Source organism: Amblyomma mixtum, chromosome 3, assembly GCF_055824585.1.
Source record: "Amblyomma mixtum isolate Tamu chromosome 3, ASM5582458v1, whole genome shotgun sequence".
Classification (NCBI taxonomy): Eukaryota; Metazoa; Arthropoda; class Arachnida; order Ixodida; family Ixodidae; genus Amblyomma; species Amblyomma mixtum.
The window spans coordinates 212461020-212533108 of record NC_143014.1 but is presented as its reverse complement, the minus strand read 5'-3'; the positions used below and the strand labels follow the sequence as shown (position 1 = coordinate 212533108).

Genomic DNA, 72089 nt, shown 5'->3' with positions numbered 1-72089 from the left:
TATTCATTGTTTTCCACCGCGTGAACTGGCCGAACCCGGCGCTAACGAACGTGAGGTGGCGCCACAGCCAATAACAAAGGGCTAAAAAGAGAATAAAATAGAATTGGAACAGAATAGAGACTATATGTTATCCAAGTCTAGGTTCCGGGAATTACACTGTGGCGCTCGTCGCGTGACCTTTCTTGAGTACACAGACAGTCAATGCATGGCAATGCTACTATAGAGAGAAGGGAGCCTCTTTCAGCCCCGCATCTGCATCGGGAAAAGAAAAATACAATTTTTTTGAAGCTATAATGATATAGTGCAGCTATAAATAAAGAAAAAGAAAAGAAATGCAGTGAGGTGAAACACGGCAGGGGGAATATATAAAAGGGTGAAAGAACTAATGGAGGTGAATGAAAGCTACGTGGAAAAGGAGCCCTCTGTGGCGCGAAGTAGTGGGTATGTCTGTAAAAGAGGTCAGTAATGGACCGGTAGCCGAGTGCTTGATGGGTGAGGTGAGGCGTCCGTTTCGTGCTCGCGAACAAAAAAGGCTGTGCAGCCGCTGGCACCAGAAAAGAAAGGCGGAGAATAATGAATATAAGCGGAGGCCAAAATTACAATAAGCACAATGCTCTGCATCTAGTTGAAGACTGAAATTGAGATTTAAGAGGGAGATAAAGAGAGGTTAGTTAAAAGAATGAAAAGGGTATGCCGCCGCTGGCGCCGGAAAAGACGACCGTAAGTTAGTTTCTGAGAGTGCTTTTGCGGAGAGAAAAATTAGAGGTGGTGAAGGATGGCGGAAGAAGAGAAGAGTGGTCCTAGAAGGGGCACTGATGCACTTTGTTTTGGAGGTAGGCGGAGAGAATTTATTCAAAGCGCCCAGATCAGCGCTCCCGAATTGCGCCCGAGTTGGAGGGTTAAAAGCGGCAGTTGAGATGCTGCAGGTCCTTCGACGAGGCGAGCCAGGTCTTCGGAGATACAGGGCCTTCGAGACGGGGAACGAAATAGAATCAAAGCATGAGAACACGGGAAGCAAACGGCAGCGAGATTTCATGAGTCGTGCAGAGTGTAATATGCGTCAGTCCGGAGAGGCCAACTCCAGCAGGCATGGGGCGCAAATCGCAGCCTTATTATCACACCCTCCTCCCCTATCCCCACTACCCCTGCTCCCGCTGAAAATGATGCCTTAATTTTGCGCAAAACTGGCTAAGGCACGTTATCGCCAGTAACGTCACATGAAGGGCAACCCAGTTCTAATTCTCTGCACGAACTGTCAGTTCAGGATTTTTTGTGTTCATAGTAGATACCAGCAGAAAATGTCGTTTATTGCTTTTGTATTTCAAACGCAATATCATTTAAGGACGAACTTTGTGCAATTTGGCTCGATTTTGTTACTGAAACACTCCCCTCCACTCCTTCTTTCTCAGAATAAGCGAGAGATAAAGGTCGTACGAGCTGGAGAGAGGCCGCCAAGAGTATAGGTGAGAGCGCCGCCATATAAAGCTCGAAGGAGCCGGGAGCGGCTGGCATCTAGACATCCTAGACATGGGAGGCTGTTGCTGTCAGAGGTGCGGCGCACTGTGGGGGAACGCAGGAAGACAACTCGCGAAATGAACAAAGAGCGCCGATTTCGTTTGCAAGGCCAGTGAGTATGCTCTCATTCCTTCTTCGTTCTCTTGCTACATCACAATGCAAAGCACGGGCTGTCGAACGACACTGACGCTCTCTGAAGAGAAATTTAAGGACTGATATCTTTTTGGGACAACTGGGAGCTTGATATCCTAGGCACCCGATTTGGCAACGATTTAGTCAGAAAACACCGCAGAATAAATACACCGCGATTTTTTTGTCCAGTAGATGCGTTCGTTCTTGTGTACCCCATTGCTGGAAACTATGGTAAGTGAGCGCATAACACCGGCAAAAGTGAAGGACCTAAAACTAGTATGGCGCCAGTCGCCAGACAGTAAATATAATAGCTTTAGTACAGCCTATCAAAGGTTGTAGGGGGCTGGTTGGATTTACATTCTGTTTGGAAAGAATTTAGTGCGCTGCTTATAAACCCGCATTCGCAAGATAGCATAAAAAGTAGAACGGCGTATACGCATCGTAGAGCAACTAGGAACTCTGCTCCGCTACGCGCCGGTGACAGTGCCGTGGAACAAGTGAAAAACATGGAAAGAACTTATAAAACCCCAAGATAAACGTCCGCTGAAGTGGTATCGGTTAACTACGATCTGGCGGGGACGCGCTTCAGTATGGAGCTCTGCTTTTTCTGTGTCTCGGCTGGGTTCTTGCTTGGCGATTGGCGCATGGTCCTAGAACTTCCCTCTACTTATCCGTGAGAGCAACTGACGGGACACTGACGCGTGCACCGGGCTCTCCGGGTCTCGCACTGTAGGCTCCGAATATCTCGCACGTCAGCCTGTCTTTAGTGTGAGAACATTGACAGCTTCTTGAAAATTTGCTGCACATTTTCTTGCGCGGCGTTTACAACGTTTAGCCCAATTTCCCGGGTCTGTTAGCAGCTTTCATGCGTTTTTGTGCTCTCCGAATCTTTCATTAATGCATCTTCTGCTTTGGCCAATGTCAATGATTTCACACGAAGGTGGGACCTTACAAACAACCCCACAGGTGAGTGCGATAAACTAGCACTTATGCTTCACGTTGCATGCCTTCAAATGACCGTTGCGTCTTGTCTATTACGAATTCTTGCATAATCCTTCTAGCTTTACTGGGGCTGACACCACAACACCAATCTTTTTGATCCCGGACGATACCTTGTGTATGCATCCGGTGGGCAGGTTGTGATGATGCCGCAAGGTCACGTGACCTAGGTGGCCCACCTGCCTCCTAGGCAGCTCTCTGGGGATCGCCTGCCAGAGCCGTGCCGATGATTTTTCGCTCACAGCACCGACAACGCCGTCGCCGGATTTTCTGCTTAACGGGGACTTGAACGCTATCTCGCTAAAAGTCGTACCAAACAGGAACAGAAACAGCAGTGCCTTATGTTCACAACCTGCAACAGCCGGAAGACGGTGGCAGGTAAATTCGGCCTCAAGGTTGTATTTTCCGCTCCAAGAAAATTGAGCAAAGACCCCGCTTCCTTGACAAGCAAGAACAATAACGACAAAACCACGCAAGGATGCGGTGTGCATCACAACACGAAATACGTGCAGTGCAATGTTGGAGTTGTACACTGAATTTCGCTCCGGTGGGGCCACGTATACGTGGCCCAAACAGGCAGCTGCCTCAATGAATGCTTGTCAGAACATGATAAGTCGTTGGACGGCTCAGCTTCGTCATATTTGGTGACACATCGTAGAACCTGCGATCGCCCTCCATACTGTGTAGCGTAATCACAAAGACCTACTTGTACCGGATATCATGGAGGCGTTCCGTATCTACCACAAGCAGACACATGTTTGAGCAAGGCATCCATGGCATTGACTAAACTTGAGATAGGTCTTTTGGGCAAAGATACGAGCCTGAAGAAGTTTCACAGTGCTTGAATTGAGATGTGCCATTTATTTATTGTTAACTATGACAATAGCCTGTCAGCGCTGTGGTAAAGTATCTAAGTGTGCGTTTTTGTATAAAAAAGCGAGTTTTAAGTTCAGCTCCAGCCTCTCTTTTTCTTTACCTGATCCTCCTTTATTTTGAGCCGTTCCTCTCTTTCAGTATGCAGTATACCAATTCGCTAACTGCGTTATGTTGAAACATAATTTAGTGCAGCACAGCGCCTACTTGCATTCCGACATGCAAAGCCGATACGGCACTCTGACATACAACCTTTGTCAAATAGTAAAAATTCCACAGATTTTATTTTGGGTCAAGGAGTGTGGCTCGTTATTCATTGCTAATATTCGAGGAACTCCCATCCTCGCCCATCCACAACTTAGGACTTTCACGAAAGCAACAAGAACCCCACTACACGGCTTAGAAGCAAACCCCTCGGGTTCTATAGGCTATGCGTCTCGTCGAAGACAGCTTTACTGTACCGTTGCCAGCACTTTCACCAATAGATAGAAAACACTGTGCGCACTCAAAGCGGTTGGTTGGCGATGCAAGGGGAGCGCCGTTTTTCAAACTGTACTTTTTCTTTCACATTGAAAGACTCCTCGAAGAGAGTGTAAACCATACTAAAATAGGGCGAACATTTCAGAAAAAAAGATAAAAACACTACGCACTTCAACATATAAGCTATATTTCACCGAGATATTGTCCCGTGGTGGGAGACACCCATAATACCAAGGTATCACCGCAGAGCGTCGCTTCAGTTTGTTTTATACGATTTCAAAATAAAAAAATAAATTCGCTTTCAGCAGCATTATAAGGCTTAGTCCTGTTAGTATTATGCAATATCTATTCATTTCCCCAAAATTTCGTATTTTGCTTGCGTCAGTTGTCAGTTATTTCAGCGCGATTTCTGTGGTGACTGTGCACATATTTGTTGTTTGTGAAGCTACTGGAGACTGTAAAATGGGTATTAGTGGCGAAAATTTCCCAGGTTGAAGAACCGGTAATCGATGTGACCACAAAGCCACATGAAAACTACGATATTGCTGCAATTGGCAACAGAGATTGTTTTGGCCCTTTGATCACTGCTGTAGTAAAGGGATCTTGCTTTGGGGGTTCGCGTGAACGATTTAGCGTAGATTGATCACGAGACGGGTGGGACCTCCTCCTCGGCGTGGGTCCTCAGCCAGTTTAACTTCTCTTCACTTCAGTCATCTAACCTATGGGGGTATTACATAAGTGGCGGGTTAATATATTTTAACAAATTTAAGTCACTGCCATGAAAGACAAGTGTTTAAATCTTCTAAAAATGCAGATGGGCACGTGATGGCAGCGATATCGTATGGAGGGCATTCCAGTCCACAACAGTTCGGAGAAAGCTTTGGATTGGTTTATAGGGTTTAACGTCCCAAAGCGACTCAGGCTATGAGGGACGCCGTAGTTGGGGTTCTTTAGGGTTCTTGAACTTGGGGTTCTTTAACATTCGCCGTCAATGCGCAGTACATGAGGGGCCTGATTAAGAAAAAGTTGAGCTGGGTGCTCCAGGAGTGACTAGGAATTAGAAACACTCGTTAATTAGTGCCCCAAGAGGGTATTATTAAAAGTTATCAAATTAATTTTACTACACGATAAACGTTTACTGCTGCCCTCACGGGGCACATTTGAGTAGCAGAACTTCAGCCCGGGTTTAGTTGTTAGCGTGCTCGTCGCTGAGCCGAGTACCCGCGTTCAAACTCAGCCATACGGAGGCCGTGTTTTGATGGAAGCGAAATGCAAAAAGGCGCGCGCGTGCTGCGCGCTGTTAGTGCACGTTAAAGAATCCCAGGTGGTCGATGTTACCGGAGCCCTTCACTACGGCGTCTCTCATAGCCTGAGTCGCTTTGGGACGTTAAACCCCCATAAACCATAAACCTTCTCTACTTTCATTCACACTTTCCTCCCTAATCTCAAGACGTGGTTGAGGTGTCCACCTAGATGTGAGGCAGTTACTGCGCCTTTTATTTCCTCAAAGATTAAATTCCACGTGGCTCTACACAAACGATCCCAAGAAAAAAGAACGAACAAAATAAATTGCCCCGGCCGCGACGGTCGCAATTCGGAGGCCCGTGTACTATGCAATATCAGTGCACTTTAAAGAACTGAGGTGGTCAAAATTATCCGGAGCCTTCCACTACGGCGTCCCGCATAGCCGAACTTGATGTGGGGCGTTAAAGCACATAAACCTAAACATAAACCCATAAACGAGTGTTTCGCTTTCATAGTGGCCGCCGGAGCACAAAGTGAAACTGTGAGACTTCCAAGAAGCTAGCACAGCCTGATTTGGTTTTCAGTTTGGTAAAGCTAAAGGAGAAAACCCGGTGTTGTATAAAACAATTCTGACGACCAAATGTCATATCTGTGCGAAATTCGAACAATCCATACTTGTAGCTTAGAGAAGCATTCTACTGCGTGCTTTTATTTTCTCAGCAGTCTGTATATGATGCTCGCACAAGTAGACACCGCTTCATACGCCGCTGCGCATTCTGGTTTCATTTTTGCCTACCCTGCTCTATTCATACTTATGACACTAACGCGTTGCATTTCCTTACATTTGTAATCTATGCAGAGGGCGTAAAGCAAGTATTTTGTACATCTAGCACCGCACTGCATATTAGTGGATATCATTGTGGTTTTAAAAACTATTTAGTGGATTTTTAGCGGATTATGAAAGCAGTTCCAGCTGCATGCTTAGAGGCGAGGCGGGAGTCCCGCATCGCCCTCTGTAAAAACGGATGTTATGCCGACGCCAGGATTCTCAAACACACTACACCTTCAGACGCCACTGGACAGGGGGATCAACAGAAAACCACGAAAACACTCCCGCAACCCGCAAGCAAACACATATATCGCCTCGCAAGAAAGGGGGCCCCCTCGGGGTTGCGGGGGATTCCTGTTTTTGCAGCTCGACAAACTCTCCTTAACTGATTCGGCTAAACGAAGTTGCATAAGGTGGGGGCCCATCTCCTAGTTCTACTTTTCTCGCTTCATACGTGTCGCTTAGAGTTCCATTGCCCGCGGTTTCATATACTAGTGCAGGTTAGAATAAATGGGCCCCTTCTCCTGCTTTCGGAGGTGAGGCCCTGGGCTGCAGCCCCCTGCGGGATCATCGTTAGTAGCTGCAAGCAGGTTCGGACTTTGAAATATAGTGAAGAACATTCACTTGGAACAGGTCAGTTTCTTTCATTGTAGTCTTACTATTGAACCGCGACAAAGCGTCTGCTAGAAAGAGTGCTTTACACAGTTTATACAGCAACGTTATTGTGTAACGTTGCAAGCCGAGTCGCACGCGCTGTAAGTGAAGTGGACAGTAATATAGCGGCTTGTTGAATGTCAGTATCAAACGTCGGTGATCTGTTTCGACGATCGGTTCTGTCTGGCCAAAGATGTAATCACTGAACATTGAGCATCGATGGGCTATTGCAAGCGTTTCTTTTTCTATCTGCGCATAGCTTTACTGTGCTTCTGTGAGAGACCGGGATGAGAAGGCTACGGAATTGTTATCTTTTATCAAAACAGCTCCTACGCCCGATTGTCTGGCATCAACAGAAAGCGTGACTGCTTTCTTCAGGTCATAGTAGGAAATAACTGGCGCTGATATCAACGCCTGTCGGAGTGCTTTAAAACTGGATTGTCGCTTTTCTGTCCAAACCCATGCGCTATCTTTTCGCAGCAGTTCTACAGGTGGCTCGGTCAAGACAGACATATAAAATCGTTTAGTTTAATGGAAGTACAGCGCTCGTGTCGTGTTGTGTCTCTTGTTGTGCGCTATGGAACCTCATGTCGGTTACCCACTAGCCCGAACCCTAACCTTTCTAATAGGGATCAAACGCTGCACGAAGTTCATTGTTCTGATGAAGATTTGCGCTTGCTTACTGTTAGGTTCAGGTATTTCCAGGATGTCCTGCAAACTTTATGGGTCTATCCGCAGGCCTTGCGTCGTCAGGATGTGTCCTAAGAAACGAACCTCAGTGTGGAGGAAGGTGCACTTTTTTAGCTTAAGTAGCAAATTGTGCTCCAGGCAGCGCGTTAGCAAGAGCATCAGGTTGCATTCATGCTCCTCCTCTTGTTCCAGACCAGTCTCGAATGCGATGGCCACACCGGGCAGGCCTTCTGGCAAACGATGCATTAGCGCTTGAAAAATTTCTGGTGCCGAAGAAATTCCAAAGGGCATTCGAAGGAAGCGATATTGACCGTATGGCGTACTCATGATGCAGAGCTTAGAACTTTCTCTTCCGTTTGCTTAATTTGCCAAAATACCGATGCTGCGGCAAATCTTGCCCCTGACAGCCGCGGAACGATATTCTCTAAAGTTGGCATGGGGTAGTTTTCGCGAAGCAACGCTTGTTTAGCGCCGTTGGATCAATGAAAATGCACACCTTATCTTTTTAACCACGGTGGCCCTGTGGCTAGACCAGTCAGTGGGTTCCTTTACCTTGGTAATGACGCCCTACTGCTCCATACGCTGCAGTTACATTAGTGCTTTGTCTTGAAGAGCCACAGGAACCCTCCTGGTCGGCTGCCGGCTTTCAGCTTCATTGAATATTCCCCGCCTTTCAGTTGTCCGAGTCCAGCTGCGAAAGGGTAGAGCTCTGCACTGGCGACTTCCTGTATGCGGTATATCAATCCCAGCCATACTGCGACGGTACCACTGAGCCTGACTGGAACAGCCTGCTCTAGGACGAAAAATTGTTCTTCGTTTTTCTGGTTGTTAGTGCAAAGGAAAAGTTGAACTTTTCCTCGTGCAGTAGCCCTGCGACCAAAGAACCCGGTTAACGTCACTTTGCAAGCCTGCTGTGGTCTATCAGGAGGTTTGTCAAGCTGACGCGCTGAGATAACACGGCAGTTGGCGCCTGTGTCCTGTTTGCACGTTATCGGTTGACCTTCGATGTAAACGGTTGCTGCCAATTTATCAGCATTGAGCGAGTTGACCTTTAGACAACCAAGAAAAAAATCATCCGTCCCAGTCCGCACTTCTGCAATTCTTTCTCTCTGGCTGGCGTTCTGTGCAGCTCCCAGCGGTTTGCAAACGTGGGCAAAGTGGTTTGCTGCGCCGAATTTCCAGCAGTTTTTTCCTCTCGCTGGACAGGTCCCACCACGATGCATCTTGTAACCGCATCTACTGCAGAGCTTCCTTTCAGCTGCAACGAAGTGCTCTATTGTTGTGTGTGCTCCCTGAGTTGTTACGCTTATCTCTTAGATGTGCTGTCTTCCTTGCTCTTCAATACGGCAGATTTCCACCGCCTTTTGGTAGGAAGGGTTTTCTGCCAACAGTTTCTGCTGCAGCCGCTTGTCTCTAACATCCAGAATGATTAGGCTGCGTAGCATGCGGTCTTCTGGAGCTCCAAATTCGCAGTTCTTGGTTAAAATATTCGCCTCCATCAGCCAGTCACTGAACGGTTCGCCTTCTTCCCTTGAACCAAACGGAATTCATGAAGAGTCAGGTTGTTTGCTGGTCTGTTATAACCTTCAAATTTCTTGTCTAAAACTTGGACGTTATTTTTGTTCTCTTCCACCATAAATTTGAAAGTTCTATGTGCTTTCTTGCCATCTTCGCTTATGCTCACCAGAAACGTTGCTGCCTGAATATCACCTGGTCAGTTTAGTAGCAGTGGCAAATAGTTCAATAGTTCTTTCACCTTTTCCAGCTGGGCTTCGGCGCCGGCAGTAGAGTACACGGAACTGGTAGCGACGTTGACGGGGGTGGTGTCGTGGCCATCTCGGCTGTGGCACTGCTGCCACCACGTAGGCAGGCCGGCATTCGGGCGAAGAAAAGCCTTTATTAATGCGGGAGGACTGCTTGGCTATGCCGGCGATTTCGTGTCCGCAAAACGGGTCTGCAGCGATTTCTCCGTGTGAGAGTTAAGCAAAAAAAAATAATTGTGTCTGATAGAGGATGGCGTGAGGATGATGCACGTCAAAATTTGGTCGGTGTGGAGTGATCAGTTAATTAATTAGAGGTCAAAAGGTCATTTAGATGTCAAAATAGCCCCGCACGTGCATATAGTGCTAGGACGTGAAAACAGCAGTAGAATCAAAATTGGAAGAAGTAAAAAGAGAGGCAAAGAGTCAGAAGAGAGAAACATAGGCAAAAAGAGGGGCAAACAGTCGAAAGTGAACCAAAGGGAGGCGACGAGTATGAAGGAGGCATCAATGCTTTCGCATTCTCCCAATGCGGGTCGCCACATAAGTACACTTCAAAATACGTGACGTAAATGTCATGTGCGACAAGTTGAATGGCTATCAGAATGACAAGGCTATACCTAGCCACACAAACAGAGGCTGGCAATGCGGCGGCGAGCTGCGAGGCTTTCAAGGCCAGATTTTGTCTTAGAGATGAAACGCTGATGGAATATGTACATGAAAATGAACGAAGCGAATGCGAACTGATGTGAGGGCATGTGTTAGGTAGACCAGGGGACGTTTTTTAAAAGCTGTTCATTTTCCGCTGCCCATTTCACGTCCATTCTGACCTCTGTTAGTGGTCACTCAGAAATAACCGTGGCTCTCAAGCGTCTGTGGCAAGCGACCCGGTCATTTGGTGGTTGGTGACAGGTCCTGCTAGGCTGTTTCTTCCCTAGCGGTTCTCGAGATATTACAGACGTGTGTCTATCTCAGAAAGCTGGTGAGTCGTTCTAGCCCTGTTAGTTCGGAGTGCTTCGATTTCTGTTCCAGGAGTTCTAATAAGATACTCACATTGGGTTTCAAGGCACGCATTTCGTTTGCTTAGGGCGGATATCGCTTTATTTGTTGATACTAGTTGGTTTTTGAGGTCTTGGTTTTCGGAGATAGGTTTTGGATAATCAGCGGTCAACTTTTCCAGTTCGGCCAAAACAGCATCAGTATCAGGTGGTTCCGGATTTGTTTCAACATCGCCCGACCGTAGCAGCAAAGAGGAAATTACATTGACACATTCAACAGCGACACAGAAGCAGCACTACGGGCTCTGCAGCTGCACCAGGCAATAATTACTAGTTTGCCGAGCGGAAACGCTACATGGGCTACCAACCTGCATGACGAAGGTAACTGGATTAGCGGTCCGTGCATTGGCACAGCTGCAAAACCTTGGGAACCTATTGCGAAGCAATAGGCCTTCTCTCTGCAGTATGCAAAATGCGTATTCTTGAGTATGAAGAATCTTCCAAACCGAGCTTGCCGAAAGTCTTCGCTCCCTACATCAACCTGTTTGTCGCAATCGTAGAGAGCCCAAAAAACAAATCACTGGGGATAAAAAATATGACCATGGATGGTCTTTCAGTTATCAACAATTTATTTTATTTTTCAATCAGTAGTCCTCCACATAGTGTAGCTGTTTATGACGGAAAGCTTTTCTTTAAGCGGGGAATCCACGGGTGTACACAGCAATTTCTATCTGAAGGTCGCCTTTTCAGAGGATGCGGTCATGTACGGCTGTCAAAAAGTGGTAGGGGTTTAAAAAAACCGAGTAGGTGTGCGACAGCAGGTGTTCATTCTTCAACTGGAGGGGATACTGAATCTCCGCCTTAGGGGTATGACGCGGTATTTTCAGTGCGTTAATGCCCATACATGCAGTATTGGTCATTCTCTACCGGTAGGCATTCGCGACCCATGTTGGTCTTCCCGAGCAACCTCTTGCGCTGCTGGCGCGACTCTCCCCCGTAGTTACCCGAGCTTACCCCAATCATTTGGGTTACTAAGCAACGGTACAAGAGCGCACGTACGTACGTACGGTGAACGTAGGTACTTACGTGCGGTAAAAAGATTCTTGGTCGGTGTTGGTGATTGTATGAGCGCTTTCGCACTAAAGCACGCTGTTTTGCTCGGGACATGAGGAAGGGGGGGGGGATGAGTGCGATTTAAATAAATATTATGAGTTTTAAGAGCTATAATGAAGTATTAAAATTGCTACCTGTTGAAGGAAATCATTTCCAGCTTCCACCGCCGATTATGTTGAGGCGTAATTACCCGATGATTAATTACCCGATGAATTAATAATTTTTGTGACTCAGTTGAATAAAAGTGAACTTAATTGCTTAAGTAATTATGTGAACTAATGAACTAATTCACTGTGAATTCACCATGATCTGTGAATGCACTAATCCATCACTTCGATTAAATTGCTGATCAATGTATGAAGTAATTGACTAACCCAGGCAATTAATTAATTTGCCCAATTAATTCACCAGATAATGAATCACTTAGGTAACCTAATTATTAATTCACGGTAATAACAATTATTATTCAGCCTTTCTATTAATTACCCCTATAATGAATGACTGACAGTTCGTCCGGACACGCGCTGATCACACGCTCTGCCGACAAGCCCTGTACACGACACCCGTGAGGTAGGATATGCTTTCGCATTAATAATGCCTAGGCAATTCATTCGTGCCGTGCAGCCACGGCGCGTACTGCTAGAGCCGCGGCTGCGTGCATATATACACACACACTCGCCAGTGGTGTGCGCCGGCGTTAACCCCTTCTTCGGTACATGGAGTGCGATGTCACGAATTCCGCGCGCCACGCTAGATTTCTTGCCACGCGTGTTTCCACGCGAAAGTTAGGGGGAGAGATGCTGGGCAACAGGAGGGCGACACGCGGCATCTCCAACCACGCTGGCCTGAATTGCGAGCTAAAAGGAGAAGAAACATTGGCTTCAGCGTAAACAAAAGCGTGAGCATTAAGGGCCACGGCTGCAGGAACTGAAAGTTTACTTTCGGAACGCAGCTATCCGCATCCTGGAGCCTTTTGGAGAATTCGGCACTCTAAAAATTTTAAAGATCACAAAGTACAAAGAAAGAAACAGAAATGCATACAGAAGGGCTAAGTTTAGGGAGAACTGCACTTTGCTTTCAAAGTGCAACTACTGTCAAAGCCACTTTGTCCGCCCAGCGAGACGTTAACCGCATTTAGTGCTCCCCAACGGCAGCCGCCAATGTAGTTACCTCTTGTCACGTACGGCACTCTTTCGCAAAGCGTTTCCCTGAGTGCGCCTTTGTAGCCGGGCCGGTAAAAAAGATCTTGCCGCCAGCAGTCTCTGCCGTTCAGTCCCGCGTGGTGCGATTACAGATGCTGAAATTTAGCCAGTAGGCATTCCTTACTGACCTTTTCACCATCACAAAAAAGAAAAAAAGATCCGCAAGACTGGTGTGTTAAATTGGGGCGAGTGTGTCACCACCTCAGGATACAAATGCCTGAAAGATTGCCGGCGGGCCGAGAATTACTTTGACAAAAAGCAATGTTTTCAGCTACGGTTTTTTTTTTTCAGCGCGAACATGGGATTTTTTAACTGAATGACTATTCTTGGTAGCATTACTTTTACTAGTAACTGAGATAAAAAAAGACGCAAAATTTATTACTCGTTCCTTTAAGAGCACTCCGGTCAAGAATTGAGCTTCTAGTAGGGTACAGTCACATTTGCTGCATCTCCCTTGGTTGGCTAAGCACAGAAAATACGCAATTTTTTTTATAGGGGGGTTTAACGTCCCAAAGCGACTCGGGCTATGAGGAACGCCGTAGGTAAGGGCTCCGGAAATTTCGACCACCCAGGGTTCTTTAACGTGCGCTGACACCGCGTAGTACACGTGCCTCTAAAATTTCGCCCCCATAGAAATTCTGCCACCGCGGCCGGGACCGAACCCGCGTCTTTCGGGTCAGCAGCCGAGTGCCATAACCACTGAGCCATCTGGCGGGAAATGGAAAGGCGGGTAAAATTTTACACAGAATTTTTGCCTCAATTCCATAAACTTGCGAAAGCAGAATTCCATGAACGATAACGACGACGATGAAGACAGAGAATCTCTGTGTCTTCGTGCCGCACATGGAAGTAGATGAAAGCAACGTCGTGCAGTGCACAGCGCGAGTGTGTGTTGCAGTTTAACTCGAGGCGTGTTCGGCTGCGGCGATAGCTTAGTGCTCTCGTAGAGTGGCCAGCAAAGCTGATCCGCTCGCATCGCCGCGGGTCCGAATCTCAGTCGAAGCAATGTTTGTATTTCTCTTGGCACAAACCCTTAAACAACGCAAGATACTTGGCACCAACCCACAAACATCCCAAGATCTTGCTCGGGGTTTACCGATTGGAATAGTGCTTTCGCACTAAAAGATGCACATTATTTAGACTAATATACTGGAGTAGGCAAAAAGTGGGTAGACCACATGAAGCATGTCGCGAACAGGAGGCTCAATGACAAAAGATTCAGGCAAGGCGCTAAAATGCTGTCAAATTTGTTTCATTCATTTGCAGTTCTCAAAAACAAAATAATTAAAGAGCAATAGTTATTACGAGTGGAAAAGAGAATGAGTGTGGGCTGGGTCAATATAAAAAGATTTACTAGATGTCCAGTCTGTAGGGACCTTTGAAAAGCAGAAGGAAAAATTTCCTTCGCCAAACGATCTGTTAGGCTCAGCGCAGGGAGTCTACCTTTTGATAAAAGAGCAGTCATTCAAGTCCGTCAAATCATCTAGTATAGAGCACGTATTTTTTATTACTTTAGATTTCTTAAATATGATTCTGGGTAGAAGAGCTCTACATGATGCCTATGAAATTTAAGGTTGGCTGTAGTCTCGCTTAAGTGCATTGTATAGGTACTGGGGCGTACAACGTGTTTGCGTGTCGTTCCCATTCTGTCCGCATCCCGAGGAGCCGCATCTAACGCAATCAATGAACACCTGCTGCAAAGATTTTTTATGTGAAGCATATTGCTAGAGCTACCACTCACGCCGTCGCCGTGGGACCCCCACGTGACAACGTGACGTCACACCACGTGACACCGTGACGTCACACCACGTGACATCGGATGAGAGAGCCGGCCTCCACCTCGCGCCGTCGCCGTGGGACCCCTAGCCGTCACGCCACGTGACACCGTGACGTCACAGCACGTGACATCGGATGAGAGAGCCGGCCTCCACCTCGCGCCGTCGCCGTGGGACCCCTAGCCGTCACACCCGCGCATTCCCGCGCATTTCGAACGCGCGTTCACACTCGGTGTAGGTGAAACGCTCGCTCCACCGGGCAGGCAGACGCGGCTTCCGTGGCAATCCAGGCGCTCATCCAACGCGCGTCTCGGGGTTAGTCGGCGTTCCGCTGTAGCCATGCCGTTGTCTTCCCCCACGACGAAGGCTTCTAGTGGTTGTAATAAAATGACCAAGTATTCAACCAAGGAAAGCCATGTATTACCAAGCCTAGCCACTAATATGCTTCGCATTCCCCAGGCTTAGCCAAGCTGAGCCTCAGCAATTTTTTCTTTTGTCGGTAGTACAATAACCATATAAGCAAGAAGACGAACATAGTGCGCCGAAAGCGTGAACGCTTGTTGAAGGAAGACGAGAGCTTTTGATTAGAATATCTAGTCAGACACCAAATGTGTTAGTCCTGCTAAGGTCGTTAAGAATCCACAAATGAAAGTGTTTGAAGAGTGCAACCTATGAGAAAATTACAATGCGCGGTGAATACCTCAAACAAAGGAGCATCGTTTTCGTAAGACGTTTTCACAGAGAGCCTTTCTGCTATATTAACGGGCACCTGCCTAAATCTTCTGCATATGGCTTAATTTGTACCCGAAATCTCACGAACAGTGCTGCTAACAAAAAAGGAGAACGGCGTCCAGGAACCAAGGTTTTTGAAACGCCGCAGTCGGCTGAGAGTTTATGGGCATAGCGGTCAATGAGAGAAGCAGGACAGACCTACGTCTGCTTGAAGGATAAGGTTATATTCTGTTTGGAACTAGTTTAGCTGCACGAAAATCCGTCAGAGGCCTTCGCGAACTCAGTGAAGATGACTCCAGCATGTCTGCCCAAATTTATCAAATGAACTAGTGCCCTTTGGCTATCGAGCACGTGGTGCTCTTTTCTAAATACAATGTTTAGATATATTAAGCCGGCTAAGAAATTTGGAACATGTACGTAGTTTTTATGACTTTGTTTAATCAACGACCCTCTTAAGGCATAAGCGAGACGAGTAAAATGAAAAGCAAACAAAAATATTCAGTGACAGACATTAAGAAATTAGGTGAAGTTGAGCTGAAGCTGGCCCGAAGATAAGAAGAGATAGGAAAGTGGTTCGCAGTGCACTGCATTTTCAATCGCTTGAATCAGCTTGGCTTTGGCTGTTTGCAGTCAACTTGAAACATGTCCCTTATGTGTGTACATTAAGGCGGCAATACGCGAGCTTCCTGAAAACGAATCGGCGTGATGTTGCGCGACAGGGAAATTGAAAGCAGCATGTCAATTCTCTCGAATTGTCACTTTCACCGAAAACAAGAAGTCTTGAACCTGGTAGTTGGAAGCTTTGTGGAAAAGTCTGCATTTTCTGGAGCAGGACTGCGATTTGGACGCGTTGGTAAGGATTCATGACGGAAATGCTGCGCAGTGAGACGATGCAGCGATCGAAGTTAGTCCGATACGATTTCCGTCATGAATCACCACTAATATCAGCGCTAGTCCGGTGTGCTTCTCTGTTTCTTCACCGTGCTCTGCATATCCACCATGATTCGCACTTACTTTGAACTCTGATCGATCGCTCAACATACACGAGGAATATGCATTCTAGCATATCGTGTAGCGCTAATGCATACCACCCCAGGCAGTCGCTAATGCGCATGCGCAGGGGGCCCCGGCGAGCCAGGTGCAGTCTCTCGGGCCATATGCGCAATCCTTACCGGCGGCTACTGGTAGCGGTATACAACAGCGGCGTATGCTGTAATGATCTGCGTTTGCCCTGAATTTATTTTGCCTTTAAATACAGGCAGCAAATCTCGAGTATACATATTGTAACGTACTTGCTGACGAAGGGGGGCTTTATTAGCAGGCACGAAAGGGAAGGCCAGGCAAGCTGGGGCAACAGCAGCGACAGACTCCACACGGCGCGAGCCCTACTTCGTCGTCATCGCCCTACTTCGTATGCGCCACCTGGCAATACTAGGTGGCAATATATATATGGGCGTGTTCAGATAAGAACGGTAATCGAGGTCCCATGACCATTTTTTGTTTTCAATGAAATTTTTATATGTGATGGGCAAATGGGTCCACACAAAAGAATGAACCTTAGTTTTGCAAGAAGCTTCGTAGTTTTCTCGGAAAAAAATCGCACGTCACAAGAGGTGGAGAATGTCGTTTTTGGCACTTCGCAAAGTTGCTAGTTTGGAGCCTCATTCCATGCACAAAACATTTTTTCCGCGCGTCAGCATTTTTTGAGAACCTCTTTACAACTTGTACAATCCGAAAAAATTAAAAATGTTTTCTTGCTCTTTAAAGCTTCCCAGTAAAAAAATTGCAAACTTCGCTTCTGTAGCTATGCGGTGCAAAAAAGGCACTTTTTAGGGCAGCCTTAGGGCAAGATGCCTAAAGATCTTCGCACTGAATATTTTTCTCAGTATTTTTCAGCTGTTTTTACTCACCTCAGGCAAGTTCTGTTGCTCTAGACATGACAGATAGTTTTCAGTACGGCCTCAAAATTGGCCGAAGTTCAGAAACGCCAAAAAAGTGACACCTTTGACTTGGGTTTAAAAAAAAACATAATCGAATTTTGTTAAAATTTGCCTGAATAATCCTCAGTACATGATAATTTTAAGGCACTAGAAAAGTGTTGCATTATATTGTTTTAAAATACAAAGATAAATACAAAACTGAGTTCATGTTTTTGTTATATAGAATTGCTTTTACTGCCTCTTAGAAATAGTAGCTGTCAGAAATATGACTTAGCACTCATTGAACGTGGTTAAATTTTATTTATCCCAATATCCGAACCATTCTCAATGCTTATAGAGCTTCTATTCGCTTGTTAGCGGCGCTCTTAATGCGTGAAAATGGGAATAAATTCGCTATTTTGTCTGATGTCATAAGAATTGGCTGGTGGCGGTCAAACGTTCTTTGTATTCTTTAATTTATCCGTCGTACGGTCTATTGGTATATATAATCGATTCATTAAAGACATTAGACCATTTCTCGGTTCTTAGAAAAATTTTTATATATGAAAGTTAATATTAATGCGTTTTGGAAGTCTGCGCTTTCGAACCTGCATCTATTTACCTCTGTGTTCAATGGTTCTACAGGGCACTGTCAGGAGACGAAACGTCGTCTACTGAGGGGAATGATTTATTTGCAAGGTTTTTAATCATGGGGAGTTTTAATCGGGAGGCAATTTAAAAATGAGATGCCGCTTCATGTGCACATTGCAATTCAGAGAATCGTAACAAGAAATAAACGGCGGCAGTTGATTTCGGTTTTGCGCACAGTATATTGTCCAGCACGAAGCACTAACCAGATTACAGTCTCTTCCACTCAGAAGCAGCGGTGGAGGCCATGTAGGATGCACTGCCTTCAGTTGACTGAACCTACTTCCACAGGTGGAGCGTCTGAACTCAAGGCACTTTCTTTGCCAGTTTCCACTGTTCCTTCTTCACTTCGCGAAAGTCTGCAAGCTCCCTCTGTGGCAGCTCCAGAATGGTGATGTTCTTTACTGTTTCTTGAATTCCGTCTACGAAGCCTCCGGCTCTGTGTATGGCCTCACTTGCAGGCTTCCACTAGTTGTGGTTTGATGCTCGATGGTGTGATGCTGCGTCATGTTTCCTTAGGAATTGTGCCACTATTCACATGATGGCATTTTCACGTTGGAAAATTTTGAAATGAGCAGCGAGGATGAGGTGTTGATTGCTACATGGGAATACGGTGAGCTAGTTAAAAAAACTCTGACCGCTTCATCGTTTATGAGAGAATTTTGAAGAGTGGCCATGAAATGCATTCCCTACAACTATATTATATCCGTGCAAGCAAGAGCAATACATGAAAAAACACACGGCTGCAAGAGAGGTGCAATTGTTTTACATTTTGATTTCGTCAAAAAATGAGCAGTTGTGCTTCCAGACTCAGTACAAGCGTACCATTGGCAGAAAAAGCAGGTAACCGTGTTTACCTGCGTTGTCATGTCAAGAAAATCGACTCGTAACTGCGCCGTTGATTTCGACGATATGTCTCATGATTCCGCTCATGCATGCTTGGCTCTGTCGAAAATCAAAGCACATCTCGAAGAAAACGCGCCGATCTACACCAAGATAATATATTTGAGCGACGGGGCTCCCGCTCACTTCAGGAATAAATACCAGTTTCATGAGCTGCAGCGCAGTGAATGGCAACGGACGATATTGATGTTTCCGGCCTCTGGACATTACAAAAATGCTTGCGACGGCGTTGGTGGGCTAGTGATACATCGAGCATCAAACCACAACTTGTGGAAGCCTGCAAGTGAGGCCATACACAGAGCCGGAGGCTTCGTAGACGCAATTCAAGAAACAGTAAAGAACATCACCATTATGGAGCTGCCACCGAGGGAGCTTGCAGACTTTCGCGAAGTGAAGAAGGAACAATGGAAACTGGCAAAGAAAGTGCCTTGAGTTCAGACGCTCCACCTGTGGAAGTAGGTTCAGTCAACTGAAGGCAGTGCATCCTACATGGCCTCCACCGCTGCTTCTGAATGGAAGAGACTTGTGATCTGGTTAGTGCTTCGTGCTGGACAATATACTGTGCGCAAAACCGAAATCAACTGCCGCCGTTCATTTCTTGTCACGATTTTCTGAATTGCAATGTGCACATGAAGCGGCATCTCATATTTAAATTGCCTCCCGATTAAAGCTCCCCATGATTAAAAACCTTGCAAATAATTCGTTCCACCCAGGAGACGACGTTTTGTCTCCTGACAGTGCCCTGTAGAACCATTGAACACAGAGGTAAATAGACGCAAGTTCGAAAACGCCGACTTCAGAAACGCATTAACTTTCATACACAAAAATTTTTCTAAGAACCAAGAAATGATCTAATATCATTAAAGAATCGATTATATATACAAATAGACCGTACGACGGATAAATTAGAGAATACAAACAACGTTTGACCGCCCCCAGCCAATTCTTATGAGATCAGGCAAAAAGCGAATTTATTCCCATTTTCACGCATTAAGAGCGCCGCTAACAAGCGAATAGAAGCTCTATAAGCATTGAGAATGGTTCGGATATTGGGATAAATAAAATTTAACCACGTTCAATGAGTGCTAAGTCATATTTCTGACAGCTACTATTTCTAAGAGGCAGTAAAAGCAATTCTATATAACAAAAACATGAACTCAGTTTTGTATTTATCTTTGTATTTTAAAACAATATAATGCAACACTTTTCTAGTGCCTTAAAATTATCATGTACTGAGGATTATTCAGGCAAATTTTAACAAAATTCGATGATGTTTTTTTTTAAACCCAAAGTCAAAGGTGTCACTTTTTTGGCGTTTCTGAACTTCGGCCAATTTTGAGGCCGTACTGAAAACTATCTGTCATGTCTAGAGCAACAGAACTTGCCTGAGGTGAGTAAAAACAGCTGAAAAATACTGAGAAAAATATTCAGTGGGAAGAACTTCAGGCATCTTGCCCTAAGGCTGCCCTAAAAAGTGCCTTTTTTGCACCGCATAGCTCCAGAAGCGAAGTTTGCAATTTTTTTACTGGGAAGGTTGAAAAAGAAAAAAAATATTTTTTATTTTCTCGATTTTTTCAAGTTGTAACGAAGTTCTGAAAAAATTCTGATGCGTGGAAAAAATTTTTTGTGCATGGAATGAGGCTTCAAACTTGCAACTTTGCGAAGTGCCAAAAACGACATAGCTCTTGGGACATGCGATTTATTTCCGAGAAAACTACGAAGCTTCTTGAAAAATTAAGGTTCATTCTTTTTTGTGGACACATTTGCCCATCATATATAAAAATTTCATTGAAAACAAAAAATGGTCGTGGGACCTCGATTACCGTTCTTACCTGAACACGCCCATATATATATACGTATTTTCCGGTGTATAAGACGCGGTTTTTTTTCGAAAATTTTGCTGGTGCGTCCTATACAAGGGTGCGTCTTATATGCGAATTTTTCATCTTTTTTTGCGCGTTCATCGATTACTCCAGTTCATGCTCAAGCTTTTTTCACCTAAAAAATATCACTACCAATAACGCGGTTGTAACACGGTTAATACTTCAATACCGGGACCGCCGTGCGCGACATTCTAGGTGATCTATATTATGAAACGGCGGGGATGACGACTTCCGGGATCACAAACGCGCGGCTGTTTCGGAGGCCCCAAGCAAAAGTAATGAGAAGCGCCAAAAGATGGTGACAATCGCGCTTCTCGCCATTGTCAAGACAAGCCGGCGTTCTTTTTTAGTCACCCTTTGCAACTTTTTTTTGCTCCGTGTACGTAGTGCATGTTTCAGCCGAGTTGCTTCCAGAAATGGGTGAACCTTTTGATAGCGCATCTGAAGATGAAGACTTCGAAGGTTTCAAGTAGAATAAAATGTTATGGACATATGGGGAGCTGTATCGTTTTTCCGTTCTTTTTTGCTAGAACGTGGACGAGTATGGCATGAGTGTTGCCTTTTTCGATCACTTAGCGTTGCTTAAGAATTGCTCACAGGTACGGTGCATTTCGCGATAGTCGCGCAAGCGTATTTAATTAAGCCTCACTGGCCTAACTGGGTAAACTGGGGTGCGTCTTATACACGGGTGCGTCTTATATACGAACTTTTCCAGTGACAGCTTGCATATATGGCAAGTGCGTCTTATACAAGGGTGCGTCTTATACACCGGAAAATACGGTATATATATATATATATATATATATATATATATATATATATATATATATATATATATATATATCTCGAGATTTGCTGCCTGTGTTTAAAGGCAAAATAAATTCAGGGCAAACGCATATATATATATATATATATATATATATATATATATAGCTGTAGCCTCCAGTATAGCCCCAGTGCTAAAATAAATCTAAAGCAATTTACCTTTTTTTTAATTTTGGACCTTCTAAACAAACACTTGGTATATATATATATATATATATATATGAGAGAAGCCAACAGCCACGGAAACCAAGGGGCACAGGGGATTTTTAATTAATTTATTTATTTTGTGATGTTGATCAAATTATAATATTACTGAATATGTTATCGCTTAAAGCTAATTGATTAGAAAAGCAGAAGAAAAAACAACCGCATGCCGCCGGTGGGATCCGAACCCACGACCTCCGAATTACGCGTCCGGTGCTCTACCTCTGAGCTACGGCGACGGCTGTCAAACCTTCTGCTTTCGGGGGTATTTATGTTTTACAAATAACCGAACCTTGCGAGTGTGCACCAGCGCCACCCACGTTCTTAAGCGGCGGACGTAGCACGTCCTGAGTTACCGCTGATGTGACGTAGAACGTCATCGAACGGCGAGGGTGGAAGATATATATATATATAGCCAAGTATACGCTTCGTTAAAGGAAACATATTTATTTGACTCAACATTTCCATCGGAAGACCGATATATATATTCGCCCGGTTAAAAAATATATCGTTAGTAATCTTCAGCGGGAAATAAGGAAAAGGAACATACTCTCAAAATATCCTAGTAAAGAAATCTGTGACTAGGCTACTCATCCGAAATAAGGTCGTTTTCGAACTACTGATCGCAATGATGCAAGCCAGAAGCCTCTTCGCTTCCACGTATGCTACCATAACAAAATTGTTTCGCTTTTAAAACGACAACTTATCCTGTGACGCTACTGACTAGGAAACAAATACACAATAGGGCTGATAAAAATGAACCGATCATTTATAGTTGCAAAATAATCTCATGTGTGTGTGAGCTGACAGGACGATATAAGCTTCTAAATAAGAGTCATTGTAATTACGAAAAGCTGTACGGGTATTGTAAGCAAAAATGGCGCCCCTTCAGCGCTTAAGGGCAACTGCCAGACTCTGCGGCGGCAGGTGCGCACTTGCTGTCATCCGACGGCTTGGCCTTCTTCCTGCGCTTTTTCTTCTTGCCGTCGGACTTCGGCTCCTCCTTCGCCTCTTGAGCAGCGACCGGAGGTACGCCAGCCAACACGAGTGATCCGACCGAGGCGACTGACGCGGATTGCGGAGTCGAGTCCACTTGCAGCACATCCGAAACGGGCCGTGGCACACTTTGACCGGGCGCTGCCGCTAGCACAGCAGGTGGCTTGCCGGAGGCGGCAGCCTTCGACGTCACCTGGCCGGCCGTCTGATGGGGGGTAGCGGCAATCGAGTCGGCACTCACCGGGTCGTTGTTCGAAGGGCGCTCGAAGGGATCAACGCTTGTGCGATCTTCACAACTGGACACCGCAGTGGTGCCGACAAGAGACGCTTCAGAGCCTACGGGCTGCGGCCTGACGGGTGGGAGCTTGAACAACAGCGCTTCCTTGGCGCAGGGCTCATCGAGCAGTCGACTGTCCATCTGGAAGCAGCCGAACACGTCGTAGCGCAGTGGCAGGCGACGGGCCGTGAAGAGCCATGTGGCGAGGTGTGACACGGCCAGCAGGATGAGGAGGCTGGCGAGCATGGTGAACGTCCGTACCGGAAACAGCTGCCGGCCGGTCTGCTCGTCGTAGTAGGGGTAGGGGATGAGCGGCGGCAAGCTGAGCGCTTTCTCGCCGGCGCCTACGCGCAGCGTGACAGCCAAGACGTAGGCTGCCGCGGAACCGTACGTGTTCGAGAGGTCGCGGAAGTATGTCACGCACACGAGCTGCGGGAAGAGTACCACGTAGACCATGTCGGAGGACAGGTACCAGAGCCCCTGGACGGCGCCGATGGCCTGCGAGATGTAAGTGGCCATAATGCCCACGACCACCACGGCCAGCCGGATCACGAGGTTCATCTCTTCAAGGGACGCCTGCGAACGACGCCACAGGCCAGGTCAGGGCACGTGTCCGGATTTTTTTCTTACCGAGGCATTCAAATGCGTGCGGCGCTAAGATAATCCAAAACCTGGCAGTGCGGAGTCTTGAACAATGCTTCGCTTACCTCCAAAAACTGAGCCGATCGCCGGAACGTATATACCGACGCATACGTCATTCCCAGCTTGCGTTCAGTGAATGTTTGAGCGTTACGAGGGATTCTATTTCAACAACTGTCGCTGAAACAGGCGTCTTACGTCCTCGTTGCATGAGAGGTGGGAAGAGCTGAAATGAGCTCGTAACCTAGCGTACCACACACGGAATAAATTCAGTAATGGCTAAAGAGAATCAATCGATATTTAAACGTCGCTGTCGACCTAAAAGGAAACTTCACTGGTTCTTATTCTATTTTTGATCTGCGCAATTGCATCGAAAGTCTCCGCAGAATGTATCTTTCTGCTCGACCTGTGTTGAAAGCATCGCAATCTGCCTTTAACATAGTTTGCTGCCCCAGCAGAAATCACCTTAGAATCAGAGCCGACCAACTCTACAGGTTAAGTGAAGCGTGAAGCGTGAAGTATGTTGCAATATCGTGCTCCCAGTAATTTGAGAGCTGGACATGTTTCGACATCTCCGCACCGTGCTCTTCGATGTGAGTTAAGAAGAGATTGTTGCAAAGCAGCGCACTTGGGATTCCACACAGCCCAGCACACGTTTGGAATCCACGAGTGAACAATAATAGCCAAAATAAAATCACGACGAGGGTCAACAACTAGGTGGAGAAGCTGTGGCGGGATTTGTTCGGACAACAGAACACGAAGTAGAAGCAAGAGTTTACGCTTTCTTTACGCGGCGGACATAGAAACTCCACTCGTGCGTTGCAAGAATGCCATTTGGTGCGCCTCTCTAGAGCAGCAAACATGCACGTTTGTGCCACTCACGAGGCCAGTAAAGGCGATCGTCGGACTTCAGCTTTCAGCGCCTTCTTGACGGTCATTTCAGAATTAAAACCCATGTCACATTTACTCGAGAACGGGCAGATAAAAACGCTAACCGCTATTGCACAAAACAGACGAACCGCAACAGAACACTGTGATTGCCTTCCTTTAATGTTTTCTCGCACTGCAATTAGTTACCGGGGCCGCCAAGCTCTCATCCTGAGAGCGATCTTTCGGCCACTCGTGCATTGACCTTACTAGGAGGCTTAATACACTCGAAGATGTCTTCTTGCTTGCAAGATGTTACAGTTCACTTCCACTTATCGGCGACGCTTTGAATTGTTGCTGATTATTTCGTTTCGTTGCGAAAACAGCTGTTATAAGCATTATATCGTGGACATTTGGAGCGCATTGCTTGCGGCAGTCGCAGTCGACTTTACTGAATAGTTTATTTGTAGAGGTCTAAACCCCGATAAGACGTCTTCAGATCATGAAAGCGCTCAAGAAGACTGAGACACATAAAGAGACGGACACACAGTGCGCTGTGTGTCCGTCTCTTTCTGTGTCCGTCTTCTCGAGCGCTTTCACGATCTAAACATGGCTCACCAACTAGCCCAAACGTTGCCGCTGCTGATAAGGCATCGACCGACTCTGGCTGGACTCCTGTGCTTTTTATGCGGCAAAACAACGCCTGCATAGTGAAGGATAGCGTCACAATGTTCTGAAACAGTAAGAACTTGACGGCCAGACTGCTCGCTGTTAAAAAGTATTTTGATTAGTCTGTACTTTAAACTGACTACTTTATTTGCTCAGATGACGTCTATAGCGCCACATGGTATTAAGACTCCTGGTGTTTCCTTGAAGTCAGCTTCTGGAAGCCGATATCTTTACAGAGGGACGGGTAAGTGCCTGTGATCGAGACCCTCCTTGAGGCAGCTGACCTGGTTTCGCAGCAGCACCTTGTAGACGTTCTGCGAGAACATGGAGGCCGCGCTGAGGATGGACGAGTCGGCGGACGCCATGACGGCAGCCGAAACGCCTGTCAGACCCACGGACGACACGATCCTCGGGCTCAGGTGCAGCATAGACAGCGGTAGCACGCGCGGCACGTCTTCCGCTGGCAGCGGAGAGGGGCCCTCGAAGCCCGCCTGCGTGAAGTCTGTGCCGGGCGCGGCCCGGATGGAAGCGCCATGAATAGGGTAGGTTGAGGTTGCCCAACGCTACTGTCCGCTCGTTCACACTTGTAATTCTCCTTCACTCGTGCGAGTAACGAGAAGAATTCAGCCATATTAGCGAATGGTTTATCCGGGGTCCACTATTGGTTTCCATTGGTCACACTATTGCGTTCACTTTACGTGCGTTATGCCATTGCGAACTTCTGTCGTCCCTAAAGGACCGATAGGCGTAACTTCCGCACATGCACGGCAGGCAGTAAGGTAGCATGCAAATGCGATGCTGGGACGATAACGCATTACAGTATGCCGAGCCAATTCTACAAGGTCGCAGTCGAGGAGCGCTGGAACTTTGGTCTCCGAGCGGAATTCCGTACACTTTTGAAGTCACTTGTCCTACGACATCGTCTTTAAAATATTTCAACCTCAAAAACATCCGTCTTTATTGGAATATATTCTGCAACTTCAGGCGCTTGAAAAAAAGGAATAATTTATCTGCGAGGTTCAGGATCCAACGGGTGACCTGTGACCTCAGGGGTAGTGTTTCTTGTTGGATGGTAAATTTAGATTTCTGGGCATTCTATTCTATTAGGTTAGATTTCACTGTATCTTTCGCTTTTTCAAGAACAGCACCCCCCCCCCCCCCCCCCCCCTTTACCCGCAACGCATGCCCATAAAGAGAACAGTAGAATTTGCTGCGCCTGCTGCTGTATTAAAGCGGAATTCCACTCAAGGAAGGCCTTCATGATATGGTGTTTGATTAAAGTAACAAAAAAAAAAACCACTCTCTCTCGAGCTGCGCCAGTTTTTGTTGATGAATAACAACGCTAGCAATCGTTCTTGTTTTTGGGAACTAAAGTCGAATTATCACTCATCGCTGTTCCTGACGGTAAAACATCCACAGTAATGTGAACTCATGTAGCGCCTTGTAACGGATGCACGAGCACACCGAAATTGATGCCCACAGAACCGAGCAGCTAAAAAAAACTTCCTTTATCGCTAATGGAACGGATTCTTACGACCCCGCAGCTCTCGAAAAATCCTTTTCACGACAAGGTGTCCAGGAACTTCATAAACGGGCACGTCGTTTTTCGGATCGCGTGCGCAGCGCTCAATTCGTTGCTTTCGGCGCGCGTGTGCGTGCTGTCAAAGCCGTCGGGCCACAAAAGCCCCGGCGCTCAAAGCTGCCACAGGTGTCCAAAGAGGAGGATATGGGGCGGAGCCTATCGTGTACCCCTAAAATGGGGCGGCCTAATCAGCGGATCTTCAAGCCGCTTCGGTGAATGAAGCCCGTCTTGCTGAGAGTATTCAGGGCTGTCATCGATCAGAACAGACTTAGGATGAAGCCCACGTTTCTGGCTGCAACGTGACCCGTTGCTAACCCCAGCATGGTGTTTATTTCGCCTGTAGTGGCGATCCACCTAAGTTTCGGGCTAAGTGCAAGTGCCGTTATATATAGCGCGTAACCTATGCCAGGCTCACGGGGTTACGTGACTCACCCGCTAAAGGAATTAAAACGAAATCCGGCTTCTCTGATAACAGGCGCTGATGTGCTCGCAAAACCTGAGCGCTTAGTAGCTGTTCTGTCCCTCTAAAACGAATTTGAACGCAGATAATTTTATGTATCGCATCCAAATATTTAATGCGTTCCGCATATTGATTTTAAATTTAGAAGCAAACAAACAAACGGAGCAAGCGCAACTCGGCAGGCTGCGGTCGCAGATAACGAAGGCACGGAAATTGTTCACTCCGATTTATTAGATGTAAAAATCTGGCTCCAGCCGGGCCTCTATCGATCAGACTGCGAACGAGTCCACAAAGGATGCGGTTTTTCTTTTGCTATTTCCAATATTTATAACGGTCGGTACTCGAAAAGAAAAATTGTAATCGAAAAAGTGACAGCTTACTTAACGAGCTAATGGCTAGGTCGGTGCTCAGGAAGACACCGGAGAGGCAATTTCCTTTCGTGGAACAGCAGCTCATATGTCTTCTTAAGGAATCAAGCTAGGTATCAAGCACGTACTTCATTTCGTTGCCCTTTGCATAAGTACAAGGATAGAAACGAAAGATCCGAACGCGGGCTTTTGAAATGAGACTGGATTATCGGGAAATTGCATTCTTCGTTTTGCGAAGCGCGCAAGAAATATCGAGACGGAATGCAATAGTAAATGTATTGTGCACTCTGCGAGGCATGGAGTGGGCCATTGCTGACCCGCCAGGGGTGCGTGTTAGTTCAGTCGAGCGCATTTCGCGCAACGCTAGACAAGCCTTTCCTTCGTGCTTGAACACTTCATTTGAAGATAATTTTAGCCGATGGACAGGTTTTCCTTACTAACATATTTTAACGTATCTGGGCCAAGTATTCTGAGGATAACTGAGGATGATAAGGGTCTTTGATTTTTACGCAGATTAGATCGTGAAAGACACAGATGATACTGGCGGAAATATATTCGCAAAAGCGGCGTGATTTATTATTTCGTTTACTGAATTGTTTGTCTTGGATTTTTGAACACGAAAGATGTGCCGTACGAAGCAACGCTTTTATATGCTTCTTGGTATGTGCAAGTACAAGCTTCTGTCAGTCGTGCATGATGGCTGAACATCAGCTTGGCTTTGTGCTACTTATTCGCAAAAACGAAAGAAAAAAGTGAGAGACTTGACAACAAACTAAGCGGATGCATCTGCAAGTCGCCCCTGATTTAAGCCAAGTCATGCGTGCGAGCTCCACTGGCCACTGAAGGCCAGTAACATGGTAGGCTACGCGGAACTGTGAATCCAAAAATGTATGATTTGAGTCCACACCTGCAGTCCGGTATAAAGTAAACGACTGGCTTAATTAGCATCAAATTAGCACATTACCTGCACGGGTGCTGATGAACTAGCAATGGTTCGATTGAAACCCATTGCTTACTTAGTTCGTTTCTGGTGGCAGGTTGTCACTTTACATGAACTTTTCGGAGTGTACCGAGGAGACGCGAGGATCTAGCGATGCTATGCCGCCGCTACGTCAGCGAGAAAACAGACCAGTTCCGTTGTCTCCCCGTCATAGAATTTCTAAATATTAGCTAGATGGGAATATGGTACCACCGTCTATGCGAGTTTTTTAAAGAGCACTTCATCCACTGCGGGAACGCCGGAAGACAATGTTTCTTATTGTTGCGGAAGCAACACTATGCTAGGTGTGAGCGATTTCGAGGACCCCCAGAGCACCAACTGCGCATGCGCGAGGAGCGAGTGTGAGACCGTTATTGCGTAATTTCCTTTCCTCAAATACAATTTTCATTTTCTTCATTTCTGCCTCTCTTTCTCTTTTTTCTTTCACTCCCCCTTCCTCCCTTCCTCTACAAACGTATGACGGGCGTCCATCGAGATATGTGAGACAGTTACTGCATAATTTCCTTTCCTCAAATACAATTTTCATTTCCTTCATTACGGCCCCCCTTTCTCTTTCTTCTTTCACTCCCACTTCCTGTACGGTGCGGTTCAGGTGTCCACCGAGATGACAGAGAATTACTGCGCCATTTTCTTTCCTCAAAAAGCGTTGCGTTCAAAGGGTATGGCATCGCGCCGAACTGGTGGTGGCGTTCCGTGGACTCCCTGGCAGCGCTACAACACGCTGTCGCGTTACACTCCTAAAGGCGAAGCTTAAGTTTAATTTATTACCATTTAATTATCATTTAATCTTTATTCAGTAATTAGCCATGAATTGGTAATTTGTCATTACTTATTATTAGTACTTAATTATGTGTGACGTCATCCAGTGGCGACGTCAGCAGTGCCACAGAGCCAGTCAAAGTGGTGCGGAAAACGCTTTCGCCTCTACGCCAGTAAAAGTGCTCCCTGAGATGCCGCCGCCGCTGCGATTGCCACGCCGTTGCTTCCGCAATTCTACTCGGGATGGCCATTGGTCAAACCTTAGCCAATTTTCTTACTTGGCTTGGCTATTGTTAGAACTAAAACCTAACTACGGGTGCAGAAGCATAAATTTTTGCACGAAAAAAATTGCAAGGAAACGTTGTTGTACAGTAAAAATGTCCTATAATATAATCTGCATACTGTGAATTCCAATAAATGAACAGAAAAGCAAATGGCCGCAAACGAGCACCAGATTTGCCCACGGTGACATAGGGATTTCTTTTCATGTCACCAGATATAGTTAACCGCCGAAAATATCTTTTTTTTTTTTTTTTTGGGGGGGGGGGGTTAACAGGCACACTTTTCAGCGCAAATATTCTTTCCAAAAAATTGTTAACGCTTAAAATAGTACACTTTATGAGCTTTCGTTCTGTCTTTGCGAAAGATAGAAACGTTTCATTGGTGTCGTTTGTTATTGCGGGTTTGCGCCCATGTTCGTGCTATGGGAAACATGCCCGAACCTTCACCCTTCTGTGAGAAAGTTGTTCGCGTGTGCAAAGTGCCGGCTCTCACCATGTCCTGGAGCTGCGCTTGCGGATTTTGCAAAGAAAAACCTGAACTAGGAAGCGGAAGCGTGTCATCCCAGAAGTAAGTGATGACCGTGTTCATGCTGACAGGTGCAACATGCGGGTATTTTCATGAATTAATAAATGAAGTCCAAGTCGCTTCTGCATGCAATGCGTGGCCACCACCAGACTTCGAAGTTAAACACAAGCAATCCTCGGCGAGTATGGTTAACATAAGTGGTGCTTGTCGAAGTACTCTGCATCTCCGAGACTCCTACGAGGAATGTGCACAGTGGCCCCAGTAGCACGCTGTTGAGTTTTAAATTCACAAAACACTTTTTTCCCTTCATTCATCTTCCAATGCACAGGTTCTAGCTGGACAAACCCAGCTTGTTGCGTAAATGGCTCCAAGCTTTGGGGGAAACGGACTGCAGGCCCAGCAGGCACTTGACACTGTGTTCAGCTCACTTCGAGTCAAACGCCTTCGGATGCTTCGGATCTCAAATGAACAGCCTGCGTAGCTGCATAACTGCGCTATTCTTGAGCACTATAGCTACACCTCCCCCCCCGAAGCGCACAAAACGTCAACAGAAACAAACAGCTAAACAATCCAATTCGTAGAACAGATAACGAGCCACCAGGCGTGAATACGAAGCCACGTCTATGGCATGCCTAGCGTGTCCTTGGTGGATGAAGTGCAGCGCCGCCATCTTTCTCTCTAGTCAATTATCAAGAAACTCCATTTCCAGGTAACTGAACTGGCAAAACGGCAATGCTCTGTTGCTTCTCGTCAAAAAAAGAAAAGCAAGCAAGCTACGAACGCCTTCTACCACAGACCAATTATATGCGTTCGCATGGTCCATGCATGCATTAGCAACTTACTATAGATTGACCGAGACAGCAGTTTGCTTAGCACATGCTTCGTTTAAAATTGCTGCCATGCGAAATAATCTCAACTGAGGTCAAACTACTGCAGCAGCGGAAAATAAAGATGATCAATATGACACCTACTGGCAGCTCTTGCGGCGGCCCCAATGATGACGGCCGGCGCGGCGACGAAGAGACAACCAAAAGCGCTGGCCAGTGACACGATGAGGGACACCTCTGGCGTCCGGGAGGCCAGTACACGCTGAAAGTAGACCTGCGAACGGTTTTCGGCCGCACCAGAAAGTAGCAATGGAAATTAGTTGAAGTCTTCGCAGAAACATCATTTTCACATACGAGGTTTCGGCTTTGAGCCAGCAGTTGCTGTTGTGAGGCATTGGCCAAAGAGCAAGAAAAAAAAAGAAGAAGAAAGGAAGCGTCGTAAGGAGGAGGAGGAGGAACAACTTTATTTTAGAAACGAACAAAACGTCCTCGAGGGTGGGCTCCTACTTGTCCAGGAGTCCACGGGCCTGGGCTTCACGGAGAGCTCTGTCCACTAGCTATGTTTGGCCAGCTGGTTGAGCAACTCGCAGAGCGGCCTCCCATGAGCAGGGGGATGGGCTGGGTTAGGGGGGATAACTGCCATGTGTTGGGAGCATTCCCACAGGTAGTGTATGAGGGTGTCCTTGGCCGTCCCGCATGTTGAGCAAAGTGGAAGGTTCAAGGTAGGGTGATAGCGATGGAGGAGGTAAGGTGACACATAGCAGTTTGTCTGCATTTGCCGCCGTAGCGCGCTTTATCTTGAACCTAGTGTACGGTGAGGTAGTGGGAGGGTGAAGCGGCGGTGTTTTGTAATGAGTGGTGACTTGGTGGCATGTGAGTAGTGCCCGCGAGGTATCCTGCATGGGTTCGGGTGTCCGACCTTCCGGGGCCCTGAGGGATAGAAGCGTTGCAACAAAAACTATCCTCGATTCGGAACTCGTTTCTAGTCAGAATTGAGATCAGAAATCGCCAAGCGTCTTTGTTCAGTGACACGTGGCCTCAATGTTATATGTACACTAATATTCTAAAGCGATGTACAAGGCCACAATGCTGGATAAAAACTTGCAGGACGCCAAATTACCAATAGCTGGGACAATGTGATAGCACAAGAGCTTCGTTGTGAGCGTGCCAGCACCGTCAGGTAGGGCATTCTTCAGCTCGCGTCAGAACCTCCTGCTTTCACGGTATCTTTGATGGTCACCTGCCAACCGTGTAAGGTGGCGAGTCACAGCTGGCTCTCTTCCGTGTACCAACCAAAGTGTGACACCGGCAGTGGGTGTGGGGCTTGGGGCGCTCATGCTGTCGTATAATAAGAACTAGATCAGGAAGCTGCTTGCCGCTTTTGCTTTCTTCGACGCTCATTCCCAGCTTCTCGCGCCTGCAAGCCTCCAACCCTTTCAGTGTGCGACATATTGCGCTGCCTCATAGAAACTCTGAGAACTTAATGCGCCATTTCGTCGCTGACACTCTGCTGATATAGTTTCCTAGCCAGCGATGGCGTAGCAGGACGGGGAAAATTCATCCCGACTTCAGAGCTAACAAGTCCAGTACTATCGTCAGTGCTCCCCATGCTTTCGAAGCGTTTTATTGCCAGCTTACATCATCATCATCATCATCATCATCAGCCTGACTACACCCACTGCAGGGCAAAGGCCTCTCCCATGTCTCTCCAATTAACCCTGTCCTTTGTCAGTTGCCGCCACTGTATCCCCGCAAACTTCTTAATCTCATCCGCCCACCTAACTTTCTGCCGTCCCCTGCTACGTTTGCTTTCTCTTGGAATCCACTCCGTTACCCTTAAGGACCAGCGGTTATCTTGCCTTCGCATTACATGCCCTGCCCAAGCCCATTTCTTCTTCTTGATTTCAACTAAGATGTCATTAACCCGCGTTTGTTCCCTCACCCACTCAGCCCTCTTCCGATCTCTTAACGTTACACCTATCATTTTCCTTTCCATAGCTCGCTGCGTTGTTCTTAACTTAAGCTGAACCCTCTTTGTTAGCCTCCACGTTTCTGCCCCATAGGTGAGTACCGGTAGGATACAGCTGTTGTATACTTTTCTCTTCAGGGATATTGGTAAGCTACCATTCATGATCTGAGAGAACCTGCCATATGCGCTCCACCCCATTCTTATTCTTCTAGTTATTTCCCTCTCATGATCCGGATCTGCGGTCACTACCTGCCCTAAGTAGACATATTCTCTTACTACTTCCAGCACCTCGCTACCAATTGCGAACTGCTGTTCCCTTGCTAGCCTGTTGAACATTACTTTGGTTTTCTGCATGTTAATTCTTAGGCCCACCGTTCTGCTCTGCCTGTCTAACTGGTTGATCATGCTTTGCAGTTCTTGTCCTGAGTGGCTTAGCAAGGCAATGTCATCAGCGAATCGCAAATTACTCAGGTATTCTCCATTAACTCTTATCCCCAACTCTTCCCATTCCAGTCCCCGGAATACCTCCTGTAAGCAGGCAGTGAAGAGCATTGGCGAGATCGTGTCTCCCTGTCTGACACCTTTCCGTATTGGAATTTTATTGCTGACTTTATGGAGAACTATAGTAGCTGTGCAATCGTTATAAATATCTTCCAATATTTTCACACAACACTCTTCCACACCCTGATTCCGCAATGCCTGCATGACAGCTGAGGTTTCCACTGAGTCAAATGCTTTCTCATAATCAATGAAGGCTATATATAGGGGTTGGTTATATTCTGCGCATTTCTCTATCACCTGATTGATAGTGTGAATGTGGTCTATTGTCGAGTATCCTTTACGAAAGCCTGCCTGATCATTTGGTTGACTAAAGTCCAAGGTTGTCCTGACTCTATTAGCGATTACCTTAGTAAATACCTTGTAGGCAACGGACAATAAGCTGATTGGTCTGTAATTCTTCAAGTCCTTGACGTCTCCTTTCTTATGAATTAAGATAATGTTAGCGTTCTTCCAAGCTTCTGGTACTCTCGAGGTCACAAGGCATTGCGTATACAGGGTGGCTAGTTTTTGTAGCACAATCTCTCCTCCGTCCTTCAACAAATCTGCTGTTACCTGATCCTCACCAGCTGCTTTCCCTCTTTGCATTGCTCCTAAGGCTTTCTTTACTTCCTCCTTCGTTACTGGCAGGACGTCCCATTGCTGTGCTCGACTGCCTCTCTCAGTAACTTGATGATTACATTCGCTCCTGTATAGATTTGTGTAAAATTCTTCGGCTAATTCAACTATTTTATCCATATTGCTGATGACATTGCCCTGTTTGTCTTTTAGCGCATACATCTGGTTTTTACCTATGCCCAGTTTTCTCCTCACTGATTTTAGGCTACCTCCGTTCCTTAGAGCATGCTCGATTTTCTCCATGTTAAACTTTCTTATGTCGGCTACCTTGCGCTTATTTATTAACTTCGATAGCTCTGCTAGTTCTATCCTGTCTGTGGAGTTAGAAGCCCTCATGCTTTGGCGTTTCTTAATCAGATCTTTAGTCTCCTGAGATAGCTTGCTGGTATCCTGCCGAACCATCCTACCACCTACTTCTGCGGCGCACTCTGTAACGATAGCTGTAAGATTATCATTCATTGTTTCAACATTACGGTCGTCTTCTTCAGTTAAAGCGGAAAATCTGTTTTTGCAGCGACATTCTGAATTCCTCTACCTTCCCTCTTAATGCTAACTCGTTAATAGCCTTTCGCTTCACCAGTTTCCTCCGTTCCCTCTTCAAATCTAAGCTAACACGAGACCTTACCATTCTGTGGTCGCTGCAACGGACCTTACCGAGGACCTCCACATCCTCTATGATGCCAGGTTGTGCACACAGTATGAAGTCTATTTCATTTTTAGTCTCACCATTGGGGCTCTTCCACGTCCACTTCCTGTTTGCTCGTTTGCGGAAGAAGGTATTCATAATCCGTAAATTATTTCCATCTGCGAACTCTACTAATACCTCTCCCCTACTGTTCCTAGAACCTATGCCATAGTCACCTACCGCCTTGTCTCCAGCCTGTTTTTTACCTACCTTTGCATTAAAGTCGCCCATCAGTACAGTGTACTGTGATTTTACTTTGGTCATTGCCGATTCGACATCCTCATAGAAGCTTTCAACTATTTGGTCATCATGGCTTGATGTAGGCGCGTAGGCCTGCACCACCTTCAGCCTGTACCTCTTATTAAGCCTAATTACGATAGCTGCCACTCTCTCGTTAATACTGTAAAACTCCTCGATGTTACCAGCAATATCCTGATTAATGAGGAATCCCACACCTAGTTCTCGCCTATCTGCTAATCCACGATAGCACAGTACATGCCCACCCTTTAGTACTGTATACGCCTCATCTGTCCTCCTAACCTCACTAAGCCCTATGACATCCCATTTAATACCGGCTAATTCCTCCAATAGCACTGCTAAGCTAGCCTCACTTGATAAGGTTCTTGCGTTAAACGTTGCCAGGTTCAGTTTCCAATGGCGGCCTGTCCGGAGCCAGAGATTCTTAGCACCCTCCGCTGCGTCACAGATCTGACCGCCGCCTTGGTCAGTTGCTCCGCAGCCGCTGGGGACTGAGGGCCGAGGGTTAATTGGTTTGTTCATAGAAGGTTGTGGCCAAGTACTACACCAGGATGGCCAAATCCTGTTCTGGTGAGGAAGTGCGTTGTCGGTTCTGGTCACCGAAATCAGGCCGCACTCCAAGCCTGGTTATGCAATTCCATCACACGCGGAGTTTTTTTTTTTTTAAATCCGGTGGAGAATTGCGCGGCACCGGGATTCGAACCCCGGTCCTCTTGCACGCGAGGCGGATGCTCTACCTCTACGCCATCGCTGCATCCCTCTACGCCATCGCTGCATTTTTTTCTCGCAAGTCAGACAGCCGGAAAAACCGCCATGCCTAGTCAGCTGTGATACTCTGAAGTTTTCTCTTCGAAACGAAGGATCGCTTACAGTGTTTGTCTTGAGACACGCTAGTTAAAGCGTACGAGTTTTGAGTCGGAACTCCTCACTTCGCAGTGAAACACGAACCACCTTTGCAGGCTGAGTGCTCGAAACTAGGTTGCCCCCGAAGGGGCGCAGCGGGGTTTACGGAGCCTCTCCCAAGCGCACACCCCTGAAGAAGCCGGGCGCCGGGCCGGGGGTGGCTTGTACCCATTTTTACCGGTGGGTGTCCGGCGGTGGGTTTCGAACCAACCACCTCCCGCAGCCGAAGCGGACGCCCAGACCACTAGGCCACGACTGCCAGCTTACAGAGCGCTTTATTACACGATTAAATCGACTATTTCTACTTATTGCTCATAAAATCCTAAAGAACTGAACGAACCCTGTTGGTGGTTAGCTTGGCGAGATGTCACTTGCGCGTGAACATGTGTTATGTACAAGTGTCACGTAAGACAAGCAACAAAGAGATGAGCCGATGGGATCTTTCCTGGACGAAAGGCTTTTGCGCCAGACATTTGGCTACATGACTGCTATTTTCAGCAAAACTATGCGCTGTCATGGAAAACGTAAGTTTTTTTATCAGACCTGACTCTTCAGTTAACGTCACAAGTCGGTGTTGTTACACCGCTGTGTATACTGGTCAGTTGCGAACACTTATTTAAGCCCCTAACTGCAGCAAATTCATTTCTCTTTCTCCCTTCGGTAATGACAAACATAGACATAGATACAGACAAAAAAAAATCTCTGCCTCTCCCGTAACCGAGAGTAGAGTAAGCATGAAATGTTTACGGGCCTAATGTCATCTCGGTGGACACCCGAACCGCACCGTACAGGAAGGGAGGAACGCCACCACCCGTTCAGCGCGATGCCTTGCCATTTGGTTTTTTGAGGAAAGGAAATGGCGCAGTAATTCTCTGCCATCTCGGTGGACACCCGAACCGCACCGTAAAGCAAGGGAGGAACGCCACCACCCGTTCGGCGCGATGCCTTGCCCTTTGAACGCAGCGCTTCTCCCCCGGGCCCCTGTGCACCTGCGCAGCTTTGCTTCGATGCGCGAAGCCCCTAAGAGATCACGTACGACAACGAAGTGTACGTGGCATTTATGTGCTTTTTGCAGGCGTTATTAGAAATCGGAAATTATAATTCCGTGCATTATCAAACGCACAGCGCGACTGATATCTTGATAAACATTGAGAAGGCACTGGCAGCAGTTATTTTTTGTGACTCGTTTGGAGACCAACCGTTGCTTGCATGCCGGTCGCGTAGGAGGGCTTAGAGAGTCTCGTTAAATCTCGTTTAGTCTCGTACGGTGCCCGGATGTTCTCGTTTCAGAGCCCGGATGACTGGAATTCAGTGCCCGGATGACTCGATTTCAGTGCCCGGATGACTCGATTTCAGTGCCCGGATGACTCGATTTCAGTGCCCGGATGACTCCATTTCAGTGCCCGGATGACTCGATTTCAGTGCCCGGATGAGTGGATTTCAATGCCCGGATGAGTGGATCTCGGTCTCGGCGTGACGTCACCACACTGCCGACAACGGGGGCTAAAAGCATTTCATGCTTAAAAAACGAAAGGACGAACACACTGTCTACGTATGCTTGCTCACGCCAGCTGCTTAATGCTCTAAACGTCGCGAAGGTAGATGCTTACAACACAGTTCATATCCTCGATCACATTACCGACCCATGCACGCCTATATGTCCCGTCGTTCTTTTCATGTTCGTGTTCATGCCGTGAGTGCAGACAATGCAAGTGGAAGACGGAAATTCTGTTAGCCGCACAGACATAGTTTCGGGAAAGGTTGAGACCTATACAGTGAAAAGGGGGCACTTGTCCTGGCTGCTCTGCTTTGGCCTTGCGCCGCCGCAGGCGCTGTATGCGCGGACGGTAGCTGCGTGAGGGCGGCCGAACATATGCGGCGCAAAAGGCAAGGGTGGAAGACAAGATATGTGCAGGGTAGTAGCGCCACTTGTACTAGGAGTGCCACATACTATAATCCAAACAACGTGATTGGCCAACTATAGTTTCTACATTGGCTCCGCAACAAGACAACACGCTCCTGCCGGCACAAATCACCAGGGACAGCATGTTCCGTTAGGAATTCGATTGCATGTGTCATATACGGTCGAAAAACAAACTACCTCCAAAATCGGCGAATGAACGGAATTAGCAGACTTTAGCAGACCGTAGACTTGAAAAAGAGCGTCTTTGGATCCCAGCCGGTGCGGAGCACGATGAACCTGCTGCTGAATACGAACGCGTTCGAAAAGCCGTAGAGGAAACCAGACACGCACCTGCCAGCAGATGCCGCCAAGGGTGATCATGAGCATCCTGTCCACGTAAAAGGCGTAGTACTCTGCTTCGACGCCACCAAGCCAGTTGTTGGCTGGATACGAGACCTTGTCCACGCTGCGGTCGAGAACGATGAAAGGCACGGCGGCCCACTGGAACAGGGATCGATTCGGGAAGACGGGTGCAGAGGCTGCCCTCGAGAGGGACGCGCCGTTAGCTGCTTATGCTTTGCTTCGGCGCTATTCAAAGTCTCGTTAATGCAGACTTTAGCGCTTTAAAGAAGAGAAAAATTTGTGCCCAATCAGCCCTCCTATCGGCAGAGCACGCCGTGGTGCTCTGAAACTGCTATTAGTAGCTTGCTGCAAGAACGGCGTCTTCAATGTGGAAATCATCGATGAAAGTTGACGCAAATTAATGCCGCTACAGCAGTGTGTTATTCGTAGCAAATGAATGTATGATTGTGCTTCCTTCACTAATGAGCACGCTAGAGATCATTTAAAAGCGCCATACAGTGCCTCTTGATGCCTTCTCAAAGAATAAAAAAACGGTAAACAAAGGTACGCCCATGAATCTTCGCCGCTGGACGGGCTGATTTCGCGGAAGATCGTCGCTGCGCTCGCTGAGGGAGCAATTTTTTGTCGTTGCTATCCAGTCGCCCAGTGACCCGTACCCCCGCCGGGTGTGATTGGGGGGGGAAGGGGGGGGGGGGGGGGGGGGCTTATGGTGGCTGAGCAGCATAGCAGATTTTTCAAGAATAAAAACTTCCTCCTGAAATTCAAGCCAGGCCGTCGTTCTTCTTACCTCGGCGAATTGAGGATTGCTTTGCGTCGATAGGCCCGTCTAATAGGACTCATGTGCGAATTGCTCGTTTACGGTTTGCCCCTTATTTCCACCAAAGTGTCCAGACAGGGGCATTTAAGGTCGCTGAAGAACTTACCAGGCCAATAACCGTCACCGACAGTTGCAAAGCGTCGGTGTAGGCGACTGCGCAGAATCCACCAGTGAATGTATAAAACATTATCAGGAATGCCGGAGCCAGGATCGCTTCGTTGTGCGAGATGCCCAGGCTGACGTGCAGAGTTGCACCTGCGCACAAATATGTGGCCATGTCGAAGCATTCTGCCTCAGTGTACGTACTACAGCGATGACACTTTGAACGCAGTTGATCGTATATCTTTTAAGATTCTTCCTATATCTCCCATTCGCAAGATTCCGTAAGCAGGCAATAGCCAGCAACTGCGCGACAGACGGAAAATTACTAGTAAAGGCAAATGAGAAGGAGGCAAACACTGAAAAAGTCAAACGACCATTGTTAGCTGACCAGGGATCGATCGATCGATCCATCGATCGATCGATCGATCGATCGATCAATCAATCAATCAATCAATCAATCAATCAATCAATCAATCAATCAATCAATCAATCAATCAATCAATCAATCAATCAATCAATCAATCAATCAATCAATCAATCAATCAATCAATCAATCAATCAATCAATCAATCAATCAATTAATCAATTAATCAATCAATCAATCAATCAATCAATCAATTAGTCAATTAATTATTAAATTAATCAATCTCTAGAAGCATGCGACACTCCCGCCTAATTAACCCATTTAATTCATAAGTTCTACATTGAAGCTACGTAACTGACGCATCAGGCATTTTTGGAGCAAGATGCCTAAAACAAATGATTAAGGGAGACGAAATTAACTTGTACAGGCACCGTCAAAGTGCCACCTGCTACTTCTCAATGTTTGTTTCTAAGTGGTTCTTGTAGCCTCTTTCTTTTAATTTGTAACGAATGCCATGTGGCTCAGACGAGAAGAAAAATGCATACCCATAGAAAAACTCCTGTCGACATGCTTATTGGCTGTAGCTTCCGTCATTTTGCTTTTCTATAATGTTGAAGCATAAGAGTAAATGAGTGCAGTCTGTGCACACAGAAGAAAAACATACATGCTTATATAAACTCTCCACCGTGTTTGAGGGTGGATACCTCAAGCTTAAAAATTTTCTTTACATATGGAGCTGCTTACTTTGACAAAAACTTTACTCGAGAACAAGGTGTAGCGACGGGACAGTCATTTATAATCGTCGAGTCGTGACAAGGCCTCAATAAGAGAAACACGGCATTCGCGAAATTTATGAAGTATAATGGTTTGAAAATTATATTATCAGCATCAGGAGCAGCGACCACATTTGGCAATGAGAAGCGAATGAGCTGTAATTTGAAAATTATTGAGCGATATTCTTTCTACAAATCACCATCCAGAGGTCTTGCAATCATTTTTGTGCATTAAATAATTTTTCCCCTTACCTGGTTCATTTTGCGCATCTAGATAGAGGACATTGGTCGGAAATTGTTTTTGTGGCGCGAGAAACATGGCGAAGAGCTGCGGCTTTAACGATTTCATAAAAAGCGCAAGTGCATCTTATGCTCTCTTTTCTTCGATGTTATCAGCTGCCAAGTAGAACAAACGACGGCAAATTCAAAAGCTCAGCAGTCTACTAAAAATTCAAGGGGGCACTTTGTTGACCTAAAGTGCGGTGAGGCGACAGCCTTAAGCGTGGTGTTGCTGCTTGTGTCACTGATGTGTGGTTAAGATGTTAAGCTTCGCCTCTAAGAGAGGGTTGCAGCCTTCGGGTTACGGCCGCTTATCTGTTTTTTCAGCCAGCGTCTGCTTCGGCGGACGCGGTTGTTGCGACGCGCGCGTCTTTACTCTCTCAGTTTTTCTCTTTCTTCTTATCTTTCAACTCCCTTCCTTCTGCACGTGGCAGCGGTGGTGGCTCGGTTCGAGCGAGTCGGCAGGCAGGCCACGTGCACTTTCCTTTTCTTCCTTCTCTCAGTCGCAACCAACCAACCAGCCTCAAAGATCGGAACGCGACAGCGTCTTGCAACGCTGCCAGGGAGTCCATAGAACGCCATCGCCCGTTCGGTTCTACGTTTTGCTCGTCGGTAAATTGGTTTTTGAGGAAAGGAAATGTATCTGTCTCCCATACCTCGGTGGACACCTAAACCTCGCCGTAACGGGAAGGGAGGAAGATGGGAGTGAACGAAGACACCGTATTCACTAGACGCGCATTTGTTCATTCCAAACCATCGAGATGGCATGGCGGAGTGGTCAATAAAGAAAAAAAAAGATGGCGTGGCGGAGTGGTAGCGTGCTCGTCTCGCACTCCGGAGACCTGGGTTCGATTTCCGAGATCGGCGAATTTCCTTCTCGGTTTTATTTATTTATCTGGTCTGACTAGAAAGGTTAATTAGGCTAATTCGGCAATTAACCAATTAACTAAACTTAGTCCCACTTACTTGGAGCATCACTATGCGGTCCCTTTAATTGGTTGCATGGTTAGTGGCCAAAGTAGAATTGGCCCCGTTTGAAATTCGCGCACTGTGACGACATGACCGTTTCGAACAATTGAAAAGCGTGACATTTCTGTCGACAACTGCTGCTTACAACGATGAGGCATTAAAGGCTTCCGCCTTAAAATCACGGGCGGGTCTCCCGAACGACGGTGAACGATGTGCATAGCGGCTCCATGGGTAACAGACAACGCGAATTTCTGATTGGGCTACATGGTTTCACGGTTAGCTAGCATGACCCTTTCAATTCTAGGTAGCGAACAGGACGTAGGAAGATGGTGGACGGGCAGTGGCGATGTTTTGAGCAACATTACTCGTTTCAGTTTCTGGTAGGGAGGTGTCTTCATGGCATTTGGCACAGTAACACGCGCAATTTTCAAACGGTGCTCGTTTTCCAGCTCTTCACGATCGGATCAGGAATCCATTTGTGAATGGAATTGGCCAACGATGAAACAGAGAGCTAAAATAAGAGGAGCGTCTGCCACTATTTGCACCCACTTACCGAGTGCCGAGAAAATGGCCGACATCCAGAAGAGCTCCCCCATGAAGGCCGGTATGAAAAGCAAGGCCCCCATGCCGGCTCCGAAGTGCTCCTGGAAAGGGTCCAGCATCGTCTCGTACTCCGCGGCCCTCATCTTGACGGCGAAGAAGGAGCCGCCTGCGACGCAGCATCAGCCGGGTGGGTTTGACGAGCGAGAGTAGCGATGCGATCGCGTGTGTTCCGAGGGGAATCTGCAGGCCCTTTCCGCAGAGTTAGCACCTCCCGACTGTAGTCGCCGGCTATTCGGGACGTGAACGTAAATCAGAACCGGAATATAATACAGCGACTCTATTCCTATCGCATTCCACGTTCTCTCTTACCATATCCGTCACCAATAGCTGAAGCAACGTTTCATCTCCACTAATGCGTGCGACTTGTGATTAAGTCTGGCTGACGACAAGCATAGGGGCAAAGAAAATAAAATGGTTATATTAAATAGGCTCAAAGTTTCTAACGACCGCGGCAGGATGTTCGAGCTTTTTTTTTTGCGGCATCAGAACACTGAAAACAAAACACACAAGTTAAAGAAGAAAGCGTGCACCGAACAAGCGCTCTCGTGGCTGAGTCACAGATAAGCTGAGGCAACGACATGCTAGGCAATGCCGGCATAGGCTAAACTGTGCCGAAACGGAGATCACGCAGAGTACCACATCTTGGACCGATTCATTGCTAAGCGGATTGAAAATTTCAGACGTGCTCTCTTGTAGCCGAGATGCTCGCTATTTCTATCAGCTGAAATCGAAATGTCCGTTGTATTTTGCACTCATAATAGTTAGTTTATTGACGCTTTCGCACGGTCAGTTTTTCTGCTTAAAAACTGAGCACGATGCTTACCGCTTTTAATTTAAATTCTTTTCTGCAGCGAAGACTGAATTCCAGAAACAATGAGATATACTGCTGTAACTGCCATGTCCGACACGGCTTGAAGAATCTGCTTTAGCCCCGTTCCATCCTTCAGCATAGACAACGAATGGCGTCTAGAAACTTCCTTTTTCAGGGCCACCTAAGTTTCTATTCAAGTACGCCCCCTTCCACCCCAACACGCTTGCACACACGCACAGACACGCCCACGCTCACACAGGCGTCATACAGTGAGTGCGGACATAAAAGAATATATGATATTGAAAACGTGCGAGCTTTGCGCTCCGGGGCCGCCTTCTGGGACACGGTTCGTGGCTACCGTTCGTGGCTATTAGAACACCGGCGCAGGTTGAGTTTCCAGCACCAACACTCTGCAGCTTCACATCGACAGCTGTGTATGCGCACAATTGCAGGCACGACTCGCTTACACGCCGTTCGAATCTTACGGACGCAGGCGTGGCTTTTTAGCGGGTGACAGCGGTCGAACCGCAGGCATAATTCACTTGTATTTGCACTTCTCCTATATTGTTGTGTAATGTGGTGTAACACAGGTGCCACAATCTTGGCCATTTAATGTCTGCTACAAAATAGCGCATTCTGACGCCAGCTGATGTAAGTTATCTCATTGCACTAGTGCTCTGTGTTTGAAATATTGTATGCTCCCTGTGTTTCATTTGTTTACTCGCACGTTCATCGTGAACTATACAGACTCCCTGAAAACGAACATGAATGTAATAATCTCTCTTGCGAAACTACAGGAAAGCCATTCATTAGGCTGACATGACATAGGGAAAAATGGTACAACGCTTACACCCTGGGCGCACTACTACAAACAGTCTCAATGTCATACTTTGCATACTTTGTTATATAGGTTAACCACAGAGTGACTTCACCCATATAGACAATCCGACGAGAGTGTGAATCGTTTTTACCACAGAATTGTATTAATTTCCTGAATGCTGCCTTTATTGCTATTTATTCTCATGTGATACGAAGTATGTTGTTTTTCTTTTTGCGTGCAGAAAGGGTTGTATTGCTTTCTTTGTACAGTCAGTTTCCATGCATTGGTCTGTTTAGAAACGGTGTTGTTGCCTTACATTCCGCTGTATTGCCACGTTTACTAGGTGGCAGGGCCCTTGTCAAGCTGTAGAAACAGGTTGACAAAGGCCGTGTTTTTTTTTTTGCAAAATAAAACTAAAGTGAAACTGAAGAAAAACGATCTGCCTTATAGAAGGCAGTGGGTATTCGACAAAGTGTGTGCTGCCATTCAACGCGGAAGGGTCTGCGTGCGGGCTTGCGTATATGCAAGAATATGCAAAAATCAGGCTCTGGATTTTCAATGCAGAGGTTTTCCGATACGGAAGGGAGACAGTAAATCCTTTGTTGCTGTTCAAGTACATACACGCCTTCGGCCTCGCAGATGCACGCTTGTCTTCCCAACACGCAAGCAGCTTTTCGCTGGAACAAGCCGTGTTAAGCTATTAGCATAACAGTTTGGGAATTTTTTCAAGATACAACTCAATTCTGAGCTACGTGAAATAGTATACCGGGCTTCTCGTGGAAATTAAATCGAGTTTTGCTGTTAAGGAAGCCAAGAAGTGCGGCTTAACTTTATCTCGTGAAAAATGTTTCAGCGTCGACGTCATTGAGTACCATTATTCCTATGGTAACGACTCTCACGAGAGATGAGGTAAATCCACGCAGGCTTTTCGAGATTGCACATTTTGCGCTGGTATAACTGCGACTATAGCTAGCACAGCGCATCATGCATTCCCGCCAGGCATGAAACATGCACGTTAAAAAGCGCGAAGAAATTCACGGATAAACAGCTACTTGAAAGGCCGTCATGAATTTGAAATAGTTCGAAGATGATGTAAAGTGGGAGCAGGTTCTTCTTCATGGATACGGCACTTCAGCTGCATACGCGAGCGCATACGCGCACGAAGTGCACAACAAGAACGATAGCAACAGACACAATCTCTTACGAAGGACTCGAAGGCTAAAGTTAGCCAGAAGTTTCACGGCTGCGTCAGCTCCTGTGGCCACTGGCCGTCTCTTTGCGTCGTTCGTTTTAGAAATTTCCATCGATCACACGCCGTCCCGAATCAATGCGCCGATAAAGAAGGGGCAAGCCTGTACTTTTTTTTCCGACTGACTCGCTGGCGAAATATTGACTGAAAGGTAAAGGTAACAACGCAAGAAAACAATGGTTGCGTACCGACAAAAAGGCTGCAGGCGTATCCGAAAGGGGCTTGGCACCACACGAGGCCGTATCTGTATATTGATTCGGCCGCGCTGTGAACGTAACCACCCCCTATCCATGTGGCTGCGGGAGGAAAAAAAAATCAAAGCGAAGTTTTTGAAGACGCAGGCTTAAGAACTCTGCCCAGCAGTCGCTTGACGATAGGCTGAGCTTTGCGCGTACCTTTATTTTTTTTTATATCGACCAAAGAGCGGCTGCTGTCACATTCACTGTTTTGGTATCCGAGTATGCTGAAGAGCACGCTTTTGTCGAGACCAGAGAAAAGAGCAAAGGAAAGAAGAAGACAATGAAAGTGAGCGCGTTTCGCTAACTTTGTTAAACCACGGAACTGTGCGTCACCATTCATGCCAGGTTGCTCACTGGTTAAGGCTACCGCGAATCCATAATGCCGGAGTATGCGAGCTTGGCGGATTAGGGTCGACGTGAGCTCTATGGTTTTCAACGGTCTTCGCTCCTTTCACGAGCCTCCACACAACAGAGGAGGGGGCGCGCCATAGGGTACTGAAAGACGCTTTGAGCGCTGGCAAGAGAAAAAAGAAAGCTGAGTTTTCTCTCGTAGTATGACGTAGTATGAGATGAAGAAAGAAATGAAGGAAGAAGTGAACGAAAAAAACGAAGAAAAGAAAGGAAGAAAATGAGAAAGAAAGAAGCAAATTAGATAATAAAGAAAGAAAAGAAGAAAGAAAGAAATTAGAAAAGAAAGAAAGAAAGAACACATGAGCACGCATTAGCGGTACAATGACGGTGTTTTGATAATTAATGCGTGCAAATATCCCGCATGAACTCTGCGCTCTGAAGTAAAAGGCTTACAACGCAATTGCCGATTCACAACATTTGTTCAAACCTCATTTGCTTACATCGTGGGTTTCAACAAACAGGGGCCAAATATTTTGGACTGCGGATTCGAGGTTAACAGGTTGGAATTCTTGAAAAAATGTAATCAGCAATAATGAAGGTCAGGAAGTGCCAAATAGAAATTTACTCCAAACGAACTAGAACTTACTAATCAATTAGTAGTCCATGGTAGTCATTAGTAGTCAATTAGCAGTCTAATCAATTAGTAGTGCACTGGATTGAGGACGCATGCTACAGTTTCGGATTTGCGGAGCGGCATTGTTCAGTGCAAGTCTGTCGATTGCAAATCTTCGAAGAATGTCACGCCTGCTTCGAGTCATGCGACCCTGAAGTTAGAGAGAAGCTGCTTTGATGCAATCGCTTCACCCAGCGCCTTTGGTTACATTACTTCATGCAAAGCCACTGTTCTCAGAGGAAGAATCCGGGATCAAATATTTATTAGATGGACAGTGCTGACACAAACTTCTTCACGACTTCTTTCAGCAGTTTCTACATTTTTGCCTTACTGTAGGCGATGACGTCCACGATGCGCGTATCAGCCTCCCGACATGCGGGATTATCAGCGCCCTTGGTGTTCTAGCGGGTCCTCTTTCTTTGCATTCTGTCTCTCGGGAGCTCTAAGGACTCGCTTTGATGCGAATACTTTTAGTTACACGCTTGCAACAAGCCTGTGTCTAGTCGACCGTGCCGCATGCTTCATCCGCGCCACCACCACTTCCTCCGCGTACTTGAGGGTGCCGGTGATGCGCTCCAGTTTGGCATTCGATGAGCCTGCGGATCACATATCGACTCATCGGAGTGGATGTATTTTGCTCGCTTCTTTGCGTTCAGAAAAGGGCCCATTTTATCGAAACATTTACTCGGAATTCGGTGATAACTGGGCACGGAATATGTCTCCTCCCGAAGCAAGCACTTCGTACTTGAGTGCGTGTTTTGGCTCTGCAGGTTGAACGTATTCTCTCCTGAAATATTTCAACAAAACCTGAGTTTGGTACGTGGCACAGAGGACGGAATCCTGCGGTGTTAAAAAATTGGTATTGTACGAGCCTTGAGGGACGCATGGTTGAGGATGTTGGCCTAGAAAGAAGACTTCTCTTCCACCTCAGTGGTCCGCAGATCTGTACCCGAAGTCGTTAAAATAATTAAAGCATCAAAATATGGTGCTGCAGTATTTTAACCACTGGGGAGTTTTGGGAATAGCACGTATCGTGAGTTAATTGGCGGCAGACACTTGCTACATCTCGTGTCATTCTTTCGAGGTCCGGTATCCCTGTGCAAAGGCGTACGCCGCACCTGTTTCACAGCCTTTCAGTATAGTGGGAAAGGGGCCAGCAGAAATATTCCAAACATTTCCCCTTCGCTAAGCCTCAGACATATTGGCTGATGGAAGGAAGCATGGCGGGCCTACATGCTGTTTACTCTTCGAACGTATGCGGCTGATTTCAGGCAGTGTAGACAGCTGATTTCCGCTACCTTCCATAGAAATGAACTTGTTCCTACAACCCGGGGCCGTATTCTGTAGCGTTTCATTCATTTAATTTGGTCGTCTCTCTTGGTTGATGCTCCCGGTGACGCAGGCCATGGAGGATGACGTCACACTATTCGCGGCAAAAACACTCCCATGATGCCTCGCCTGAGCACAGCCCGGAATCTAGCAAAGGCCCGACGTTATTTTTTATGGCGTACTCGCGAAACCGAACAACATATTTCAATAGGCGATATAGGTTCAAGCCCTGAGTTCTGATTGGAATGAAACGGTATGCTCCTTAGAGTGCCTAGACATCTTGCTCCTTCGCGGATTCGGAGAGCTGCTCCGGATCGCCGACTGCAATGCGCCGTTAGAGTCGTCAAAAACGGCTTATTACCGGACATTATAGGGAGGAAATCCAAGGAAATCATGCAGCAGCGGCAGGTCATACGCGAATCGAGCCATTGTCCTTTCGATTCGAGCTTGCATTACTCTCCTATCATTACGGTGCATTGACAGATTAGACGCTGGCGCGCATTTTGCTTCATTAGTTGTGCATGGAACTTTCTCCTAGAACAATGGCATCGGCGTCATCGTACGTCATGACTCGGAAACGCGGGAAGAAGCGGCGTTCGAGATGTGCCGTGGATCGGGCGTTCTTGAGAATGCTTCTTGTGTGGTCATGTGAAGTCCTCCGTCACATGTGGTCACGTGACGTTGGCCTTCGAGTGGTCGCCGTCGGGAGAAAAGAGGGACGTTACAACAGCCGCTGTCACAATTGCAGTTATCGCTGGCGTCAAAGAAGTGCGAAAAATCTCGGGAGATGTTTTTATAACGCACTCTTGTGGGCTTTCTCGTCGTAAGTACAGCCTTTGTCAAAAATATACAGCCCGCCGATTTGCTTCTGGGCCATGCAGTGTGGTTTCTTCCGAATCGTCAGCGTTGGAAGTCTCCTGAAGGTGCAAAGAGCTCTCGTTTTCCCCCACCCGAAGTTAAGAATTTTTAGGGGATATACGGCTAAGGCGCAAACCACTTGGACTGTATACGCATCCAGCAAAGGGGGGCAGTCGCTCGGTGAACTGTGCAGCGCATAACATTTCGCACCGAAGTCTTGCGAAATGGTACAGATCGGCTTGAATATTTGCCGCAGTGGATGCGCACAGAAAAGCAGTTACGGCGTCGCATAGTGCCAGGGTGGCGCTCGCGATGTGGGTCTCCACTCACCGGTCATGGTGGCAGTACCGAGTAGCGGCCCGAGGCCGCGTTTCACGAGAAGGAACTGGCACAGGTTGGAAGCGCCGTCGTCGTCCGGCTCCTGGACGCGGTTCTTGGCCCATATGGCCACGGCCAGCGTGGCGGCGTAGAAGGCCACGAGTACCGCGATCGCCGGCGTGTTTCGCGGCGCCTCTGTTGTGCCTGTCGCTGTTGGGCTCACGTCAGGTAGCTCCATCTCCACGTTCCTCCTTCGTCATCTTTCTCGTCGTCCTGGTTGCTGGTTCCTGATGGCTGCCACGCACGGCGCATCTCAAGGAACGGTGTCAATGGTGTCAAAGCAAGGAGCTTTGTGTTGGTCAGGTTCGTACGGTACTTGCCCAAAAATTGATAATTTGGGACTGCACTCTCGGACAAATTTCTGTGGCACGGCAATAGAAGCGACGAGGGCGAGGCGATGGCTTCCAGACGCGTGCTGTTCTCACACGATGGTGAGTCACGCACACAGATCTGGTATAGCTGACGGCTCTTGGTTCTTCTACTCCAGGGATGCGGAAAATCGGCCTCGAGTATACCTGTACTACTCAGTCTTCACAATTAACCATCAGTCTGTGGGAAGGCGAATTGTGTCCTGTGTCTATCAGCAGTGAGTTTCTTAAGGGAGTAATGGCAGCCCATTGAGGTATTAATGGATGTGGTAAAGCGCTTAGTACCCTAAGGACTAACCAGTGTAGACCCGTACCCTTTTTAGCTTGCCGTCGCACACTTTCTGAAAGCTTACCTACGTTAGCGAGTAAAGAGAAGCCTAAGCTGAATAAAATAGGAGGTTAAAGGGAAAAAAAAATTCTACATTTCCTTTTCTGACCATGGCAGCGCGAACCGAACGCTTGTTTTTTCCATCCTTCAACCTCCAGGCGCTCTTGTGAACTATAACTAGGCCTATCGTCAGTGTGGTGCTGAATTTTCTTCGGTAGCCCCGGAAAGTGGCGCGAGCCGGCTCCAACGCCTTTGGGACGCGTTCGTTTTTCGCCCCGTCGAACCTTGGACCCCCTGCGGGCTCGCGAAGCTGTCAGGACAGTTTTGTTCCGGCAGCTGGCAGACGACAATAGCCGGGGGAAGAGTCACACGGCTTTCGAAACTTTGTTCATGGTGGTTTTTTATGGTCCTCTGTGGTCCCCTTTCGCTAGACGACTTGCGCGTTTAGCCTGGAGCGAGACGTCTATTGCCACCTCCCGGCTTCGCTAAGTGCAGCCTTTCGAGTTACCTATCGTTGCATTATAAGTTCGCCTGGGCGCATTCAAAGCGAGAAAGCTGAACGCACTGTCGGGTTCCGTGTCCTGGGGGAAGTGCTAATGTCAGCATGTTCAGTCCGTAATGATGCCGCAAGTTTTAATAAATATATTTCTATGAGCCTTTTAGTTCGCGCCTGAAGCAGTTGGTTCTAACACATGAGTCCGTCAGTGATGGCACTGACTTCTGTAGACTCTGCCTTCAAATATCTGCCGATACATGAATCTGCTGGGCTTGCGATCTAAGATGCAACAAGCCTTTACTCCACATCACGCGGCTGCCGCGGTGGCTGAGTGGCTATGGTGCTCGGCTGCTGACCCGAAAGACGCGGGTTCGATCCCGGCCGCGGCGGTTGAATTTCTTTGGAGGAGAAATTCGAGGCCCGTGTACTGTGCGATGTCAGTGCACGCTAAAGAACCCCAGGTGGTCGAAATTTCTGGAGCCCTCCACTACGGCGTCTCTCATAGCCTTAGTCGCTTTGGGACGTTAAACCCCACAAACCAAATCAAACCACATCACGCGAGCCCATTCTAAACTAGCGAAGATTAGCGGCACGCATTTACCACGTGAATACGAAACAGTGACGGCCTGCATCTGTGACCGGCACAGATGATAAAATACTCTTTACAAAGCTCACAAGTACAATGGGGGATATCACTTCCGCCGATGGGATGCAGGAACCGTATGGCGGCGCGTCTTTTAACATGGGAAAAGATACAAAATAAAGGTTCTTCCGGAATACACCATACTTTATGAATATTTTGGATAACTTGGTACGGTGCTTTATAATGCAGTCATACTTCTCATGTACCAACCTCCTCGTGCATTAATTTATGCATTGATTATGCACGTTGAGTCCTTCCATCAATCTGCTTAAACGGCAATTCATAATAATCAGTGATCTCAGTATTCATTTGTTAACAAATGCTGCTAGTTAGGAGCTGATGTTATCATGTAGCTGTGAAAATGTTGGATACAAGTCTACACCAGTTAGTCTGCATTAAGAAACGTGAATAGATCTGTGCTTTAGTCCACACAAATATCGTAATATCTATAGTGATTGTGACAAGTTTAAACGTCCACCTCTTTTTTTTTCGCCTTCTTTTCACTTGAGAGGGAAAAATGAAAAGAAAAAACCAAAGGACCCGATCAGTGATAAATAAAAACAGCATTGTGCAATTCCGTTAATTCTTGGCTGAAGCAGTTCGGAATCATCTATTTCGTGAAACGAACCTGCCCAAAGCATATGAAATTTTCTTAGAAAATGTACTTTACCACTATAACACTGCTTTTCCAGTGTTATTTAAAAACGTACAGAAGGTAAGAAACGAGTGGATGACTCCAGTTTTCTACAAACGTATAAACAGAAAAAACATTGCTGTTTGTTCATTTTTATATAAACAAAAGACCCGGCTCATCTCACAGAGTGTGTGAAATTCTCCAGTAAACCAAATACAGATGTGAAAAAAAGCAAAATCACCTTACTGAGATAAAAAAATTACCGACGATTACGTTACTTCCTAATGCGAAATTTGAGCGCAGCAAATAAGCTGTTTCACCTTTTCGATAGATTGAGGCAAAGAAATCGAGCAACACATGTATGCGCTATCACAGATTTTTTTTTTATTTTTCACACGTATTCGCAATTTCGGCTCGGGCGGTGCACATATACAGATCCGCCGCCACCGATCTGGCTCTCTGATTGCCACCGCACAGGGGTTGCATTGGAGGAGGAGCGAAGAAAGGAATTAAGTTCGAGCCGGCGCTTTGACAACCGGAGACTCGCAGGAAGAGGGGGAGGGGGGCGGCGTGTACACCCAGCGGCAGACGATGGGGGCAGAAGCGCGCGCAGCAAGCGGACAACACGATAAAGGGAGGAGGGAAGAGATAGCAGCGACTGACTGATGCCGCTGACGCCGATAGCGCTGGGGGGATGAAAGGGGGGCGGAGCTGGTTACGAGGCCGACGACGACGACGACGCGAAACCCAGGAACGGACGCCAAAGAGCTGCGCTCTAAAAAAAATTAATCAATCATGCAGAGTCTAAAACTAATTTCTGAAGTAGCTAACAGCGTCATAAAGGTCACCAAAATATGCACTCCGTAGGAGTTTCACACTGATGGGTATTTCTTTTAGGTCAGTCATTTGAAGCAGGTTTAACGCACATATTCTTAACTCGGGCGTTCCTATTAGTCCATGATTCGAGCAATCGTCAGTGTCTGTCGATCCATATATTATTTCCACTTGTACGAATTGATTGTTTTTTTTAGTGCTACATCGCAGGAAGAAGTGATAACTGCTGTAAAAGCAATAAGAACACGCGCTTGCAATACGATAACATAATTGCGCACGCCCATCAAGGCTGCACTTCTTTTTATCACCGGTTCTCCTGTGTTTGTTTGTAGCCTCATGCTGCGAACCGGTGTATTGCATTATAGAGTGAAATTCGCACTGTAACATTAATATTCAAACGAAGAGGAAGAAATGACGTCCATAATTGCAGGCTTATTTCTGCGTTACCACCGTTTTCCAGAGCTCCGGAACGCACAGTTGATACCAGTTTGAGCAACTTTTGGATGTTAAAAATACAGTATGTAAACAACAAAGTTAGTTCCAAGCTTTCAATTACACGGAGACTACGCTGCTACGCTTCAGCGTACGTATTATGGACAACTTTCAACAGGAACTTTATACCTTGGGAATCTTTCTTGATTTTCTTAAAATAGAGTGCTCACGGAAAAAATATGAGAGTTTGCTATTAGGCCAACACCATTTCGTCGTGTAGAAAGTTATTTGATAGAACGAAAACAATACACAAAACTAAACTAGCTTCATTCACAAGTAGGAGTAATGAGGTGGGGTACACCGCAGGAATGTATCCTTGGCGCTGTGTTATGCGTTTTATGCATAAATGATATTGTTGCAATTCCGTCACTGCTCCATGCAGCGTTTTCTTTTCAGGTTTAGACGTGGACTCACTTGACCAACACGTTGATCATAGTTATGCGTAACGCGTTACAAGTAATTCGTTACTCTTAATAAATTACATTTGCTTGTAACTTTGTAATTAATCGATTACTTTTTCGAGCGGTAACGTTTAAGGTAAGTAAATTACTTTTCCAGCTAGTTGATTGCTGGCAATCAGTTAATTAAAAAAATAAGTTTAACCAATGAGGCAACTTTTAGAACCTCAACCTGCGGGCAAACACTGGAATATTTCGTTCGTGACAGAGCGACAGCAAACTGGCTGCGGAGAAGCATCGCGCGATCATGTCTGGACCTCAAACCAGGTTAGCACGATCTTCAACGGCAGTTCTCGTCCCGAGAAATATCACGTGACCACCCTGCAAGGACCCCCCGTCCTTTCAATGGCGTTGCAGCTTACCTGTCTTTGCATCCAACTCGGAGGCTTAGACGCTTAGACACAAAGAACGGAGCAACAATGAAGCGCAGCGCTCCATAAAAGGCTTGGACACTAGCATCGAAGCAATACGCAACTACGATCTTGTTCGCAAAATGTGCATTCTTTATAATACCGCCCTTCCCTCCATCGCATACATTAAGAAAGTGATCAGTGCAGCTGCTAATCTCTCCGCAAGGAAATGTGGGGAAAGTAGCGATGACAACTTCGGTGAACAACTCCTCTTGTAGATTAATAGCGTGTCAGAAAATATCAAGCAATTCGCAGTAGTTCATTGCAGTCTGAGTATAAATATGTGTTATGGCAATTAAAGTTGGAAAGTAACTCAATAGTAAACGATTACTTTTATCTAATTGTTCAGTTATATTTCTTGAGCTGTAGTCAACCACTGTAATCAGTAACATTTCAGACTGAGTTATTGTAATTGTAATCGGTTACTTATTTTCTGCAACGTGTACAAGACTAATACTAATGCATGGCTGAGTGAGCTACATACCGGCTGAATTAAACAGAGTTAAGAAAATAAAGAAAACAAGATATAATTTTTTCCATCCGAAGAATAAACCTTTGTATCATGTCAGACTATACGCTTAAAACCAAAATCTGCAGCCAAAAAATGACAGGAGGTTGCTTGAGTTGCTTTAACTTTCACAGTACTTGGACATGCCACATGAATCAGGTCCGCCTCAAAGTACTTAGGGCTATTGGTTTGCTACACAGGTAGAAATATCTTTTATCACTGCATGTAAGAAAAAAGGTTTATTTTCTCTCCCATTTCGTGTATTACCAACTGGTTTGGGGGCAAATTTAACAAAACACTTGAAAACCGTCTCTCGTCAGTTCAGATCCGGGCGCTGAAAGCGGTATTGCATTCTGCAACTATTACAAAACTGTCCATGCAGGGCGCACTTAACGCACTGCCGTTTCACCAGCTTTGCAGTTTTTCTGTTGCCGTATTTGTTTTCCGCAAGGTTAAGCCCGACTTAAGATCTTTCTCAGCTAAGTATTTAAACAGGAACTTTACATACAACTTCTTCACTATATCCTTAGTTTGGTCGAGGTCACGTTCAAAGTACTGATTTCAGAAATTCAGAATATAGACAACCAAATAGTCATTTTTTGTAGCACATATCCCTCCTTGATCAACTATATAGAGGAAAGCAGAACCTTTTTCAACTTAAAAAAAAAAAAAAACTACCATACGTATGCTTTCTTCTATTTCTGTTACTTAATAGACCCTTTACAAAAGTTAGCGCCATCTAGTGAGAAAAACATGAACAGCGCACGGCGGCCATGTTTGGTTCAGTCCGTCCGCGCCGCCCGGAGTACTCGGAGGACAGTTCACTGTACCCGGAGAGTACGCGCCAACGTGAGCCCTCGTGGAACTCGTGCACGCACAGCGAGTTTCATTGGAATTCCCGCAAGTGATTGCGTCATTTGTTGGCATCACAACAGTCGGTGCTAGCACCAAGCTCCATTCGGAATGCCAGCATGTTGTTGCGTGCCTTTCTGCAGCCAGCGCAGCGTCGTAGACGAGCACGGAAACAAGGTGTGTATACGACCGTTCGTTTGCATTCTTGATCGGCTTTACAAGTGTCACTTGCAGCATGTCAGGCATTACGGCATGTACCTCTGACTGGCAGATAGCTCATAGAACGCGATCGCGATCACCTGAAACAGCGAGGTTGTTTTGCGTGCAATGGAGCCTTGTGAACTTCACGAAAGCTTGTGCTGAGATGGAAAATGACACTTGAGAAGGAGCAATACAAAAGCGCCTGCCAAAGCCGCGGCGTTCTGTAAAGCAGGAAAAGATGAGGCATCACACGTGTAGCGTCATGCTCACATCCAGCCCGTTTCAAAAGATGTTATCGCCTGATGACGCGTGCGAAGTCCGGTACGCGTCCAGAGCGCGCAGCTCAGGTTTGTAGTCTGTGCCTATGAATACTTGCCAGCGCGATCCACAAAATAACGAAGCTTGCGTTTCACTCTAGTGCGTTTTTTCGAATCCCATTATGGTTTCTTAGTAGACAGCCACCCGAAAAGTCAGTTGGTTTTGTAAAGATGATGATTTCTTGTTTATTTCCTCTTTTAGTAGACATTTCAAGCAATAGACCTTGTTTCAAGCTTTAACCTCATATGCAAGAGCTGAAATGGGCGGCCTCGGGAAAAGGGAACTGTGCTGAAATGATAAGGAATTTTAAAAATCAGCTATCACCGCGCCATGCCTGCTTCGCGCAAGAGTTCGTGTGATCAGATTTTCCAGTATTGCTATAAAGTATAGCATCCACAGCTATAATGTGGTGCTTGTTGACAAAACCTGTTTATTATTTGTGCAGGTCTCCTTCCATGGTTTCCCAAGCAACCCGGCTTTGAGAAAAAAGTGGATTATTGCAATACGCAGAGATGTGGGGAAAGACTTCACTATAACGCATCACACCACGCCTCGGCTCTCAAAATATTCCTCTAGCCGTCGCTGGCAGAAACCGTCAAGGACAAAAGAGAGGTCCCTAGACCAGGAAAGGACTTCGCTTGACATTGAAAATCCGTTCCACGCACAGTGCACTTGGCGGCAACGTTACAAGCACGGACACAACGGCGGGCACTGACGGCCGGACACGGAGCGAACGGACGAAGCGATCCAAAGATGGCCGCCACCTCGGGGTCAGGCGAGGTCAGCGTGCCTGTCACTGTTGCCAGACCTACTTTTGTAAACCCTCTATTTTTGTCTTTCGGCTTGAGTAGGTGCAACTGGATGCCACTGCTCCTTTCCCCTTTGTTTCCCTTCGTTTCAAACTGCTTGAGTTGCCATTTATGATGGGGGGCATGTATTTTTAAAAATTAAACAATCATTTATTGTGCCCTTAACACCATTATTATGTGCAAAATAGCATGCATTTTGTTAAATAGCCATCGACCACTTTACTTTCCAAACTTTGTGAGTTATTCTATGGAAGGTCCTGTGTAATTCTTAGAGTGCCATTCTGCTGTCAAGACGTGTAATCCTAAGGCGAAGGCTGCATGCCGGCTGCAATATGTCCAGTCGATATACTGCACCATGAAACAATGAATGAATGAGGCTTCTTCTATACTCGCATTTGAAGCCATTTCAACATCACCTTCCCTTACTTTCTCACAAGGAGGTAAAGGTGCGAACTATAATAGATCAGCAGGTGCCGTCTGGTCCTCTGTCAATGGTCACTGAGATATGCACGCGACTTTCTAGAGTCTGTGGAACGCGACCCTGCCATTGGGCGGTTGGCAACCGGACCTCACCATTGGCTGAAATTGGATGCAATATGCAGCCAATGGTGAGGTGAATCGCAGCGCTCTGTCAACAGCAGGCGACCGGACTGACCACTGGCCGCCATTGGCTGTCATATGCAGCCAATGGTGAGGTCCGATCGCCAACGACCCAATGGCTGAGTCGCTTGCCTCATCAGATGCTTGGTAGCCGGGGGAGTGGGGTTATATATGAGTGGCCAATGGCAAAGGGCGAAATGGACGCGAAATGTGCAATGGAATATGGACAGCTTATAGAATATGGTCCAGGTGAAGAGGAGGTGCCGATGAAAGCAACTCTGCACACCGACCTCAAGCTCTTTCTCTATTGGCTGATGTCTAATTCTGATGGATTAGCAGAACATGCTAAATTTGTGCCTACTTTGATCCTACTGGAGTGCGCTGTTTCATTTATCTGCTATGCGTCGGTCGTTTTGTGTGCTTTTTTATGCTCAAATTATCTGTGTTTTGAATGAAAATTCCCCTTCCCCTGTAATGGCCATAATGACCATTAAGGTATTTAAAAAAAAACAAAACAAATGTAGTCGACTCCAATTATAACGAACCTGACTGCCGCGCGGATATCGTTCTTTGTATTCGAGGTTAGTAGTAAGTGGACTTCTCACATTACAGTGAAACATACAAAGTCAAAGAGTGCCAGCCCTTCATGCGCGTCTGCGTATTCAAACTACACCCTAGTACAGTGTTTTCCAAGCTCTACAGCGCAGTATCATGACTCAGCTTGCGACCCGCGTTTGACCAGACGACGACCCCAAGGAAGGATGCCGCGCTGAGAAAGTGCCTGCGGTATTTGCTCACGCTTCGCTGGTTGGGGATGAGCTTGCCGGCGAAGGATGCCCGGGGGCAGCGACCGACGACGGACGGAAGCAAGGGCGCCCGTTCGGGGAATAAAGAGACGGAGCCGAAGGGATGACCCGTTTCCGTCAAGAGCCGACCACCCCGCAGACAGCTCATCGCCGCAGTTGAGGCCCGCGGCGTCGCAAGGACCACATGTATTTTTGGCGACACGGAGCCACTTCCACCCCTGTTGCTGCACTGCAGGAATTCGCAGCGGACTTGCAATTGCTCCTCTCCCGTTCCGACGGGTTGACTCTGCAACGAGTGACTCCGCGTGGTACAGGGCTGTGCAAACTTGATTGGTGTCCATCTTGGGGAAATGTGCCTCGTGCTGGATTGGCCTCCACCTGATGTAGGGGCGGAACCTTAGCGGATTTAAGGACGGTGCTGAGTGCGAAAGGACGCTCTGAGCCCTGTCGAAAAGACTCATCGAGTCGCTTGACGTCATGAACTCTTAAATTTTAAGGCGAAAGCCTTTAATGCCTCATACTGTCGTTAGCAGCCGTGTCAGCAGATGTGTCCGCGTTTCGGTTACGTGCCTTATATGGGCATATGCCAATCATCACTTAATCGATTCTTAATGATAATTGCATGACTATTAATGACTAATTGAGCAATAATAGTTAAGCAATTAACCTAATTAACCTTTCGAGTCAGACCAGATAAATAATTAAAACCGAGTAGGAAATTGGTCGAGTTGGGGAATCGCACTAGGATCTTCGGAGTGCGAGACGAGCACGCTAACCACTCCGCCATGCCAGCTCGATGGTTTGCAATGAACAAAGGCGCGTCTGGCTAATACGGTGTCTTCGTTCACTCCGATGTTCCTCCCTTCCTGTTACGGCGAGGTTCAGGTGTCCACCGAGATATTCGAGACATATACATTTCCTTTCCTCAAAAACCAATTTACCGACGAGCAAGGCGTACAGCCGAACGGGTGATGGTGTTCTGTGGACTCCCTGGCAGCGTTGTAAGACGCTATCGCGTTCCATCTTAACCACACATCAGTGACACAAGCAGCAACACCACGATTCATGCTTTCGCCTCAGCGCACTTTAGGTCAGCAAAGTGCCCCGCTGAATTTTTGATTCTTTGCTCTTCTTTGTTCAGTATGGAAATAAGTTTCTTAAAAAGCGCCATTAAACCCGCTTGTTTTCGTTTTCCCAAACTTCAAAGCTCCAGTCTTTCCTCAGCCCGAAGACTCAACACGCTACCAAACGGAGCCCGGGTTCGAGTTGTTTTCGTTTTCCCAAACTTCAAAGCTTCAGTCTTTCCTCAGCCCGAAGACTCAACACGCTACCAAACGGAGCGCGGGTTCGAGTTAGCCTGTGCGCCATGACAACTGGAGGCAGCGGTGGGATGCTGCTACCCGGCCCGTAACAACTGATGGCAGCGGTTAGATGCTGCTACCCGGCCCGTAACAATAGTCACATGCTCCTCGCGATACCCTTGCTACCAACAAGTTGGATTAGGGACGCGATATAACCAATCGCTGTGGAAGTGCGCACTGTAGCCATTGGTAGGTCGGCCTTTTTGTCATCGTCCTCATCAGATTCCTGGCAGTGCGAGAGTTCTCGAACTTCGCGCACTATTATATTCATCAGTGTATATGGCTCTCCGGTGTCGGCGTCACGATCTGCACCAACGAACTCATCCGCATGCGACATCTGGTTGGCCCAACTGCGCATCGACGACGCGTTGCCACTAATTCACATTCGTCCCATAGCGCGCTTTTCGACAGCGCCCTGTATAGTTCCTAGGTCCCTAAACGTTGCTTTACTGAAGCAATTATTGATGCACTCCACAGTCAGTTCCATCTACGGGACTTTATCAATCCGGCGGAGAACAGAGAGATTCGAACTGGGACGTTGCGGCACCCGGTCGCTCAATTGCTATCAGTATGAGCTGAGGACGCGCCATGGACAGGACACATTGAACACGTGAATTATGCCCATGTCGAGTAGTTGTTCTTGCTCGTCGCGTTCGGTGGCAGAAGAGGGCGGTCATCGCAGTTGTGAGGCAGCACGTGGTGTGCCGCACGACTGTCGAGCACGAGAAGGACCTCCCTATTTGTTTTTCGCCATGTTATGGTCGATATAATTAGCCACTTGGCGAACAAGTTGCCTGTCATCCCCATACTCGCTCTATACTTATGCCTAGTGGCACACTACTCGTAAAAAAAAGAAAAGGCGTGCATCATTCCGGCTTTCGTGTCGTTCATGTAGCATGCGCGAACGCATCTTCCAATGCACTGGGCCTTGGGAGTCTAGTAGTTCCAGTGGTTTATTATTACAAAAATAGAAAAGGGAAGGAAACGATGATTCCAGCTGCGGCAATTGCTGTCTAATACTTTAAGCACTTAAGCTCCGGCTGGCGGAAATAGAGGGACAGGAAGGGGATAGCAAGGAGATTCCGATGACAAATGGCGACAGCCGGTCACTGCCTTTGATGCTGGTGCACAGAAAGCCACTAACGCGATGCTTACTGGACATTCCACCAGCGCTAGGCATCGTTTTTCAAGGCACACATTTTTGACGGCCACATCCGGTAAAAAGTTTCGTCGGCATTCCATACGTTCCTTATTTCTTACTCATGTATATTTATTGTGTTTGCTTTTTTGGGTCGCTGCGTTATCTCGGCAAGAAAGGGGGAGGGAATGACACGGAGGATAGGAGACGCTCGTTGCTCTCGGCTCCTGCACGAAGCGGGGGTTCTCAACTGTGGAGCCCAGTTTACAGCGCCTCCTCATTCGTTGCAACCGAGTTGTGCAGCCACAGGTATTCATTGTATCTGAGACGTAGTGCCATTGCCCTAATACATATTTTGATGGTAGCCCCGCCCCCATTCGTAATAAGCGAGCGTTCGTTGTAACTTCAGCAGTCATAAGTGGGCTCGACAGTTAATAAACAACTAAATATTACTGACGGGCGTGTTTTTAGAAGCGCAGGTCATGCGGCCACGCATGAAAACCATGTCATGAGACGTGGCCTGTGAGAAGAACACGATATTTGCGTGTACTGTTTTGTTGAACTTGACTGCTTGGTTCCTTCGCTGTTTCAGTTATCTGCTATGCACCAGACGTTTTTGTCCACTTTTTTATATTCAGTTCTCTGAGGTTTGCATGAAAATTCTCCTTCCACTTTAATGCTGATAATGGCTGTGAAGGCATTTGAAATAATTGAATAAATAAATAAATAAATAAATAAATAAATAAATAAATAAATAAATAAATAAATAAATAAATAAATAGCTATTAGAAGCGAAAGTCATGTCGCCACTCATGCAAACCATGCCCTCAGGCATGACCCGTGAGGAGAACACAACGACTTAGCTGTGCGGCCTCAAGAAATTCATTCCAAACTTTTGGAATTCAGAGAAACACAGGGGCAGGGTTTAAGGACTGCTCAAGCTGACTGTTGGACTGAAAGGGGCTTACTGCGCGATACCGAGTTTTTGGAGGTTCACATTATTGCTCTCCAGAGGCTGTCTTGAAATTCGATACGCGGCTCAAGACGACTGCGAATGAAAAACAAAAAACTAAAACAACACTGCAATGCTGCAGGCTTCTTTGGTGGATTGCACTGTGTAATAAAGCGAGTTTATTTCTTGCTATTCATTTACTATGAATTTACTGCGACCTAAGTCTGTTGACGAACAGGAAGCACTAGTTACCAGGAATTCGAGACAGCCGTCAAGTTCCCTCGTTTTGCTACCACGTGGTGCACGACAACAAAGCAAAGTGAAGATACGAAGCTGTAGCGAAGCTTCGATCTGAGAACCTCCTTATCGTAGCGGTGCAGCGTTAGACCGCTCGTTCTTTTTTTTTAGTTTTTTTTTATAGCTAACTGTTATACGACTTGTCTACGGCACGACGTAAGCACGTGTAAGCATAGAGCCTCATAGTCCTGCAGCCGGAGACGGGGCAACCGTGTAGTGAAAATTTCAAATTTAGACAATTTTCCCGGTTGCTTCGACGAACACGGCATTAAATAATGAAAAGCGCCCCGCCGCGGTGGCTGAGTGGTTACGGCGCTCGGCTACTGACCCGAAAGATGCGGGTTCGATCCTGGCCGCGGCGGTCGAATTTCGATGGAGGCGAAGTTCTAGGGGCCCGTGTACTGTGCGATGTCAGTGCATATTAAAGAACCCCTGGTAGGCGAAATTTCCGGAGCCCTTCACTACGGTGGATCTCCTAGACTGAGTCGCTTTGGGAAGTCAAACCACAATAAACCAAACCAAAAAATGGAAAGCCGAGTTCATTTTCTATTTCAAGCCGCTGCAAAAAAAAAAGAAGGCTTTAATCGTAGATTGTTTGAAAATGATATTCTTCTCACTGAAAAGGGATGCAAATAGTCGCCGTTTGCACAGAGGTCAATTGTTTAAACTTTGACTCGTTTGCCAACAAACGTTGAGCCTGGCATTGATACGCCGCTGCTCTTGGCGTGTGCAGGAGATTAACTAGAACTTAAATCCTGGGAAGAAAAAAACCCCAGCCCGTTATCTGTATGCTTAGTTTAACAAAAAGATGGGACTTCTATTGACTTCTTCTATTCAAGCGCCAGAGGCGGCAAAGCTTAGCGGCATTAGTTTTGAGCCGCTTTCTTATCGCCTAATTAAATTATCCTGTTCCGTGAGCTGTCTGTCTCGCAAGCGGAGATAAAGACTTGGAACCCCCAAGCTAGACGTAAGATGCGCTGAGTGAAAAGTGGTGCGGTTTCAGCCCTTACCGGGAAAGGGAAAAACGAGGAAAGAGAGGACAAGTTGAAAGTTAAAGAGGAGGAGGAGTAATGCTGCAAACCAATAACGGGAGGAATCCTTGGCCGATTCCCCAGTTTGTACCCGCGCAACTACTCAAAGCGAATTTCCCTAAATTGGTAACGTGGGCAGGCCGGAAAAAAAACCACGGGAGGTCAATGTGATTGATGCAGAGGGGTATGCGTTGTCATGTGGGCTCCGATTTCGTGAGGGCTTTGTGTTGACTCACTGAATTAATTCACACCGATGACATTTTCAGTTCTTTGGTACCCTGTTACGGTGGTTAGTACCTCCGGCCGTTCCATGTGACTTGTTGATGTTCGTGAGATAGCGCTTCTTCGCGCTTTTTTTTTCTTTGAAGTGCCAGTGTGCTGTGGCATTTGGAAGCGGATGAAAGTTAGTGAAGGCGGCGATATACAAGGCAAAGTGCGAGAGGTTGTTTAACGGGCTGGTCTGAAGGCTGCGGCGTTGGCTGTGTGGTCTAAAGCAGCGGAAGGGGGAAGGTGCCCTGTTTGCGCTGTTGCGGGTTTCGAATTACGCTCGAGGCTATATGTTTTTTTTTTCTGCTCCCACTTTCTCGGAGGCTTCAGAGAACTACGCCGACGGACAGTTTTACCGAAAATAATGGATTCAATGCTAACACAGTACGCATTAAAAGGAAACGCAAGGCTTCGTTCTTATACCCACGAAAGAGTTGCGGCCGGGTGGGAAGCAGGGATGGCGCCAGGTTATTAATGCGAAAACTTTATATGGCTCATGAGGCGGATAATCCTGCGTTGTCGTAGTTGTCCACGCCAGACGGTTCGAAGACCCACGTGACCTCATGACGTAATCGCACCCAGGCCGACGCGAACAGATCAGCTTCGTTGGCCATTTCATTAGTGCTCCATGCAATTACCGCGTTTTTTTTAAACATAGGATTTATTACACTGAAATTAAGTTCTATTTATATGAACTGTTTATTTATTTCGTTACTATCAGGGCCGTTGAGGCGTTTACAAGTCCTTTAGGAAATACCATGAAAGACATCTCAAAAAGAGAGAGCAGCAGAGCACTAGACGGGAGTTAAGGCTGAGCACGTCCCCAAAAGCGAGTGTGAGTCGCGTTAAAGTCGATGTATTCACACAGTTCCCTCACATGAACAATCATTTGGCAGAAATGAGATTTCGTCGAAAGAACTATCCACAGTGCCAGTCCATCATTCTAGTTTTCCATATGTTGTGCAGTTCAATCAGAAAAAATAATACATCAAGAGGTTCATCAACTTATTGTACTCTGGTGAGGTCTCTTACGCTACGAGAAGTCAAACAAATTGGCTTTTTCAAGTTCCGCTGCAAGACATCCCAAAACATAAACGCGTCCTTACAATTGATGATGCAATGTTCAGTTGTTTCACGACAATCACAGATTCGGCAGTTCACAGATAACAAAGAAATGCCACTTTTCCGTCTTCACGGGCAATGTTTCCGTATGAAGCTTGTAGAAGAAACTCTTCGTGCACTCAAAAAGCAACATTTTTCGCACCCGCGTAGGAACACCATGTCCTATCAATCCAAGGTACAGTGAGCGGTAAATAGGAGGAGGGAAAAACATGGAAATCAAGTAAATTTGTACAAACGTTTTCACGACCTTGAAAATAAGACCTCTGTTGAAAAATGGACTACCAGAAAACGCACAGCAAATTATACCTCATGCATAAACCCCCCCAAACAACGATGGTCACAGAAGATTGAGGACACAATCAGTGCAGGCAAAGTAGTAACTAAATTTGCCTCTTCTATTGCCCGGCTGCTCAGCAGTCGGGTTCCTTCCCCCCACCCTCTCTACCCATCACCACCTGGCTCGACTGGCTTGGCGCTGAAGGGGAAGAAGAACAGCGGCTTCTGGTCGCCCAGGCGGTCGAAATTCTCGGCCTGTAAATTATGGTCGATTAAAAGTCTTTTACTACTACTACTACTACTACTACTACTACTACTACTACTATCTGGAAAAATACTCGAAGTATCGGGTGGGAAGTGTCCCGAAAAAGCATAAAGCGAGTAATATTCTGCTTCCCATAAATATGGACTCAACCTAGCCCACCCACGCTGAAAGGCCGGAAAAGATAATCACGTCGCATGGGTTCCATGGAAGAACCTCAAATAAAAGTTGCAAACTTTATGGAAGTGATGAATAGAAATCCGGGCACAGTGAATAATCTGCAAAATATATTTTTTTCTTGCCAGGAACAAGTTACAGGCGGTAGTCTCGCAGAATATTGATAGACGATGTGGGACAGATGTCTGAGCATAGCGCTGTACAGCCGATATGCGATCTTTCTAATAGTTTTCACTGTGCCTATACACACTGAATGGTATGCCAATGTACTTGGGCGGCACGCACGTCCATGCCACGCCAGCATATTCAGCTGATGTAGATTCCCACAATACACTTGTCTCGGCACTTAAAATCACTACTGCCAGCGGGAGCATTGGGCCCATTTCGAGCACTTCTGATAGTGACTAATCGAGCGGGCCAAAAGCGAACCGATCGCGGACCATCCGCTCCTTCAAGTCGCCGAATTCACGCCGACCTGCCAGTTGTTGCGGCGTAGTTGTAAACTCGTCGACAGATTCTCCCACTTCCTGTTTGCGGCGAGCGAATTTAGTGCTTCGTATACAACGTTTTTAGTCTGTAGGAAAGGATCTTGGAGCTTAGCTCTGCCGGCTTCAAAGTTCTCAGGTTATGCATCCATGGTGTTAAGTCACTGCAGGATTTCCAGTGCTTTTCGGCCCATGGTGTCGGGTAGCATCCTTACTTGGACTTTGCAGTCCTTTTCGCAAAGTCCTAAAGCGTAGATGATGTCCTCGAACTCCACTATCCAGGCGGAAAGTTCTCAGGGGTTCGTGAAGTTGAAAAGCTGCCATCGTGTGGCGTGGGGACTTGCGATGTTTCCTCCCGTCTCTCTGCCGTCCATGTGTTTTCGGTGCCCTTGCGACCGCGTCCCGTTGGGCAGTTAGGCCTGGCGTAACGGGAACCCCCTTTCTTACATCGTGGCATGTCTAGTCAGAACAGAGAGTGCTTTATAGCGCTAAGCGCTTGCCATTCCCCTAAGTAATGAGACCTTTACACATCATTCTTGCTTGTGGGAGCACCTGGCGGCTAGCCTTCTATCACAATATAGGTACATGATTGCGTGGGACAAATGGTGTGAGCGCGTTTCAAGCATTCTTTTCTCTATTTCTGTCCTCCCTTGCGAACAGAAACTCAGGCATCATTGAGTCTTGTGCCACAGAGTTCAACTATACCTCACAGAGGAAGCTGTTAACATCACCCCTAACCCCAAACCTTGAGACACAAATACGAGTAAAAGGCTTTTGTGCAATACAACCTCTATAAACGAGGGCTCCTACACAAATTCACAGAGACCATCACTTCAGGTGAATGTGTAGGTCCGATGTCTAGAATAGCTGAATGTGACGGGAGGCCATTAAGTTATTAGCGTCTCCCTTAATTATTTTGATTTCATGGTGCTTGATTTGCAGAAATTGCGTACGGACTTGCCATGTATTCGTACTGCTAGGATCGGCGCATCTCCTTTGCACATGTCACAAAGCACAGTGAGGAGGAAGGGGAGACGGATGGAAAGTGAAGCAGGTGTCACCGCTCTATGCTGAGTGGACAGCATGCAGTTACGTCACACATGACGTCACTTCAATGGCCACGCTACGTGGTTCGAGCACATCGACCTCACTAGTGGCAGCATAGTGTAGTCACGGCACTTTACTAGACAACAGGAAAATATTGATGTATTAACAAAACCGCAAATAGCTGTCGCTGAATATTGTGTTACATGGTGCTAACCATCACGATATTATTTTTCCTCCTTCCTGTTCTTGCTATTTTTGAACTTCCTCATTGGCTCCCACTACTAGCCAGACTCGAACATCACAGGAGGGATGAACAGCGTTGACACGTTCTTCTTTATCAGGTAAGTAGTGTGAGTGAAATATGAACTGTAAAGAAAATGCTCAAGGCGTGAAACACCCAACAATATCTTTGGCTCGGCAAAGTAAAAAAAAAAAAGGAACTTACCGGACGGCTAAACCAAATCGGCTGAAGTAAATTCTTTTGAGATTGAGATATTTTTTTCCCTGCTCATTTGCACTGCTTGCTTTCGAGCATGTTTGAGAACACTACGTAAATACAACCTCAAATTAGAGAGTAGAAAGGGGCACCCGTTTTCATCACATGGGGACAAAAGCCTCCTGTATGTATTTACTTTCCAATAAACATTACAGACAGCAACTGTTCAACAGAAGAACTCAGATCATACTGAGATAGGGTCGTGTGATTACTCTGCTTTGGCCTAGCAGCTTAAAGTGTCCACAAGCACTTTAAGTGCGCTCTTGACTAGTTTTACGCCGGTCTCCTATTCGTCTTGCAGCGGATTCTTACTGTCACGAGACAGAAGAGAGGTGGCCCCAGCCTTTTTATAGTTCCTGTGCTTCAAAGAATGAGCAGGTAAGAAAATTTCCCTCCCGTGAAATTTTAGCACAAAATAATGCTTTCTGCATCAGTTGAGAAACTGTAACAGAAAGGAAAATGATAGCCCAGAACGCGACGGGTCGGGAAAGCGCGATAGTGACAGGAACAGCCACGCAGGAAAGTTATTTCAATGTTTTTTTGAGCGAAACAAATTTTAACACAATTTAACTGCGATAATAGCATCGGTGCAGCTGCTCAGAATTTCACAAAGTGCAAGTTTTGCACAGTAACAGAGGATGTTAGATAAATATACCACCACACACGTCAAGTTACTAAATAAATTGTACCTATTTTTCATATTAATGCGATCAAACTGCCTTGACGTCGATTCAAGTCAATACTCTTGTCATTCAAGGCATTTCAGCTGGCTAATAAAATTAAGCGCTTGATAAATAGAGCGAGCACACTGATAGAAAAAGGAAGATTCTGACATGTGTAGAGACGCCAAAGCTTAATTTTATTTATCACAATGTGTTGTGCTTAATACTACCACTCCCGGCTGAAAGCCGAGCAATTACACAGTATTCCCTAGCCTGTGAATGTTGAGTGTCATCAAAGTGAATACAAAAATGCAAGGTTTCGCTAAGGGGCTTCAGAATACATACAGCATTGTGATTGAAGCATTGTGTTCTTCCTGTTCCCTTTTACTGGCGCCGAACGTGCGTTCCATTGTTCTTCATCATAATGCTTGTGGTTTATGGTTTTGGTGGTTTAACGTCCCAAAGCGACTAGGGCTATTAGAGACGATGTAGTGAAGGGCTCCGGGTAATTTCAACCCCCCTGGCGTTCTTCAACTTGCGTGACATCGCAGAGTACACGGGCCAATGAAATTTCGCCTCCATCGAAATTCGACCGCCGCGGTCGGGACCGAACTCGCGTCTTTTGGGTCGGCAGCCGAGTGCCATAACCACGGAGCCACCGCGGCGGCAATTCGTCATCATGTGTTACTACGCCTCCCTACTTTTCGTCACCGGGCCGGACGCCAAGACATTCTTCCTCTGGCTTTATGAAGGGGTGCCCGAAAACTGGTGGGTGGAACTGGGTGTTTCATATAAAGAATTTTTATATGATAGGCCTGTAGGTAAGCCTCCTAATGATCGTAGCTGTGAAAAGTACTTAGAGAAAAACTCGTAGGGGCTCGATTTTGCAACACCGCACGGAATAAATACTGCGTACAAAGAAAAGAAATCCCTACAAGTGAAAAAAATACAGATAGTTAAGAAAGGGTGCTGGTTGGAGTTCGCATAAGTAAACGGCGTGACAAAAGAGGACAGAAAGCACACGTGGCAAACCTGGCGCTGACTCTCAGAAATTTATTCAGCCAGACGAGATTCCGGTCGAATATAAGACGAAAGCAGGCAAACATCGCGCATTCATAACTAACCGTGGTATGCGAGCAAAAGAAGACAATATGAGAGCGTGACAAATAAAGAGGCATAAAAAGTCATTCACGCTCTACGAACACTTACCGTCAAAGTATAGCTCTTTTGATGTGAGAGAAAATGCTGCCAGAGTGCCTTTTTTTTACGATTTGCCAAGCCTTAACTGTCTGCTTTGTAATTCATCAAAGCGATGGACGGCAACGACCGTCTGCCGGAACTGTCGCAAACACAACACGGTCAGATCACGGGTATACTCGCAATGCTGATTATGATATCCTGTTAAACGATTACTAGCGCTTATTATAATGCGCGAGCAGAGTTCAGTGAATTCATTTCGACTAGTTATGAGAATCACAGACGAATCGACTGGTGGGAAAGTTGGTTCGTGACCTCTTCAAACTAATGAGGATTTTGATCCGAGCCCGTTGGTTCATTGTCTTTCTTCGACAGGTTACCACAGCGCTTTAGTACACGGACACAGACCTGTATTGCGTGTCTTCTTCTAGTGTCCGTGTACCATAGTACTGTGGTAATCGGTCTTGAGACTAAGTGCACGAAACGGTGCACAGTATAAAATAATTCAGACAAGGACGCGGTGCTACTACAACTGAAGTTTTATCGCAAGTGTCTTGCTTGATATACGTAGCAAGGCGCAAATAGAAAATAAATAGGGCGAAAGTTAACAAGAAAGTCATTCCGAGGTAGTGGATATATGGTCAACGCCATGGCGCATGCTCGATCATTATATGTCAGTTCGTTTTTTTTTGTCAATGACACCGAGGGGGTGCTCACACAATTTGGAAATGCTTTTTTGATTAGAAGCGCTTGGATTATTTCCATATCGCTTTTTCCTTGGGCTTTGCAATGGCACGCGCGTTTAGAAACTATGGCTTATTGAGCTTGCACTCCCTATAGTCCTACAGTCATTGAAGGATGTTCGCGAAAAGTGTGTGCCATGGGATGGTCATATATTCGCCATGACGGCAGAAGTGGATATTCTCCATTCCGACAGGAAAGTCGAAAGCATGTTGATATCCGAACTTAACGTACAAGACCACACCGCTAGCGTTAGTGCTGGCTCATAAAGCAGCGAAGCCCAGTGGCCAAACGAGTTCTAAACAGAGAGGTTGAGCCAAGCAATCAAACGTGTTCGAAAAGACAGGCGAAGCCAAGTAGATAAACATGCGCGAAATAGAAAAGAAAAGCCAAGCAGGTATTTGTATGTCTGGTTGGCTCGTCGCGTGCATAAAATATGCTTGTGCTATCGCCACCGTAATCGTTGCGTGTATGTGCCAGACCAACCTTACCTGTCGGAAACGCCGCTAATCCCAAACAGCTTTTGCTGAATAATGCGCTAAGCCGGTAAGCTTAGCTCTAGGAATTCTTTTGTTTTTGCTCATCGCAGTGGTGTTCGAGCAGCCATTCATTAAGGCATCTACCGTTCGCCCGATGTATTGTTTTCTGGAAGATTTCCGCGTATTACAAATTACTTAAGAGAGGCATCATCAGCTTGTGCTTCAGGAATGCCATTAAAAAATAATATCGCAACTTTCAAAGTCGCCGGTTTTTAAACAAGGTCTCGCGCTTTTTAGCCGCAGCTCACCGACCAGAGTTGTCGGCTGTGGCCAGCAGCATGCTAAGAAGAAAAGAACGGACAGTGGTACCGATCGGCGAAAGGGAGAAAAAAAGATACGATTGTGTGTTTGTTCCTTACGTGCGTCGTTTCAGTCACAGCCTCAAAAATATTCCCAATGGAAACGTAGTAAATGTTGTTTCTGCGCCCATTAAACTAAGTACCTAGGTTGAGTGCGAGACTGGACTACGAAGACCAGCTGCCCCAGGGATGCACCATAGTTTCCATAAAGCACCGTGATCCCTCTGTACCATGCACAGAACTGGTTGTGTACTGTGCGCCGCTATATTGCGGATAACAGTACATCAGGCAAACGGGTAGTTGCCTTAATGAACGGCTGCTCGAACACTACGGCGGTGTCCAAAAATCTCCCATAAGAGACCATCTTGCTGCCCACTGCATTGGAGTGCAAGCACTGTGCACAAAAGTTTTCAGACGCACGTACCATTGTGAAGCCCAATAAAGAAATGACTGGGGACATTATCAAAGCATTCATAAGAAAGGAAGCAGGTAAAAATTTTGCGAGCACCTCCTTGGTATAACTGGCAAAAAACAATATTTGACATGTCTGGCCGAGAATGCGCCATGGCGATGACCACATATCAGTTACTTAGCCATGCCTTTTCTCTTAACTCTCGCCCTGCTTATTTACGGTCCTTGCTGTGCATACCAGGCGAGACACGTGCGATCAAACTTCAGTTGCAGTAAGGCCGTGCCCGTGTCTGCTTCTTTTATCCTGTGCACCGTTTCGTGCGCTTTGTTTCAAGAACTCATGCAAATTAAGTCTTGGAAAGAAACGCCAAGCATGGTCAGGCTGTCCACTTAATTGCAAATACACGGGAGTCAGCACCAGATGTTTTCCTTGAGTTAAAGAGGACAAAACATGCATTCTTCTCTGGCTTGTGCAATTATCCTTATAAGTGCTGCGCTTTGCCCTCTTTCTTCCTACCATACTTTTGACTCAATGAATGCAGCAAGGAAGCAAGCAAGCAAGCTTCAAAATGCAGTTTGATTCAGGGACAGATCTTGCTGGGCCGCACGTGGTACCTCTCTGCGCACGATGAAGATGAAAACATTTTAATTGGAACTAAAACTGCGGATCTCCAGCTTTTCGCCGTCTCTCTTCTCATTATGATACTGTTGTAATGGTGAGCGTTTATATGTAAAAAAGTAACCAAGCGTTCAAAAGAACTTCTCCGAGAATATTAATATTCTCGGAACAGTGCAAATATTCTCGGTATATAGAATTCCTGGAAGTGTGTACATATTAGCATTTGTTTCGGATAGAGGTTAATTAATGTAACTTTCTGTACATGCATACATTTTCTTTTCAATTATTGCAGAAGCAGCGAAGGAACGAGTGACAAGAAACGTGAACACATACGCTGTGTCGCATATGTGCTACCTACCTTGTTCGTGTTAAGCAAAGAGGGGTTTCGGTTGACTAGCCTTCACTGTTGGAAGGGACCAAATGGGGGTTGGGGAAGAAAAAGAAACAGAGCTAGCGAGACTAAATGCCTCTGTTGGCATCGCGCCACCCGTAGCTAATGAGGCGACCACGTCACTGCAGTTCAAAGATAGCTTGTTAACTAAATAATAGTAAAAGGATAGTGAGGACTAATTAACGTTGACTTGTATCGATACATTACCGCATTCTACATAGAGAGACGGTACTTTAACTGAATACGGCAGCTTTTATAAGCTAGAAAAGGCCGAATATGAAAAACAGGTGTCGCCATTAATGGTACACTTCGCAAGAAAACTGCGGTGCATCGACATGGTTTTTGGGCGCAGATCACGTAGGCTAGGCTAAGCCAACATTCACTTCAGAGCGGTTATCACGTAGTCCTGTTCTAGCTAGACGTCATAAATTTAGTGGCGGGAAAAAAATTTTAAGTAAAAATTTCTCAACAAAAAATGCGTCATTTGCTGCCGCGGACAAACACCAGCATACCAAGAGGGAGTCATACATTCGATTTTTGGCAAGAACGAAAATTGCACGCGGTTGTCCTCAACGTCTCTTTAAAGGGCAACTCCGGCTTTTTTCTACATCCAAGCATTTTGTTAAAATCTTCACGGTGCGTTCGCTGCAATCCTCTCATCTTGTGCGGCAAATTTCGCAGCCGGGCGGTATTTTGTTGCAGCGCCAATGAATTTTAAAATTTGCCATTTCGTACCCTTAATCAGAACCGTTTCTACACGCAACCTTGCCTGTGTGACGTCAGAGTCTTTACACTCGTCGATATTAGTTCTGCGTTTGCTGATAGACAAAATTTCTAGCCTGTTTTTGGTCGTTTCAGAAAAATAATTTTCCCAGTTCTTACTTACAGTTCCCAGTTTAGTCAATCATCGCGCATACAATAAATTTTGTGGCAGTATCCGCGACGTCATAGAGAGGTCTGGCCTGACGTCATAGTTTGGTTGAAATACAGTTTCGGTTTCCTGTTTTTTGTTGCTTTAAAATACTTCTCAATATTTTGAAAAACATTTTTTACGCCGGAG

General features: G+C 46.5%; 1 protein-coding gene across 1 annotated transcript; it reads right to left on the bottom strand.

Moving 5' to 3' along the window:
• Window positions 1-22274: 22274 nt before the first annotated feature.
• On the bottom strand, window positions 22275-48680 carry LOC149353554 (high-affinity choline transporter 1-like). Its single transcript, XM_089575837.1, has 8 exons — window positions 48455-48680; window positions 44863-44970; window positions 41745-41900; window positions 38811-38959; window positions 37876-38025; window positions 30775-30904; window positions 25112-25329; window positions 22275-23228 (listed from the first exon to the last, which is right to left on the bottom strand). Exons 1-8 carry the CDS (start codon window positions 48678-48680, stop codon window positions 22275-22277), a joined length of 2091 nt encoding a protein of 696 aa, XP_089431963.1.
• Between the last annotated feature and the right edge of the window lie 23409 nt (window positions 48681-72089).

Bases quoted from the DNA above. Each gene is read 5' to 3' on its own strand.
- LOC149353554 (XM_089575837.1), bottom strand. From the start codon at position 48,680: ATGGAGCTACCTGACGTGAGCCCAACAGCGACAGGCACAACAGAGGCG. The intron at 38,026-38,810 runs GTAAGTTCTTCA...TCCCTGTTCCAG, and splicing joins CGGTGACGGTTATTGGCCTG to TGGGCCGCCGTGCCTTTCAT. The intron at 23,229-25,111 runs GTCAGCTGCCTC...CGTCGTTCGCAG, and splicing joins AGGTGCTGCTGCGAAACCAG to GCGTCCCTTGAAGAGATGAA.